This window comes from Anabrus simplex, chromosome 3 (assembly GCF_040414725.1).
Source record: "Anabrus simplex isolate iqAnaSimp1 chromosome 3, ASM4041472v1, whole genome shotgun sequence".
In the NCBI taxonomy this organism is placed as follows: domain Eukaryota; kingdom Metazoa; phylum Arthropoda; class Insecta; order Orthoptera; family Tettigoniidae; genus Anabrus; species Anabrus simplex.
Genome location: NC_090267.1, coordinates 95,067,184 through 95,139,272, shown reverse-complemented (window position 1 = coordinate 95,139,272; position 72,089 = coordinate 95,067,184). Strand labels below are relative to the sequence as shown.

Genomic DNA, 72,089 nt, shown 5'->3' with positions numbered 1-72,089 from the left:
CGCACCTAACGCGATGATCCTATCATTCTTACAAGTGTGTCAAACAATGAAATATACTTGTAAAAATCACCAAATTTACGAACAATCCAGAAATACGGCCAAATTTAACGTATAAGGGAGCGAGATACGACAAAATGTCACAGGACCAAAGTTGTAGATCACTCTGAATTGAAGTGACGTTGTGCCATCCATTTTGTGATACGACTTACCGTTTAGCCAAAAAATAGCTCAAAAGGAATGTCTGCACAGTCATTAAAATTGCCTCCATATTTCGATATCTTTGGGGGTAAAAGGTGAAAAATTTGAACATTTTGGAATTTTTCCGTCTGTTAGGGACCAAAAGCTATAATTTCACCAAATTTCAATTGCCTACCTCGTCTGGCAGGTTGTGCCGCCATCTTGATTTGAGGGGATAGGGGATAAAAATGAGGAAATTCCCGAAAATTTTTAAGCCCACGAAACCTATAGGTTATCGTCTTTTATATACTATACGACTGTGTTCTTATGCTGAGCCCAAAATTTGAGCCCCCCCAGCGTGCCCCCTTCAGGGAATTTTGACAATTTCCGATTTTTCTAGGGATCCTGGGGTCATCAGTTTCCCTCGTACCAAGTTTCAAATTTCTGAGATTTCTGGAAGTGCCTCATTAATTCACGTCTTTTTTCATTTTTAAATATTTATATATACATCGCTCCAGCCCGACTTGCTTTTATATATATAGATGACGGATAAGCATGAGCATGTTGAAAAGTGCAGACTTCCACTTCGAGATTCATATCTCCTAAACGGTCTATGATATTAAGAAACGGTTTGCGCCATCAGACGCCTCATTTATCCCTCTAAATGTTTGTTTCTAAACCATATCCTCGTATCACCCATATTAAGGGGATAAATTGAGTTCAACTTGTGAATAGGGTGAAATTTGGGTGCATATTTAACATTTTACATTCCATTTTGCCTACTTCTGTATAAGCTAGAATCATGAAATTTGGTACACGTATGTCCCTTAATCGTGCCAATGTGCGCACCTAACGCGATGATCCTATCATTCTTATAAGTGTGTCAAACAATGAAATATACTTGTAAAAATCACCAAATTTACGAACAATCCAGAAATACGGCCAAATTTAACGTATAAGGGAGCGAGATACGACAAAATGTCACAGGACCAAAGTTGTAGATCACTCTGAATTGAAGTGACGTTGTGCCATCCATTTTGTGATACGACTTACCGTTTAGCCAAAAAATAGCTCAAAAGGAATGTCTGCACAGTCATTAAAATTGCCTCCATATTTCGATATCTTTGGGGGTAAAAGGTGAAAAATTTGAACATTTTGGAATTTTTCCGTCTGTTAGGGACCAAAAGCTATAATTTCACCAAATTTCAATTGCCTACCTCGTCTGGCAGGTTGTGCCGCCATCTTGATTTGAGGGGATAGGGGATAAAAATGAGGAAATTCCCGAAAATTTTTAAGCCCACGAAACCTATAGGTTATCGTCTTTTATATACTATACGACTGTGTTCTTATGCTGAGCCCAAAATTTGAGCCCCCCCAGCGTGCCCCCTTCAGGGAATTTTGACAATTTCCGATTTTTCTAGGGATCCTGGGGTCATCAGTTTCCCTCGTACCAAGTTTCAAATTTCTGAGATTTCTGGAAGTGCCTCATTAATTCACGTCTTTTTTCATTTTTAAATATTTATATATACATCGCTCCAGCCCGACTTGCTTTTATATATATAGATGACGGATAAGCATGAGCACGTTGAAAAGTGCAGACTTCCACTTCGAGATTCATATCTCCTAAACGGTTTATGATATTAAGAAACGGTTTGCGCCATCAGACGCCTCACTTATCCCTCTAAATGTTTGTTTCAAAACCATATCCTCGTATCACCCATATTAAGGGGGTGAATTGAGTTCAAATTGTGAATAGGGTGAAATTTGGGTGAATTTTTAACACTTTACATTCCATTTTGCCTACTTATGTATAAGCTAGAATCATGAAATTTGGTACACGTATGTCCCTTAATCGTGCCAATGTGCGCACCTAACGCGATGATCCTATCATTCTTACAAGTGTGTCAAACAATGAAATATACTTGTTAAATCACCAAATTTACGAACAATCCAGAAATACGGCCAAATTTAACGTATAAGGGAGCGAGATACGACAAAATGTCACAGGACCAAAGTTGTAGATCACTCTGAAATGAAGAGACGTTGTGCCATCCATTTTGTGATACGACTTACCGTTTAGCCAAAAAATAGCTCAAAAGGAATGTCTGCACAGTCATTAAAATTGCCTCCATATTTCGATATCTTTGGGGGTAAAAAGTAAAAAATTTGAACATTTTGGAATTTTTCCGTCTGTTAGGGACCAAAAGCTATAATTTCACCAAATTTCAATTGTCTACCTCGTCTGGCAGGTTGTGCCGCCATCTTGATTTGGGGGGATAGGGGATAAAAATGAGGAAATTCCCGAAAATTTTTAAGCCCACGAAACCTATAGGTTATCGTTTTTTATATACTATACGACTGTGTTCTTATGCTGAGCCCAAAATTTGAGCCCCCCAGCGTGCCCCCTTCAGGGAATTTTGAGAATTTCCGATTTTTCTAGGGATCCTGGGGTCATCAGTTTCCCTCGTACCAAGTTTCAAATTTCTGAGATTTCTGGAAGTGCCTCATTAATTCACGTCTTTTTTCATTTTTAAATATTTATATATACATCGCTCCAGCCCGACTTGCTTTTATATATATAGATGACGGATAAGCATGAGCACGTTGAAAAGTGCAGACTTCCACTTCGAGATTCATATCTCCTAAACGGTTTATGATATTAAGAAACGGTTTGCGCCATCAGACGCCTCACTTATCCCTCTAAATGTTTGTTTCAAAACCATATCCTCGTATCACCCATATTAAGGGGGTAAATTGAGTTCAAATTGTGAATAGGGTGAAATTTGGGTGAATTTTTAACATTTTACATTCCATTTTGCCTACTTATGTATAAGCTACAATCATGAAATTTGGTACACGTATGTCCCTTAATCGTGCCAATGTGCGCACCTAACGCGATGATCCTATCATTCTTACAAGTGTGTCAAACAATGAAATATACTTGTAAAAATCACCAAATTTACGAACAATCCAGAAATACGGCCAAATTTAACGTATAAGGGAGCGAGATACGACAAAATGTCACAGGACCAAAGTTGTAGATCACTCTGAATTGAAGTGACGTTGTGCCATCCATTTTGTGATACGACTTACCGTTTAGCCAAAAAATAGCTCAAAAGGAATGTCTGCACAGTCATTAAAATTGCCTCCATATTTCGATATCTTTGGGGGTAAAAGGTGAAAAATTTGAACATTTTGGAATTTTTCCGTCTGTTAGGGACCAAAAGCTATAATTTCACCAAATTTCAATTGCCTACCTCGTCTGGCAGGTTGTGCCGCCATCTTGATTTGAGGGGATAGGGGATAAAAATGAGGAAATTCCCGAAAATTTTTAAGCCCACGAAACCTATAGGTTATCGTCTTTTATATACTATACGACTGTGTTCTTATGCTGAGCCCAAAATTTGAGCCCCCCCAGCGTGCCCCCTTCAGGGAATTTTGAGAATTTCCGATTTTTCTAGGGATCCTGGGGTCATCAGTTTCCCTCGTACCAAGTTTCAAATTTCTGAGATTTCTGGAAGTGCCTCATTAATTCACGTCTTTTTTCATTTTTAAATATTTATATATACATCGCTCCAGCCCGACTTGCTTTTATATATATAGATGACGGATAAGCATGAGCACGTTGAAAAGTGCAGACTTCCACTTCGAGATTCATATCTCCTAAACGGTTTATGATATTAAGAAACGGTTTGCGCCATCAGACGCCTCACTTATCCCTCTAAATGTTTGTTTCAAAACCATATCCTCGTATCACCCATATTAAGGGGGTGAATTGAGTTCAAATTGTGAATAGGGTGAAATTTGGGTGAATTTTTAACACTTTACATTCCATTTTGCCTACTTATGTATAAGCTAGAATCATGAAATTTGGTACACGTATGTCCCTTAATCGTGCCAATGTGCGCACCTAACGCGATGATCCTATCATTCTTACAAGTGTGTCAAACAATGAAATATACTTGTAAAAATCACCAAATTTACGAACAATCCAGAAATACGGCCAAATTTAACGTATAAGGGAGCGAGATACGACAAAATGTCACAGGACCAAAGTTGTAGATCACTCTGAAATGAAGAGACGTTGTGCCATCCATTTTGTGATACGACTTACCGTTTAGCCAAAAAATAGCTCAAAAGGAATGTCTGCACAGTCATTAAAATTGCCTCCATATTTCGATATCTTTTTGGGTAAAAAGTAAAAAATTTGAACATTTTGGAATTTTTCCGTCTGTTAGGGACCAAAAGCTATAATTTCACCAAATTTCAATTGTCTACCTCGTCTGGCAGGTTGTGCCGCCATCTTGATTTGGGGGGATAGGGGATAAAAATGAGGAAATTCCCGAAAATTTTTAAGCCCACGAAACCTATAGGTTATCGTTTTTTATATACTATTTTATATACTATACTATGCTGAGCCCAAAATTTGAGCCCCCCCAGCGTGCCCCCTTCAGGGAATTTTGAGAATTTCCGATTTTTCTAGGGATCCTGGGGTCATCAGTTTCCCTCGTACCAAGTTTCAAATTTCTGAGATTTCTGGAAGTGCCTCATTAATTCACGTCTTTTTTCATTTTTAAATATTTATATATACATCGCTCCAGCCCGACTTGCTTTTATATATATAGATAGATGACGGATAAGCATGAGCATGTTGAAAAGTGCAGACTTCCACTTCGAGATTCATATCTCCTAAACGGTCTATGATATTAAGAAACGGTTTGCGCCATCAGACGCCTCATTTATCCCTCTAAATGTTTGTTTCTAAACCATATCCTCGTATCACCCGTATTAAAGGGGTAAATTGAGTTCAAATTGTGAATAGGGTGAAATTTGGGTGCATTTTTAACATTTTATATTACATTTTGCCTACTTATGTATAAGCTAGAATCATGAAATTTGGTACACGTATGTCCCTTAATCGTGCCAATGTGCGCACCTAACGCGATGATCCTATCATTCTTATAAGTGTGTCAAACAATGAAATATACTTGTAAAAATCACCAAATTTACGAACAATCCAGAAATACGGCCAAATTTAACGTATAAGGGAGCGAGATACGACAAAATGTCACAGGACCAAAGTTGTAGATCACTCTGAAATGAAGCGACATTGTGCCATCCATTTTGTGATAGGACTTACCGTTTAGCCAAAAAATAGCTCAAAAGGAATGTCTGCACAGTCATTAAAATTGCCTCCATATTTCGATATCTTTGGGGGTAAAAAATGAAAAATTTGAACATTTTGGAATTTTTCCGTCTGTTAGGGACCAAAAGCTATAATTTCACCAAATTTCAATTGTCTACCTCGTCTGGCAGGTTGTGCCGCCATCTTGATTTGGGGGGATAGGGGATAAAAATGAGGAAATTCCCGAAAATTTTTAAGCCCACGAAACCTATAGGTTATCGTTTTTTATATACTATACGACTGTGTTCTTATGCTGAGCCCAAAATTTGAGCCCCCCAGCGTGCCCCCTTCAGGGAATTTTGAGAATTTCCGATTTTTCTAGGGATCCTGGGGTCATCAGTTTCCCTCGTACCAAGTTTCAAATTTCTGAGATTTCTGGAAGTGCCTCATTAATTCACGTCTTTTTTCATTTTTAAATATTTATATATACATCGCTCCAGCCCGACTTGCTTTTATATATATAGATGACGGATAAGCATGAGCACATTGAAAAGTGCAGACTTCCACTTCGAGATTCATATCTCCTAAACGGTTTATGATATTAAGAAACGGTTTGCGCCATCAGACGCCTCACTTATCCCTCTAAATGTTTGTTTCAAAACCATATCCTCGTATCACCCATATTAAGGGGGTAAATTGAGTTCAAATTGTGAATAGGGTGAAATTTGGGTGAATTTTTAACATTTTACATTCCATTTTGCCTACTTATGTATAAGCTACAATCATGAAATTTGGTACACGTATGTCCCTTAATCGTGCCAATGTGCGCACCTAACGCGATGATCCTATCATTCTTACAAGTGTGTCAAACAATGAAATATACTTGTAAAAATCACCAAATTTACGAACAATCCAGAAATACGGCCAAATTTAACGTATAAGGGAGCGAGATACGACAAAATGTCACAGGACCAAAGTTGTAGATCACTCTGAATTGAAGTGACGTTGTGCCATCCATTTTGTGATACGACTTACCGTTTAGCCAAAAAATAGCTCAAAAGGAATGTCTGCACAGTCATTAAAATTGCCTCCATATTTCGATATCTTTGGGGGTAAAAGGTGAAAAATTTGAACATTTTGGAATTTTTCCGTCTGTTAGGGACCAAAAGCTATAATTTCACCAAATTTCAATTGCCTACCTCGTCTGGCAGGTTGTGCCGCCATCTTGATTTGAGGGGATAGGGGATAAAAATGAGGAAATTCCCGAAAATTTTTAAGCCCACGAAACCTATAGGTTATCGTCTTTTATATACTATACGACTGTGTTCTTATGCTGAGCCCAAAATTTGAGCCCCCCCAGCGTGCCCCCTTCAGGGAATTTTCACAATTTCCGATTTTTCTAGGGATCCTGGGGTCATCAGTTTCCTCCGTACCAAGTTTCCAATTTCTGAGATTTATGGAAGTGCCTCATTAATTCACGTCTTTTTTCATTTTTAAATATTTATATATACATCGCTCCAGCCCGACTTGCTTTTATATATATAGATGACGGATAAGCATGAGCACGTTGAAAAGTGCAGACTTCCACTTCGAGATTCATATCTCCTAAACGGTTTATGATATTAAGAAACGGTTTGCGCCATCAGACGCCTCACTTATCCCTGTAAATGTTTGTTTCAAAACCATATCCTCGTATCACCCATATTAAGGGGGTGAATTGAGTTCAAGTTGTGAATAGGGTGAAATTTGGGTGAATTTTTAACACTTTACATTCCATTTTGCCTACTTATGTATAAGCTAGAATCATGAAATTTGGTACACGTATGTCCCTTAATCGTGCCAATGTGCGCACCTAACGCGATGATCCTATCATTCTTACAAGTGTGTCAAACAATGAAATATACTTGTAAAAATCACCAAATTTACGAACAATCCAGAAATACGGCCAAATTTAACGTATAAGGGAGCGAGATACGACAAAATGTCACAGGACCAAAGTTGTAGATCACTCTGAAATGAAGAGACGTTGTGCCATCCATTTTGTGATACGACTTACCGTTTAGCCAAAAAATAGCTCAAAAGGAATGTCTGCACAGTCATTAAAATTGCCTCCATATTTCGATATCTTTGGGGGTAAAAAGTAAAAAATTTGAACATTTTGGAATTTTTCCGTCTGTTAGGGACCAAAAGCTATAATTTCACCAAATTTCAATTGTCTACCTCGTCTGGCAGGTTGTGCCGCCATCTTGATTTGGGGGGATAGGGGATAAAAATGAGGAAATTCCCGAAAATTTTTAAGCCCACGAAACCTATAGGTTATCGTTTCTTATATACTATTTTATATACTATACTATGCTGAGCCCAAAATTTGAGCCCCCCCAGCGTGCCCCCTTCAGGGAATTTTGAGAATTTCCGATTTTTCTAGGGATCCTGGGGTCATCAGTTTCCCTCGTACCAAGTTTCAAATTTCTGAGATTTCTGGAAGTGCCTCATTAATTCACGTCTTTTTTCATTTTTAAATATTTATATATACATCGCTCCAGCCCGACTTGCTTTTATATATATAGATGACGGATAAGCATGAGCATGTTGAAAAGTGGAGACTTCCACTTCGATATTCATATCTCCTAAACGGTCTATGATATTAAGAAACGGTTTGCGCCATCAGACGCCTCATTTATCCCTCTAAATGTTTGTTTCTAAACTATATCCTCGTATCACCCATATTAAGGGGATAAATTGAGTTCAAATTGTGAATAGGGTGAAATTTGGGTGCATATTTAACATTTTACATTCCATTTTGCCTACTTATGTATAAGCTAGAATCATGAAATTTGGTTCACGTATGTCCCTTAATCGTGCCAATGTGCGCACCTAACGCGATGATCCTATCATTCTTATAAGTGTGTCAAACAATGAAATATACTTGTAAAAATCACCAAATTTACGAACAATCCAGAAATACGGCCAAATTTAACGTATAAGGGAGCGAGATACGACAAAATGTCACAGGACCAAAGTTGTAGATCACTCTGAATTGAAGTGACGTTGTGCCATCCATTTTGTGATACGACTTACCGTTTAGCCAAAAAATAGCTCAAAAGGAATGTCTGCACAGTCATTATAATTGCCTCCATATTTCGATATCTTTGGGGGTAAAAAGTGAAAAATTTGAACATTTTGGAATTTTTCCGTCTGTTAGGGACCAAAAGCTATAATTTCACCAAATTTCAATTGTCTACCTCGTCTGGCAGGTTGTGCCGCCATCTTGATTTGGGGGGATAGGGGATAAAAATGAGGAAATTCCCGAAGATTTTTAAGCCCACGAAACCTATAGGTTATCGTTTTTTATATACTATACGACTGTGTTCTTATGCTGAGCCCAAAATTTGAGCCCCCCAGCGTGCCCCCTTCAGGGAATTTTGAGAATTTCCGATTTTTCTAGGGATCCTGGGGTCATCAGTTTCCCTCGTACCAAGTTTCAAATTTCTGAGATTTCTGGAAGTGCCTCATTAATTCACGTCTTTTTTCATTTTTAAATATTTATATATACATCGCTCCAGCCCGACTTGCTTTTATATATATAGATGACGGATAAGCATGAGCACGTTGAAAAGTGCAGACTTCCACTTCGAGATTCATATCTCCTAAACGGTTTATGATATTAAGAAACGGTTTGCGCCATCAGACGCCTCACTTATCCCTCTAAATGTTTGTTTCAAAACCATATCCTCGTATCACCCATGTTAAGGGGGTAAATTGAGTTCAAATTGTGAATAGGGTGAAATTTGGGTGCATATTTAACATTTTACATTCCATTTTGCCTACTTATGTATAAGCTAGAATCATGAAATTTGGTACACGTATGTCCCTTAATCGTGCCAATGTGCGCACTTAACGCGATGATCCTATCATTCTTATAAGTGTGTCAAACAATGAAATATACTTGTAAAAATCACCAAATTTACGAACAATCCAGAAATACGGCCAAATTTAACGTATAAGGGAGCGAGATACGACAAAATGTCACAGGACCAAAGTTGTAGATCACTCTGAAATGAAGAGACGTTGTGCCATCCATTTTGTGATACGACTTACCGTTTAGCCAAAAAATAGCTCAAAAGAATGTCTGCACAGTCATTAAAATTGCCTCCATATTTCGATATCTTTGGGGGTAAAAAGTAAAAAATTTGAACATTTTGGAATTTTTCCGTCTGTTAGGGACCAAAAGCTATAATTTCACCAAATTTCAATTGTCTACCTCGTCTGGCAGGTTGTGCCGCCATCTTGATTTGGGGGGATAGGGGATAAAAATGAGGAAATTCCCGAAAATTTTTAAGCCCACGAAACCTATAGGTTATCGTTTTTTATATACTATTTTATATACTATACTATGCTGAGCCCAAAATTTGAGCCCCCCCAGCGTGCCCCCTTCAGGGAATTTTGAGAATTTCCGATTTTTCTAGGGATCCTGGGGTCATCAGTTTCCCTCGTACCAAGTTTCAAATTTCTGAGATTTCTGGAAGTGCCTCATTAATTCACGTCTTTTTTCATTTTTAAATATTTATATATACATCGCTCCAGCCCGACTTGCTTTTATATATATAGATGACGGATAAGCATGAGCATGTTGAAAAGTGCAGACTTCCACTTCGAGATTCATATCTCCTAAACGGTCTATGATATTAAGAAACGGTTTGCGCCATCAGACGCCTCATTTATCCCTCTACATGTTTGTATCTAAACCATTTCCTCGTATCTCCCATATTAAGGGGGTAAATTGATTTCAAATTTTGAATAGGGTGAAATTTGGGTGCATTTTTAACATTTTACATTACATTTTGCCTACTTATGTATAAGCTAGAATCATGAAATTTGGTACACATATGTCCCTTAATCGTGCCAATGTGCGCACACAACGCGATGATCCTATCATTCTTATAAGTGTGTCAAACAATAAAATATACTTGTAAAAATCACCAAATTTACGAACAATCCAGAAATACGGCCAAATTTAACGTATAAGGGAGAGAGATACGACAAAATGTCACAGGACCAAAGTTGTAGATCACTCCGAATTGAAGGGACATTGTGCCATCCGTTTTGTGATACGACTTACCGTTTAGCCAAAAAATAGCTCAAAAGGAATGTCTGCACAGTCATTAAAATTGCCTCCATATTTCGATATCTTTGGGGGTAAAAAATGAAAAATTTGAACATTTTGGAATTTTTCCGTCTGTTAGGGACCAAAAGCTATAATTTCACCAAATTTCAATTGTCTACCTCGTCTGGCAGGTTGTGCCGCCATCTTGATTTGGGGGGATAGGGGATAAAAATGAGGAAATTCCCGAAAATTTTTAAGCCCACGAAACCTATAGGTTATCGTTTTTTATATACTATACGACTGTGTTCTTATGCTGAGCCCAAAATTTGAGCCCCCCAGCGTGCCCCCTTCAGGGAATTTTGAGAATTTCCGATTTTTCTAGGGATCCTGGGGTCATCAGTTTCCCTCGTACCAAGTTTCAAATTTCTGAGATTTCTGGAAGTGCCTCATTAATTCACGTCTTTTTTCATTTTTAAATATTTATATATACATCGCTCCAGCCCGACTTGCTTTTATATATATAGATGACGGATAAGCATGAGCACGTTGAAAAGTGCAGACTTCCACTTCGAGATTCATATCTCCTAAACGGTTTATGATATTAAGAAACGGTTTGCGCCATCAGACGCCTCACTTATCCCTCTAAATGTTTGTTTCAAAACCATATCCTCGTATCACCCATATTAAGGGGGTAAATTGAGTTCAAATTGTGAATAGGGTGAAATTTGGGTGAATTTTTAACATTTTACATTCCATTTTGCCTACTTATGTATAAGCTACAATCATGAAATTTGGTACACGTATGTCCCTTAATCGTGCCAATGTGCGCACCTAACGCGATGATCCTATCATTCTTACAAGTGTGTCAAACAATGAAATATACTTGTAAAAATCACCAAATTTACGAACAATCCAGAAATACGGCCAAATTTAACGTATAAGGGAGCGAGATACGACAAAATGTCACAGGACCAAAGTTGTAGATCACTCTGAATTGAAGTGACGTTGTGCCATCCATTTTGTGATACGACTTACCGTTTAGCCAAAAAATAGCTCAAAAGGAATGTCTGCACAGTCATTAAAATTGCCTCCATATTTCGATATCTTTGGGGGTAAAAGGTGAAAAATTTGAACATTTTGGAATTTTTCCGTCTGTTAGGGACCAAAAGCTATAATTTCACCAAATTTCAATTGCCTACCTCGTCTGGCAGGTTGTGCCGCCATCTTGATTTGAGGGGATAGGGGATAAAAATGAGGAAATTCCCGAAAATTTTTAAGCCCACGAAACCTATAGGTTATCGTCTTTTATATACTATACGACTGTGTTCTTATGCTGAGCCCAAAATTTGAGCCCCCCCAGCGTGCCCCCTTCAGGGAATTTTCACAATTTCCGATTTTTCTAGGGATCCTGGGGTCATCAGTTTCCCTCGTACCAAGTTTCAAATTTCTGAGATTTCTGGAAGTGCCTCATTAATTCACGTCTTTTTTCATTTTTAAATATTTATATATACATCGCTCCAGCCCGACTTGCTTTTATATATATAGATGACGGATAAGCATGAGCACGTTGAAAAGTGCAGACTTCCACTTCGAGATTCATATCTCCTAAACGGTTTATGATATTAAGAAACGGTTTGCGCCATCAGACGCCTCACTTATCCCTCTAAATGTTTGTTTCAAAACCATATCCTCGTATCACCCATATTAAGGGGGTGAATTGAGTTCAAATTGTGAATAGGGTGAAATTTGGGTGAATTTTTAACACTTTACATTCCATTTTGCCTACTTATGTATAAGCTAGAATCATGAAATTTGGTACACGTATGTCCCTTAATCGTGCCAATGTGCGCACCTAACGCGATGATCCTATCATTCTTACAAGTGTGTCAAACAATGAAATATACTTGTAAAAATCACCAAATTTACGAACAATCCAGAAATACGGCCAAATTTAACGTATAAGGGAGCGAGATACGACAAAATGTCACAGGACCAAAGTTGTAGATCACTCTGAAATGAAGAGACGTTGTGCCATCCATTTTGTGATACGACTTACCGTTTAGCCAAAAAATAGCTCAAAAGGAATGTCTGCACAGTCATTAAAATTGCCTCCATATTTCGATATCTTTGGGGGTAAAAAGTAAAAAATTTGAACATTTTGGAATTTTTCCGTCTGTTAGGGACCAAAAGCTATAATTTCACCAAATTTCAATTGTCTACCTCGTCTGGCAGGTTGTGCCGCCATCTTGATTTGGGGGGATAGGGGATAAAAATGAGGAAATTCCCGAAAATTTTTAAGCCCACGAAACCTATAGGTTATCGTTTCTTATATACTATTTTATATACTATACTATGCTGAGCCCAAAATTTGAGCCCCCCCAGCGTGCCCCCTTCAGGGAATTTTGAGAATTTCCGATTTTTCTAGGGATCCTGGGGTCATCAGTTTCCCTCGTACCAAGTTTCAAATTTCTGAGATTTCTGGAAGTGCCTCATTAATTCACGTCTTTTTTCATTTTTAAATATTTATATATACATCGCTCCAGCCCGACTTGCTTTTATATATATAGATGACGGATAAGCATGAGCATGTTGAAAAGTGCAGACTTCCACTTCGAGATTCATATCTCCTAAACGGTCTATGATATTAAAAAACGGTTTGCGCCATCAGACGCCTCATTTATCCCTCTAAATGTTTGTTTTAAACCATATCCTCGTATCACCCATATTAAAGGGGTAAATTGAGTTCAAATTGTGAATAGGGTGAAATTTGGGTGCATTTTTAACATTTTATATTAAATTTTGCCTACTTATGTATAAGCTAGAATCATGAAATTTGGTACACGTATGTCCCTTAATCGTGCCAATGTGCGCACCTAACGCGATGATCCTATCATTCTTATAAGTGTGTCAAACAATGAAATATACTTGTAAAAATCACCAAATTTACGAACAATCCAGAAATACGGCCAAATTTAACGTATAAGGGAGCGAGATACGACAAAATGTCACAGGACCAAAGTTGTAGATCACTCTGAAATGAAGGGACATTGTGCCATCCATTTTGTGATACGACTTACCGTTTAGCCAAAAAATAGCTCAAAAGGAATGTCTGCACAGTCATTAAAATTGCCTCCATATTTCGATATCTTTGGGGGTAAAAAATGAAAAATTTGAACATTTTGGAATTTTTTCGTCTGTTAGGGACCAAAAGCTATAATTTCACCAAATTTCAATTGTCTACCTCGTCTGGCAGGTTGTGCCGCCATCTTGATTTGGGGGGATAGGGGATAAAAATGAGGAAATTCCCGAAAATTTTTAAGCCCACGAAACCTATAGGTTATCGTTTTTTATATACTATACGACTGTGTTCTTATGCTGAGCCCAAAATTTGAGCCCCCCCAGCGTGCCCCCTTCAGGGAATTTTGAGAATTTCCGATTTTTCTAGGGATCCTGGGGTCATCAGTTTCCCTCGTACCAAGTTTCAAATTTCTGAGATTTCTGGAAGTGCCTCATTAATTCACGTCTTTTTTCATTTTTAAATATTTATATATACATCGCTCCAGCCCGACTTGCTTTTATATATATAGATGACGGATAAGCATGAGCATGTTGAAAAGTGGAGACTTCCACTTCGATATTCATATCTCCTAAACGGTCTATGATATTAAGAAACGGTTTGCGCCATCAGACGCCTCATTTATCCCTCTAAATGTTTGTTTCTAAACCATATCCTCGTATCACCCATATTAAGGGGATAAATTGAGTTCAAATTGTGAATAGGGTGAAATTTGGGTGCATATTTAACATTTTACATTCCATTTTGCCTACTTATGTATAAGCTAGAATCATGAAATTTGGTTCACGTATGTCCCTTAATCGTGCCAATGTGCGCACCTAACGCGATGATCCTATCATTCTTATAAGTGTGTCAAACAATGAAATATACTTGTAAAAATCACCAAATTTACGAACAATCCAGAAATACGGCCAAATTTAACGTATAAGGGAGCGAGATACGACAAAATGTCACAGGACCAAAGTTGTAGATCACTCTGAATTGAAGGGACGTTGTGCCATCCATTTTGTGATACGACTTACCGTTTAGCCAAAAAATAGCTCAAAAGGAATGTCTGCACAGTCATTATAATTGCCTCCATATTTCGATATCTTTGGGGGTAAAAAGTGAAAAATTTGAACATTTTGGAATTTTTCCGTCTGTTAGGGACCAAAAGCTATAATTTCACCAAATTTCAATTGTCTACCTCGTCTGGCAGGTTGTGCCGCCATCTTGATTTGGGGGGATAGGGGATAAAAATGAGGAAATTCCCGAAGATTTTTAAGCCCACGAAACCTATAGGTTATCGTTTTTTATATACTATACGACTGTGTTCTTATGCTGAGCCCAAAATTTGAGCCCCCCAGCGTGCCCCCTTCAGGGAATTTTGAGAATTTCCGATTTTTCTAGGGATCCTGGGGTCATCAGTTTCCCTCGTACCAAGTTTCAAATTTCTGAGATTTCTGGAAGTGCCTCATTAATTCACGTCTTTTTTCATTTTTAAATATTTATATATACATCGCTCCAGCCCGACTTGCTTTTATATATATAGATGACGGATAAGCATGAGCACGTTGAAAAGTGCAGACTTCCACTTCGAGATTCATATCTCCTAAACGGTTTATGATATTAAGAAACGGTTTGCGCCATCAGACGCCTCACTTATCCCTCTAAATGTTTGTTTCAAAACCATATCCTCGTATCACCCATGTTAAGGGGGTAAATTGAGTTCAAATTGTGAATAGGGTGAAATTTGGGTGCATATTTAACATTTTACATTCCATTTTGCCTACTTATGTATAAGCTAGAATCATGAAATTTGGTACACGTATGTCCCTTAATCGTGCCAATGTGCGCACTTAACGCGATGATCCTATCATTCTTATAAGTGTGTCAAACAATGAAATATACTTGTAAAAATCACCAAATTTACGAACAATCCAGAAATACGGCCAAATTTAACGTATAAGGGAGCGAGATACGACAAAATGTCACAGGACCAAAGTTGTAGATCACTCTGAAATGAAGAGACGTTGTGCCATCCATTTTGTGATACGACTTACCGTTTAGCCAAAAAATAGCTCAAAAGAATGTCTGCACAGTCATTAAAATTGCCTCCATATTTCGATATCTTTGGGGGTAAAAAGTAAAAAATTTGAACATTTTGGAATTTTTCCGTCTGTTAGGGACCAAAAGCTATAATTTCACCAAATTTCAATTGTCTACCTCGTCTGGCAGGTTGTGCCGCCATCTTGATTTGGGGGGATAGGGGATAAAAATGAGGAAATTCCCGAAAATTTTTAAGCCCACGAAACCTATAGGTTATCGTTTTTTATATACTATTTTATATACTATACTATGCTGAGCCCAAAATTTGAGCCCCCCCAGCGTGCCCCCTTCAGGGAATTTTGAGAATTTCCGATTTTTCTAGGGATCCTGGGGTCATCAGTTTCCCTCGTACCAAGTTTCAAATTTCTGAGATTTCTGGAAGTGCCTCATTAATTCACGTCTTTTTTCATTTTTAAATATTTATATATACATCGCTCCAGCCCGACTTGCTTTTATATATATAGATGACGGATAAGCATGAGCATGTTGAAAAGTGCAGACTTCCACTTCGAGATTCATATCTCCTAAACGGTCTATGATATTAAGAAACGGTTTGCGCCATCAGACGCCTCATTTATCCCTCTACATGTTTGTATCTAAACCATTTCCTCGTATCTCCCATATTAAGGGGGTAAATTGATTTCAAATTTTGAATAGGGTGAAATTTGGGTGCATTTTTAACATTTTACATTACATTTTGCCTACTTATGTATAAGCTAGAATCATGAAATTTGGTACACATATGTCCCTTAATCGTGCCAATGTGCGCACACAACGCGATGATCCTATCATTCTTATAAGTGTGTCAAACAATAAAATATACTTGTAAAAATCACCAAATTTACGAACAATCCAGAAATACGGCCAAATTTAACGTATAAGGGAGAGAGATACGACAAAATGTCACAGGACCAAAGTTGTAGATCACTCCGAATTGAAGGGACATTGTGCCATCCGTTTTGTGATACGACTTACCGTTTAGCCAAAAAATAGCTCAAAAGAAATGTCTGCACAGTCATTAAAATTGCCTCCATATTTCGATATCCTTGGGGGTAAAAAGTGAAAAATTTGAACATCTTGGAATTTTCCCGTCGGTTAGAGACCAAAAGCTATAATTTCACCAAATTTCAATTGTCTACCTCGTCTCGCAGGTTGTGCCGCCATCTTGATTTGGGGGGATGGGTGATAAAAATGAGGAAATTCCCGAAAATTTTTAAGCCCACGAAACCTATAGGTTATCGTTTTGGATATACTATACGACTGTGTTCTTATACTGAGCCCAAAATTTGAGCCCCCCCAGCGTGCCCCCTTCAGGGAATTTTGAGAATTTCCGATTTTTCTAGGGATCCTGGGGTCATCAGTTTCCCCCGTACCAAGTTTCAAATTTCTGAAATTTCTGGAAGTGCCTCATTAATTCACGTCTTTTTTCATTTTTAAATATTTATATATACATCGCTCCAGGCCGACTTGCTTTTATATATATAGATTTCTTTCGTATTGTTTTACTGAACTTAATTATTTTAAAAGTGTGTTTTCAATCACATCACAGCAAATCTTAAAATAAAACATTACAGTTCCAGAAGAAAATACAAATAATACTGAAATGAAACTAAAAATATTGGGCCCCGCTATTTTTCTCAAAAATCAGGAAAATACTTATGATAATTTCTCTCCTATGTCAGTCTTCAACCAAGAGCTTAGAATTACTAAAAAATATCATGGCCGCTTCCTTCCCTGTTCCTTGTCTATTCCTTCCGATCTTCCCATTTCCCCACAAGGTTCCTGTTCATCATAGCAGGTGAGGCCGCCTGGGTGAGGTACTGGTCCTCCCCCAATTGTATCCTCTCAACCCAAAGTCTCACTCTACAGGACACTGCCCTTGAGGCAGTAGAGTTGGGATCCCTCGCTAAGTCCGACGGTAAATTTAACCCTGGAGGGTAAACGGATTAAGAAAGAGAGAAAGAAAGAAAGAAAGAAAGAAAGAAAGAAAGAAAGAGGCCGAAAATGACTTAAGAATTGAATTAAATAAATTAAGTAAGTTAAATATCCGCCCCTATGGTGTAGTGGTTAGTGTGATTAGCTGCCACCCCCGGAGGCCAGGATTCGATTCCCGGCTCTGCCACGAAATTTGAAAAGTGGTACGAGGGCTGGAACGGGGTCCACTTAGCCCCGGGAGGTCAACTGAGTAGAGGTGGGTTCGATTCCCACCTCAGCCATCCTGGAAGTGGTTTTCCGTGGTTTCCCACTTCTCCTCTAAGCAAATGCCGGGATGGTACCAAACTTAAGGTCACGGCTGCTTCCTTCCCTCTTCCTTGTCCATCCCTTCCAGTCTTCCCATGCCCCCGAAAGGCCCCTGTTCAGCATAGCAGGTGAGGCCGCCTGGGCGAGGCACTGGTCATCCTCCCTAGTTGCTTCCCCCCGACCCAGAGTCTGAAGCTCCAGGACACTGCCCTTGAGGCGGTAGACGTGGGATCCCTCGCTGAGTCCGAGGGAAAAGCCAACCCTGGAGGGTAAACAGATTAAGAAAGAAAGAAAGAAAGAAAGAAAGAAAGAAGAAAGAAAATTAAGTAAATAAATAAATAAATAAATAAATAAATAAATAAATAAATAAATAAAAAAATATACCGAGCTCGATAGCTGCATAAGTGCGGCCAGTATCCAGTATTCGGGAGATAGTAGGTTCGAACCCCACTGTCGGCAGCCCTGAAAATGGTTTTCCGTGGTTTCCCATTTGCACACCAGGCAAATGCTGGGGCTGTACCTTAATTAAGGCCACGGCTGCTTCCTTCCCACTCCTAGCACTTCCCTGTTCCATCGTCGCCATAAGACCTATCTGTGTCGGTGCGACGTAAAGCAACTAGCAAAAATAAATAAATAAATAAATAAATAAATAAATAAATAAATAAATAAATAAATAAATAAATAAATAAATGAAATAGTCTAATATACACAGTCGCAAAGCTTGACACATGTGTTTCATCCGCCGACTGCTGCGCACCTGCGTGGCGAGCAAGTGAATTCTGCTCGGTGGTGGTTGTGGTGGTGAAAATGATTTTAAGAGGAGTTGCAGTTGAGCAACCATCATCTATTAACACTAATCAGAGGGAAAGAATCGAAGAGGTCCGACACTTGGAAACATGAAGTTATCGGCAAAAGAAGGGGAAAGGTCACGAAGGGCGTGAAAATGAAGGTCGACCTAGGCCTCGAAAATTTAATACCGTAGGGGTCGGAAAGGAACAGGAGTTGTAGAAGGGAGGTCGGATAAGAAAGATGAAGGTGAAAAGCCTAATACTAGTAAGTGGAAGAATGCTAGACTCAGCTAAGGGAACCGTGGTCGTCAACCTACGCTTCCGAGTTGCGGGACCGTGGTTCCCCTTTTAATCGCCTCTTATCACTGGATGGGATACTGTAGATGTTTTTCTACCGCCGCCATCCAAAGGAGGGAAAATTCTGGTTGGTACAGTAGAATTCATATTCGATATCCTCATGAAAAGTGATAAGTAAATTGCATATTGATTGTAAAGTAAAGCCTCCGTGACCCGAGACCCTATAAACCCGTTTACGGTTTAATTGAAATGGCCAGTTGCTTTTTAAAAGTATAATATTTATCTAGTTTTCGGAGAAAAACTTTCTTTTTGCAACATCCACTGTAGTGCTGTACTGCACATTGATCCTTTTGTGAAATTCTGAGAGTTGCCTACTTTTGAATCCCCCTAGTGTACATATACACTCTACTTCATATTAATCCTGTAGTATTATTGTTTAAATAAAGTCAGCCGAAACAATTATTTCACTGTAAAGTGCTGTATGATTCTTTTCCTACTTGTTGCCTACAAAAATCTTAATTATTTACTTATCCAAAACTGCGAACCTCCCATATTTCGGTAGATGGGGGTTCTACTGTGTTAACATGAGGTTTGCGAAAGAAGACGCGTGTAGTACAGTGACTTGTTAATAAATAACAAGAAGAAGACACAAAGGATGTATTAGGCCTCTGAATACTGAGCAAGTGGCCGCATGGTGTGGATCTCGTAGCTATCAGCTTGCATTCGGGAGATAGTGGGTTCGAATCCCACTGTCGGCAGCTCTGAAGATGGTTTTCTGTGGCTTAGCATTTAGATACCAGGCAAATGCTGGGGTTGTATCTTAATTAAGGTCACGGTCGCTTCCTTCGTATGTAGTCCTGACCTCTAACATGTTTTTTTTAAATTTTCTGGAAGAGAAAGAGCTTGCAAATAGTGGAAGGATTGATCTAATGAAGAAATATGCCCAACTATTCGAACGGCAACACTGAGTTATAACCGAGCGACTTAGCTAAGCCGTACATATCATTTTGCTGTGTCCGACTCGTTGGCTGAATGGTCAGCGTACTGGCCTTCGGTTCAGAGGGTCCCGGGTTCGATTCCCGGCCGGGTCGGGGATTTTAACCTTAATTGGTTAATTCCAATAGCCCGGGGGCTGGGTGTTTGTACTGTTCCCAACATCCCTGCAACTCACACACCACACATAACACTATCCTCCACCACAATAACACGCAGTTACCTACACATGGCAGATGCCGCCCACCCTCATCGGAGGGTCTGCCTTACAAGGGCTGCACTCGGCTAAAATAATAGCCACACGAAATTATTATTATTTTGCTGTAAGCTTGTATTCAGGAAGAAGTGGGTTCGAACTCCACCGCTGAAGATGGTTTTCCATGCTTTCCCATTTATATACCAGGGAAATGCCTGGTATATCTAAGGCTATTTCCAGTTCCTACCACATCGTCACCGATTGGAACCGGCTTTGGTGCGACATTAAACTACTAGTAAAAATCGAAACATTAAGTTGAGTCAATTTACGACAGCAGAAGAGGGAAAAATTGAAGTAGAACGTGATCGCAAATTTATTTTATATACCAAACCAGGTTTCAATTTTAAGTCGATTCCGAACAACAGGGACGTGATATTTCATTCCAAAAACCCCATTTTCATAGGCCGGGATTCGAAATACGGCGACCTTGGTAAGAAAGGTATCTCACCGCCCCTTCTTAGGTTATTATTATTATTATTATTATTATTATTATTATTATTATTATTATTATTATTATTATTATTATTGTGTTTGTTGGGTATTCAGCTCGAAGGCTGATTTGATCCTCCACAGTTCCGCCAACAGCTGTCATAGATAGCCTAGGTATCACTGAAGAGGCATACTAGGGAAATGAGGAGTGAAGTAGTTTCCCGTTGCTTTCCTCACAGAGCCAGAAGTTGCTATTACATATCAGTCTGCCAAGCCCGTTGAAATGCATACACCAACCGACCCTATGAATGATATTTTCACACCATTCATAACAGGGACTGGCTGCATAAGGAATGGTATTACTGGCATCGCTCATACCTCGGTCACCTTCATCTTGTCAAAGCCAAGGATGAGACTGAGGCAGGTCAAATTTATTCTAGCCCATACCAGAAGACATAGTGCACTGTAAACACTACATATCGCCTGCAAATGCATTATTATTATTATTATTATTATTATTATTATTATTATTATTATTATTATTATTATTATTATTATTATTATTATTACAAACAGAAGCACTCATGCACAATTCAAAATGGCTTCTCAACAAATGTGAACATGGTTCGAATACCGTCCAATGTTTTTGAGATTATTTTAATGAAAGATGACCTCCCTCTAGTTCAGAATTTACGTAAAAAGGGAGATCAAGTTGCCATGATCACGATATAAAAATAATATAAAAACATGTTTGCTTTATAAAAATCACTTACATACTGTTTAAATTGTAGGATTGGGTTCTGGTCAGATTCATGTTTTATAATACTAAATATCACAGAAATTTATTTACATAAAATATAGTGGAAGACAGAAAGATGTGAAATTCATCATATGACAATTGATTCGTTTAAACAATTGAGTTTGTTCTAGATTTAAATCACAGTTCAGAATGTCGTCATCTATAGTAACACCATACTTATTGAGAGCTCTTTGGAAGAGGTCTGTTGCCATTTTCTCAGATCTGAAACAGAGATAACATAAACATATACGAATACATTATGTACTTAAATTCAAACAATTGTTATGCCTTAAAAAGTAATTCATGCTTAAATAATAATAATATTAATAATAATAATAAAGCTGAAGCACTACAACTCAGTAGTACGATCCTCTGTACTCTACGCCTCTGAATGCCTCTTGATGAATCGAAAGGGCCCACTCAGGAAACTAGATCTTGAGGAGGATAAGACCCATAGGAAAGGAGGATGGCACCTACAGGGTCAGGCACAACAGCGAGCTCTACGAACATAGTCACGTGTGTGAGGAAAAGGCTACTGACCTTCTATGGGCACATGACCCGCCTGCAACCCTACAGGCTCACCAACAGAATCCTCACAGTGACACGTAATTTATATACGGTAATATATCGTACTAAAGATTGTGTAATAATTTTTTTTCTATCCAAGGTGGCCATGGTTTGAATTTCGGCCAATGCATGTGGGGCTTCTGTTCTGGAAGATCACGTGTCAGTTGTTCTGATCACTCGTAAGACTGGAGGTTCCATGGCTATGATCAGGCCTGAAGTTTCCTTCTTTTCTTTGTCCTAAGAAACGCATTTAAACTGGCAATCAAGGTGGGTAGAATGGATTCTTGGTTCAGAGTACTTACAGGTGTAATCTTTCACCTTGTTTTTCCCCAGTCACAAGGACATTTACTTACACATTTTAAAATAGTGAGCAGGGAATCAAATGGGTGAAAATGCTGTAAGCATTTTGGCCTATGTCGATGACATGATATTTCATGGCAGAATGTTTTGAAAAGTAGAGTCAAATAACTTGGAAATGCAAAGGAAATCTTGCGAGTATGATATGTAAACCAAAATTTCCAAGACACTTTCAAGTCAGTTGGAATGAGGTGATAAAATATCATGTAGGGAATATTAAATGGGAACATGCGGACCATTTCATATACGAGTTGGTAGTATACTTTATCACAGAATACTTTATCATTCAATAGTTCACATTGTGATCACCGATAGTTCATAAGAGAGGAGTGAGCTCTAAGACGAAATTTGTATTACTCTGTTTTCAGGATATAGGGTGCCGGTATTTAATTCTTAAGCTGGAGGTCGCTGATATAGAAGTAGCGAGAATGAATGCTAGTACAAACTTGTGGGTAAGCAGGAAGCCAGACGCACTAAGAACATGAAGGCGTAATTATGAATGAACTCGATGGATGAAAGTGTTCGTACAAACCAGCACTTGTGGAAGATGCATGTGAGGTGAATGGAAAAGGATATATTTCATCGGATAATAGTAGGCCCTGCCATGGAGGTTAGGAGAAGCAGAGGGATACTTAAGACGACCATTCGACTCAGATTTTCTTTACTTCGACTTAAAAGGCGTAGAAGTTACAAACAGTGTATTGTGTAGACAATAAGTTCATTCGCAAATTCTTGCAGGATGAACGCTGAAATGGACAATAACATAGATTATAAAAACCAGACTCTGGAGACAAACTTACCGATATCTCAACCGACATAAGCGTAGTCGTTCGCGTAGTAAGGGGCGTATCCAGCTGAATAACCAGTGGCGTAGCCCTGGTGATATTTGTAGCCAGGGTAGCCGGCGTAGGAGTCGTAGAAACCAGGATTGTAGTTAGAATGGTACTGGGCATAGGTGACGGCAATCAGTGCCAGAACAAGAAACACCTGAAGATAAAATACAGAACTAAATCAATTTATGACATTAATTCATGTGTTCTCCTCATTGCTGAGGAATTGTGATCCAAAGGTCTCTGTACCCGTGAGTACAGTATTTCTTGAAGCTGTAAAGAATTTTCGGTCCACTTTTGGTCTAGCCATCTTTGGGTGGCCTTCCCGTTTACATTTCTTTGGATAAGAAAGTTCTTCATACAGATCCCATTGCTAGGTACCTTATGTACAAAGTATTGGAAAATGTGACATCGGAAAGTTGTTGAATGTACAGTTCGAGTAAAACGATAACTTAGTTCCCCCAGCCTTTTGTTAGACGTGTAGCATTAGATGCCAGCTCCAAAGTTCAAACTCTCTCCTCAGTTTTATCTGATTATTTTTCTTTATAATAGCTCCCTCTGATAGAGCGACAGCCTTCGGATCCCAAGATTGTTGTTTCAAACCTAGCAAAGGTGGTCGGATTTTTAGGGCGACACTCCGGACATAAAAATATATTTTTACCTATGCATGTATTTTCGCGAAACTTTGTGGGAATACATAAAAGTAGAGATATTACGAACATTTCTTTCATATACAATTAATAGTTGCCCGACTCGTTGGCTGAACGGTCAGCGTACTGGCCTTCGGTTCAGAGAGTGCCGGGTTCGATTTCCGGCCGGGTCGGGGATTTTAACCTTAATTGGTTCATTCCAATGGCACGGGGGCTGGGTGTATGTGTTGTCTTCATCATCATTTCATCCTCATCACGACGCGCAGGTCGCCTACGGGAGTCAAATAGAAAGACCTGCACCTGGCGAGCCGAACCCGTCCTGGGATATCCCGGCACTAAAAGCCATACGACATTTCATTTCATTTCAATAGATTTTCCAAAATACTTTTTGAAATTTTTAATTCCCCTTTTCATGAAATTTAATTAGCATGTTAATGTAAATTCGTAATTAGGTATATAATACTTGATTCAAAATCACTACGCATCGATTTTTCTGCACATAATTTTTATAAGGAGATATATCGTACTAAAGTTTGCGTAATTTTTACGTTCGAAAATTTTGGACTTAAAAATCCCTACTACTTGAAAAAAAATTTGCAATCGAAAATTCCATACGCAGGTTTCTTTATATAGCTGTTATACCTATACCACACAAATTTTGTTACATTTTGGTAGATTATTATGGGAGAAAAATGGGATTTAAATGTAAAATTACAATTGACAAACGAAGCATTATTACAGTGATAAATTGTTTGAATTCAGCAGAATAACTTCGTGACAAGAAAAAACAAACTCAATCCTTTCAATTCCAGTCATTTAAAATTTCACAAAAATGACCAAAATATCGATTTTTATCTTCGGAGTGTCGCCTTAGAAGGGAAACATCCATTCGCCACACTCTCACTCTGTTGTTGGCATGTGAAGTATCTCAGATGGTATCATTTAATGTTTACCTGACACAATTAATAAAATCTCAGAAATAGGTCTAGTTTCCCTGCCATCTGGTATAATAAAGTATAATGTCAAATTTGACGTGCAAACAAAATAATATAAAGTCTAAATACCTGGACATGGAAGCTAATACTGCACCCATAAGCGAATTTGCCTAATTTAATTCTTAATTAAAAATTGAATATTTCACATTGAGATACCACAGTGAGGCTGTGAAACTAGCAGTCACAAAGGAATTTTCTGGCGCCAGCCTGACGGCGAGAGAATCCATGAAACTCTTCTCCAGACACGACCAGATTGTAAACCACCCGTCCAATAAATTTTATGACACCGCCGGGGAGTGGTCACTTGCTGTCCGCTCTCATGAAAAAGGCACGCGGTGAAGCCTGACCTATTTAGCTAGGACAATAGAGGACCAACGACTGTAACCGCCAATTCGTGGGAAGAAGCGGAGGCACTACGTTTTGGAAGAGCGCGAAAGTCTCAGCCAATCAGAATATTCTAAATTTGAATGTGTTGTCATACCGGGAGATCTACTATCAGTATCTCGCGATCTGAAGCCCGAGGTGGTAGTGAAAAACAGTGTCCTAACTTCGTTGTAATATTTGGTGAATTATCAGTGCCAATCTGTGGTTAATCAGTGCCTAATTAATAGAATTCAACTTCAAACGGAGGAGTAAGTGAACCCAGGATAAGGAGCCATGATGGCTGAATGAGACCATCCACCGGAAGAAAATAACACCAATGACGCGCATCATCGTGTGGATTATTCTATGATCATTTCCCGCGGCGCAATATCACATGTGAGTTGGACAGAATTTAGGAAGTTTTGTGTATAAAATTTGAAAACCATAACCTACGGATGTACGAGAAAGCGCTCCCAAGGACTAGATTATTACGCCACATCCCTTCCACGGAACTATTTTCCTGGTGGTGGGAGAAATTTTTATAAAAACCCAGCGACCAGAGGGTCGAACTCTCAGTGTGTTTTCAGAACTCTCAGTCATTCCAAGTTATCAGTGTTTTGAATACTCTCAGTTATTGTCTTGAGTACTTTTAGTGTTACTTCAGTATTCTCAGCGAATCTACGTTTTGACAGAGTGACAGACTGTTCAGCAAAATGCATTTAGTAAGCTTTATTTTGGCTGGTACGAAAGCGATTAGACACTTGTAGGCATTTAGAAAGCCTTGTTGTATTTACGTGAGTGAATAGCATTTCAGGAAATGAACACTTTCACAGACTTTTACTGGAAATGCAGGGAGTGTAGGGAAGAATTACACTTTCAACTTAAATGAACTCACATTACTAGTCGAGGGAAACAAGTCCATGTTTCCAGCAGGTTTACATAAAAACATTTCTAACCAGCGGGGAGTGTTACATGTGAGATCAGTATAAGATTTTCTCCACAACATAAATTGCATTTTAGCTTGTTTCTACCATTCTACAAACTGTTTGGCAAGCGAGATGTTTATGGGCAGAGACTAGGAAGACACACGGGAAGGTGATTGACTTTATTCAATGGATGCCGCAATGGCAAACCTTGAGGGGAAAGTTATGTCCCAGTAAGGTGAACGTACTATAAGCTGAAGGTAAACAAAGCTGAGGGAGCGAAGGAAGGCCAGCAGGGTTTGCAGGTAGGAAGCGAGGCGACCTTCATCTACACAGCAAGCAGGAGGCTGCAGCGGCATCTTCTAAACTTTCACGGGAGTGAGAGAAATGCGAGTGTTTTTATGCTAATATAATCGTGTGTCACGGCATGGCAAGAATGTGTCAAATTTGCGTGTGTAATAAAAATCTGGAATACCACATCAACCTGAAGATGGAATTCTAATTTCCACCATGACGGGGCCCGGTGGGTGAACTGACCTGCTTCCACCATACAGGTATGAGCATAATTAAATCATGTAAATAATATGTAGTACCGTGGCAAAATCGATGATCAGTGTAGTTTAGAGTACTAGGTAGAGTTGTAAATAATTCACAGTTTATAATACTACTAGGAATAATAATAATAATAACAATAATAATAATAATAATAATAATAATATAACAATTATTATGTTTATGTTGCACTTTCAGATAGGCTTATTTTTGTGCTCTTTGTTTTAAGTAGTTGTTTGTTTGCGTGTTTACGGTTGATTTCCTGTAGGATGTCATTTTGACAGTTAGGCAGCTATTGTTTTGATCTACGAGTGTAAGGCCAGTTGATTTTTTTTATTGTTCATCATGATTTTAGATCGATTGTTTTGTGAGTCATATTTTTCTTTGTTGGAGTTTTTGATGTTACGGACACCGCCGCGATGTTTTTCGATGTTTATTTTGCCGTTTTGCGCATTTCAGTTTTGTTTTATGTGGCGGAATCATCCTTTAGATGACCGGTTTCGATTTGTATTTATCCCGCGTATTTTTGCGACGATTTTTGGGTAGACGCGAATATTTATTTCTGTAGTTGCGGTTGCGCACGTTTCAACATTTGTGTTTTGAGAGGCAATCTCGTCACTTGTTTTGTTTATATAGTAACTATGAGCGCCATTGATGAGTCAGCTCTGTGATTTTTGTGATGTGTTAACCGTGAATGATCGAGATTTTGAGCTAGATTTAATATCCCTGATGATCTACGTTGATGATGGAAATATGATAGTTGAACCATGTCTTGAATTTACATGAGAAGTCGTAATGTGCACGACAGATATTTTTGCCCGCCGGGTACGAGCGAGGCTGTACTGTGAGAATACGAATAATAATGACGTCGCGAATAAATGAATAAATAAGAATTGTGGAAATGAAGAATTTAACCACGTGCGTTAAATGTGTTACGACATGGGTTATGATACTACAGGCAGGAGCCTGTATTTGTTAAATAATTCCAGGGAGAATAGATGCTCGACTAATAATGCTAGCCAGTGTACTTTGTGAACGGAGCGACGAGTCAATGTGTTTTGAATATTTATGTAGTCACGGATGACGTGAAATTACAGTAAAATTTTCCATCAAGGTTAAATAATATTATGTCCAGACATTTGTCGTCTGAAATTTTGAGATTGCCGTCAAATTCGCAATATTTTGCTACTCGCAGCAGGGTATATTTTCTGGTAACGCCGAGTTTGTTTTGCGCATTTCTATCCTTGTTAATTTCCAGTAGGCCGCGATGGTGGGATCCAGTTGTTTTTTTGTCTTCTTTTCTGTTTGTAACTTTACCGTATTTGTAGGACGCAAGCGCATGTGAATTATTTATATTTGATTTGTTGTAAATAGATAAGTGCAGCTAGGCTAGTTTGTTTTGATTTCTGTATTTTTTGTCGGAGCAGTGTTTCTCCGTTAATTAATGAAATGATGTAAATAAGATGTTAGATGTTAGATCTAGAGGTCATCGATTATGTCACAGTCGAAATAGTAGTGGTATGCTCATACCAGGCAGCCAAGTAATTACCAAACTTTCTTTTAAAATCCACTACATTTTTATTTTGAAATGAGGCGATCTTTAAATAAACCAATTGTATAAACCTGCCGCAAGAAATGGTAAATAAGATGGTATCTGCCTCCATCTAGTGGGTATACCACAAATATGAATTAATAATGAAATGCAGTTAGCGGCAAAGTCAATAGAAATTTTAATGTACAAGGATCGCTATCATTCGATAATGTTAACATCAGGCACTTGGCCTAATTTTGTTTTATTTTAAGAAGTCCAGTTTATCACAGTCAAGCAAGCGAAGTCTAACATGTAGAGGAGTGGTTGGATACACTCAGAGTAATGTTGCGATAATTATTTTTGTTTAATCATGAGGTATTTGAATGAGACGACGGTTATGTAGGAAATGAAGTGATGTTCATGGTTGTTTTGTTCTGTTTTTCTAAGAACTATTTCCTTAAGTGATACACTTGTTTAGTGCAGTCCATGATTATTTAAATTTGGGTATTTTTCCCAAATGAGCCTACATGTGTTAAACATTTTATAACTCTTACAAGTCAGTGGAGTGACCGACGTAACAGAATTTAGTTTACTTTTTGTGAGTCAACTATTCAGTAATTTATTTTGAGAGATAGTTTCTCTGTTATATATTTCTGTATCTCAAGAGGGTGGTCGTTCAGACCAGAGTTTTATACAGTGTCATTTTTATTCAACTTGAAGACAATGTCAAGATAGTCTGGAATATTTAATTAAGGTATTTGACTTTCAGTCAGTTTATTCAGGCAGTTATGATTGTTTGGGAGGCAGACCTTCGATCTTTTATATTTTATTAGTCTTTATTTTCATTTGTTTACATTTTTCTCTAGTTCAATTTACGTTCATTTCAGCACTTTGCATTTTATTTGAATAAATTAGTCTCTTATTTACACTTTAATTCAGTCTTGGGTACCGTCATTTTAGTTAGTTTACCCCCTTCTTTTCATTCCCTCACTCCTCAATCAGCGGGTGGCCTCACCGGGGATATCGAACGGGCACGACTGAGAATGAAGAGTCTACATGCAGCGGTGAGTATGTGTTATATGTCATTTATTACAGGAGCAGCCGGCGCATAGAAGAGAGAAGAGATCACCGCATTTGGTGCCTTAGAAGGGCACAGGGGCCGGAGTGAGGAGTGAAAAGCGTGGCGCCCACCTTTAGGGGCTAGATTTGCTTATCCCCGGGACTGTGCGTTTTACATTTTATTTATTTTGTACCCAGACTAACAGCCATGAACATAGATTTACTGAGTGTTGATAAATATGAATGCTGTGATAAACTGTTTGACAAGTAGTGGTATTAATTATAAATGATATGTTGTGTATAATTTTATCCAAGTTTAGGATAAAATTGTTTTGTATTGGTGATTACTGTGTCTTGCATGTATTGGAAGTATGTTGGGGAACCTGAAGGTCTCAGTCGTATTCTCTCAGCATATAAAATGTCGATTAGCCAGGAGCAGTGGGACAGGTTGATTAAAACCATTAACGATTTAAGTGTAACAACTAGTGAGTTGAAATCAAGTCAGGCCGAACTGTCGAATAAGATAGAAACTAGCCAAACAGAATTAGCTGACGAACTAAAATCCAGTCAGGCCGAACTTTTAAACAAAGTAGAAAGCAGCCAAACAGAATTAGCTATTGAAATTGGGAACAAGGTTGACAGTAGCCAAACCGAACTTGCGAATAAAGTAGAGGCAGTACACGGACAGGTCTTGGAAGAATTTAAACAGTATGAGGTAAAACTCGAAGAGAGGTTCATAAAAAGCCAGGTCGAACTGAAAAAGGAGTTACGGGAGAACCAGGATAAACTCATGCAGGCGTGTAATGCAAACAGGCAGGAGACGATGGAAGAGATAAAGAAGTTAGCCGATGCACAAGCACAGATACAAGAGCAGTTAGACAGCCACAGCGCGACTGTTGAGGAAAGTATGAGGGAAACTAGGGTAATGGTGCAAGATCAAGGCAAGGACTTAGCTCGAGGTATGATACTCTTGGAGGAGCGGATAGATAAAATTGAGGATGAGAATAGGAAGGAAATGGATAAAGTATGCGTACAGGTTGTAGAGACCCAGGAGAAAACGAGCCACGAAATCATGACCTTAAAGTCGGAGACCGAGGATATTACAAAGAGGTTAACCGAACTGACAGAAAAGATAGCAGAGACTGAGGGTGCGATTACACTCAGCGAGCAGTCAGTAAGACAGGAAGTTAACGAGGTCATAGAGGGAAAAATCCAGGCAATTAAGACCCAGAGCGAAAACTTGTCGACCTTGGTCAAGATGTTAGTTGACAAACAGGCCGAGTCCCAAGTAGCCAGAGAAAGTAGGATACAGCAGCACGAACCGACACAGAGCGAGCCTATAACCCAAATATTTAACATGGAAAGGACAATGCCCGAAAGTACGCAAAGAACTGAAGCTTCCACGCAAATCATAAACATCGTGCGCACGAGTGACGATCAGCCGAAGAAATTCAGTGGAGCGTCACAAATAACACCAAAAGTCTATCTTAGGGAATTGAAGCAATATTTCCAAGACATTAAAGCCCCTGAAGAAAAGAAACTACGCATAGTAGAGAAATATCTCGAAGGACAGGCAAAGACCTGGTACTACGGTTTCGTAGATACTTTTAAGACGTTCGCAGATTTCGAGAAGGCTTTCCTCGAAAGGTACTGGTCCTTATCCACACAACAGGCACTCAGAATGGACTTGTACACTCGCAAGTACATGTCGACACAGCCCACACGATACTTAGACTTCTTCCTAACGCAGCTCGTCAAACTTAGGCAATTAGATTCTCCAGTGTCAGACGCAGAGATCGTTCAGACGATAATCAAACAATTTCCGTCGGATGTGCAGAGAATGCTCATTACAGCGAGGGTCGATGATCCAACCCAAGTTGAGGCTATTCTAAGGGAGCTAGACGCTACATCCACTAATAATGTACCGCAGAGAGTGACCAGGCAAACGCAGGAACATAGGGCTTACCTAGCTAATGCCACCAGCGAAAATGCACGAGGCAATGTGCAGGTAAACGGCCCGAATTCAGGTGCTGTACCGCGGCGAGATACGAACACGAGACGCCAGGAGGAAGAAATCCAACGTCCGTGGTTTAGAAAACATAACTACCCAGACAGGCGACCGCGCTACCAAGACAGGCAGCCATACCAAAGGAGGTACCTCTCACGTGACAGAAGGCGATGGGAAAATGCAGGAAGAGATAGGCCTTACTATCGCGACCCTGAAAGGAGATGGAATGAGAGAAGGAATTACCAGCGAGATAGGAACTCGGACCCAAGGTATCAAGAGGGGCGCCGATACATCAATGACCTGAGTAACAAACAGCAGCGCGATCCGTGGAAGCAGGCGATCGAATCCCAAGACATGAACCCGGATATCATGGGGGCCGAAAGCCTTGAGTTCCAGCAAACAAGAAGGAGAGGAAGCGAGGACCGCAGACCGCTCAATCCGAATGCACCGACTTACGAAGGGGCCGGTGCTAGGAAAAAAAAACTTCAATTTCGAACTAGTAGCTCCATTAGACACTGACTCAGCCACAAATTTCACCATTGAGAATGAAGAGTGGGAAGTAGCGAAGGTAGATTCATGGATAGCGCAGCCTGAGGACTTATTAAGTGATGAATTCAAGCAGGAGAGCCCACAAATTTTACCTCTACCTGTGATTAAAGTCAAAATTAATGAAACAAGCATTTTAGGACTTTTAGATACTGGTGCGAGTATCAGCATTATTTCGAGGAATCTGTTTAATGATTTGAAAGAGAGAATGAGCCTACCTGAGATTCCGGTCTCGACAGTAAAAATAAAAGGGATTGTGCCAGACAGGGTGACTACCTGTAAGTCCCAGACATACCTGGAGATGACAATAGGGAGCTCAACCTACAGTCATACATTTATCATAATGGCCAGAGTTAATTACAACGTAATTCTTGGAGCTGATTTTCTAAGGGATACACATGCCGTTATTGACCTTGCAGGGGGCGTGGTGAGATTCCGAAGGAATGGAGGTCACGACAAGGTGGCAATAAATCCGGAAACTGATGAAGAGGACGAAGCAGTTAATAGTACTGACGGAGACTTCCACGATATCTTAAGAGCCGAGCATGCGGATGAACAGTTAAATATTTTGGACCATGAGGGGATTTTTACCGACATTTTTATGGTTGATACTGCAGAAGATATTGAAAATTTAATCAATGACAAGGTTGCAGAGTTTAAAGGAACGAAAGAACAGAAAGATCAATTAAGAGCCTTCTTAATTGAACATCAGGCCGTGTTCGATTCCAAAGTAGGCCTTATCCCTAATTTTACATATGCTTTCAATGTTTTGGACTGGGAACCATACAAACGTAAGCCGTATCCAGTGCCGGAGAAATACCACGAGGAGGTCAAACAAATTATCAAACAAATGGAAGAAAACGGGATCATCTCGAAGCGCCCTACTCCGTACGTGAACAGCCTTGTCATAGTAAAGAAAGCCGACAATTCCCTGAGGCTGTGCCTCGATGCTCGTCAATTAAACTCCAAATTAATCCCGGAGAATGATCAAGCCATGCCTATTAAGGACGCCATTCGTCGATTTAGAGACATGGAAGTTTTCACAGGTGTAGACCTGACCAGTTCTTTTCACCATATCCTTCTGCATGATAAGTCGAAATTACTAACAGGGTTTATGTTTGACCAACAGACCTATGTCTTTGAAAGACTTCCGTTCGGGACACGCAACTCTTCCAGCGCTCTCATACGGGCACTTGACAGGAACCTAACAGACGAAGTCAAAGCAGTTACTACTTTGTACATCGATGACATGATAATTGGAACTAAAACCTTTGAAGAAAACCTCCAAAATTTAAGTAAACTGTTTAAAAACCTTATAGAAACTGGATTCAAGGTGAATATCAAGAAATCACACTTCTGTCAGCCGGAAATCCTATTCCTAGGACACGTGATAGACGGCAAGGGAATCCGACCAAATCCGGTAAAGTTAGAAGCGATAAGTAACTTCCCTAGGCCTACCAAGGTGAAACATATTCGACAATTCCTTGGTATGTGTCAATTCTTTAGAGAACACTGTAAGAATTTCACCGAAGTCGTAGCACCACTACAAGACCTGCTATGTAAAAATAACAGATGGAAATGGACACGGGAAGCAGAGACAGCGTTCACATGTACTAAAGAACTGTTAGCCAGGAGCATACAATTAGCGTATCCTGATTTCAACAGACCATTTATCCTTCAGACAGACGCATCTAAAGTGGGCATAGGTGCAGTCTTATTCCAGGAACAGGACAATGAGTGTATAACCAAGGACTATTTAGGCTTTTATAGTAGAAAATTGAGGTCGCACGAACGGAACTACACAACTACAGAGCTGGAAATGCTAGCTATAGTCCAAGCCCTACAGCACTGGCGGAAAGTCATTTATGGATTTCCAATCGTCATAAGAACTGACCATAAAGTTTTAACGTTCATGTTAAAATCAGCTGTTTCATCTGACAGAATTACTAGATGGTCACTGTTCGTGCAGCAATTTAATTTTACCATTGAACACTGTACCGGCAAGGCAAACATTCTAGCAGACGCCTTGAGCAGGAACCCAAATAAACGTGAAGAGCAGGTAAATTATGTGGACTTAACACAGGAAGACCGAAATGTACTGCTCCGACTGAGCCAGTTACCAACCTTTCAACAGGCTGATCCAATCTTACAGCCGGTTATCCAGTATTTCCAAGGAGCAATTCAACAAGGAGACCCTCGTTATGACGAAATTCACAAGGCCGCACAAGAATACAGATGGTTAAATAATCAATTGTTAAAATATGCAGATAAGGATCATACTAAATTAAAGATTGTTGTCCCGAAAGAATTACAGGAAGAGCTAATATGGCATGTACACCGTGTTATTGGGCATGGAGGTATTGATAAGACCGTCGCCACAATTCAGGAAACTTTCACCTGGAAAGACCTAAGGAAAACTGTCAGGGATGCAATAGTTACATGCGACACTTGCCAGCGTGTCAAGGCGAACTCCTACCTTTTAAAACAGAAACCAATTCCCATTCTACCATCAAAGCCCCGTGAGTTATTCGCGATGGATATTTATGGAAAAATCCCGAAATCACGGAGAGGAAATCAGTTCATATTAGTCACCATGGATGTATTTTCCAAATTTACAAACCTTTCTCCAATGCAAAAGGCCAATACTAGGTCAGTTTTAAGATGCATTAATAGGGAAATAATTCCGGCCATGGGAAAACCGGAAAAATTACTGACAGATCACGGAACACAGTTCACCTCCGCTGAGTTCAAAACAGGTTTGAGGCAATTAGGAATACAGCATGTTCTGAGTTCAACACGTCACCCAGAGTCGAACCCGGCAGAAAGAGTAATGAAAGTCATCGCAAAATTCAGCAGAATTTATATACCAGAACAACATTGGCGATGGGTCGATATTCTCCCATTGATCACTGACTGCATAAATAATACTGTCCATGAAGCAACAGCGAAAATTCCAGCCACAGTGCACAATGGCTTACAACCAGCCAGGACGTGGAGCCCAGTCGTTAATTGTCCGCCTGAACCCCAATTATCTCCGGAGCTATGTATACAGCAGGTACGAGACCACTTAAGAGAGCAAGCTGACCGCAGGCTGAGGAGAGTTCGGAAAAAAAAATTCCACAAGCCATTAAGGGAAGGTGAAATGGTATTGATCCGTAGACCAGCCATCTCCGATCCTGAAAGGAAGTATTATGCAAAATTCGCACCATTGTACATCGGTCCTTACCGCATTGTCCAGGATATGCAAAACAATGCATATAAAATTAGTAGTTTAGATGGGGAGAATGAAGTGATTATGAATGCAGCAAATCTTCGAACATATAAAATAGCACCAGGCGCAGCTCAAGTAAATCTCGTGGAGAAACCAAGGAGCTCAAACGCAGGAGAAGACGCAAGTTCCGGCACGGAAGAAGAAGATGATGATGATGACCCGTGTACCGAAGCAGAAGAAGAAGATGATGATGATGACCAGGAAACCCTATCAACAAACCCAGGAGACGACAGTCATTTCGAGATTGAGACAGGTCAACAGACAGAAGAGAATTGTCCGGAATGCGAACAGAACTCAGCCGAGATACTAGCAGTCATGAAACAGATTGCAGATGACCTCGAGAAAGAGAACAAACTTTTAGAGAGAGAAATCAGAGAAAAACTCAGACATAAGCAGAGGTATACTTTATAGTCAGAAGTATACATTCGCTTATGGCTGCAAGTATGTCTAGAATATCATTGGTTGAATTGAGAAATCTTCCACTATCGCGTAAGATTTCTAACGGCGTAAGGGGGCATTGCACCCATAAGCGAATTTGCCTAATTTAATTCTTAATTAAAAATTGAATATTTCACATTGAGATACCACAGTGAGGCTGTGAAACTAGCAGTCACAAAGGAATTTTCTGGCGCCAGCCTGACGGCGAGAGAATCCATGAAACTCTTCTCCAGACACGACCAGATTGTAAACCACCCGTCCAATAAATTTTATGACACCGCCGGGGAGTGGTCACTTGCTGTCCGCTCTCATGAAAAAGGCACGCGGTGAAGCCTGACCTATTTAGCTAGGACAATAGAGGACCAACGACTGTAACCGCCAATTCGTGGGAAGAAGCGGAGGCACTACGTTTTGGAAGAGCGCGAAAGTCTCAGCCAATCAGAATATTCTAAATTTGAATGTGTTGTCATACCGGGAGATCTACTATCAGTATCTCGCGATCTGAAGCCCGAGGTGGTAGTGAAAAACAGTGTCCTAACTTCGTTGTAATATTTGGTGAATTATCAGTGCCAATCTGTGGTTAATCAGTGCCTAATTAATAGAATTCAACTTCAAACGGAGGAGTAAGTGAACCCAGGATAAGGAGCCATGATGGCTGAATGAGACCATCCACCGGAAGAAAATAACACCAATGACGCGCATCATCGTGTGGATTATTCTATGATCATTTCCCGCGGCGCAATATCACATGTGAGTTGGACAGAATTTAGGAAGTTTTGTGTATAAAATTTGAAAACCATAACCTACGGATGTACGAGAAAGCGCTCCCAAGGACTAGATTATTACGCCACATCCCTTCCACGGAACTATTTTCCTGGTGGTGGGAGAAATTTTTATAAAAACCCAGCGACCAGAGGGTCGAACTCTCAGTGTGTTTTCAGAACTCTCAGTCATTCCAAGTTATCAGTGTTTTGAATACTCTCAGTTATTGTCTTGAGTACTTTTAGTGTTACTTCAGTATTCTCAGCGAATCTACGTTTTGACAGAGTGACAGACTGTTCAGCAAAATGCATTTAGTAAGCTTTATTTTGGCTGGTACGAAAGCGATTAGACACTTGTAGGCATTTAGAAAGCCTTGTTGTATTTACGTGAGTGAATAGCATTTCAGGAAATGAACACTTTCACAGACTTTTACTGGAAATGCAGGGAGTGTAGGGAAGAATTACACTTTCAACTTAAATGAACTCACATTACTAGTCGAGGGAAACAAGTCCATGTTTCCAGCAGGTTTACATAAAAACATTTCTAACCAGCGGGGAGTGTTACATGTGAGATCAGTATAAGATTTTCTCCACAACATAAATTGCATTTTAGCTTGTTTCTACCATTCTACAAACTGTTTGGCAAGCGAGATGTTTATGGGCAGAGACTAGGAAGACACACGGGAAGGTGATTGACTTTATTCAATGGATGCCGCAATGGCAAACCTTGAGGGGAAAGTTATGTCCCAGTAAGGTGAACGTACTATAAGCTGAAGGTAAACAAAGCTGAGGGAGCGAAGGAAGGCCAGCAGGGTTTGCAGGTAGGAAGCGAGGCGACCTTCATCTACACAGCAAGCAGGAGGCTGCAGCGGCATCTTCTAAACTTTCACGGGAGTGAGAGAAATGCGAGTGTTTTTATGCTAATATAATCGTGTGTCACGGCATGGCAAGAATGTGTCAAATTTGCGTGTGTAATAAAAATCTGGAATACCACATCAACCTGAAGATGGAATTCTAATTTCCACCATGACGGGGCCCGGTGGGTGAACTGACCTGCTTCCACCATACAGGTATGAGCATAATTAAATCATGTAAATAATATGTAGTACCGTGGCAAAATCGATGATCAGTGTAGTTTAGAGTACTAGGTAGAGTTGTAAATAATTCACAGTTTATAATACTACTAGGAATAATAATAATAATAACAATAATAATAATAATAATAATAATAATAATATAACAATTATTATGTTTATGTTGCACTTTCAGATAGGCTTATTTTTGTGCTCTTTGTTTTAAGTAGTTGTTTGTTTGCGTGTTTACGGTTGATTTCCTGTAGGATGTCATTTTGACAGTTAGGCAGCTATTGTTTTGATCTACGAGTGTAAGGCCAGTTGATTTTTTTTATTGTTCATCATGATTTTAGATCGATTGTTTTGTGAGTCATATTTTTCTTTGTTGGAGTTTTTGATGTTACGGACACCGCCGCGATGTTTTTCGATGTTTATTTTGCCGTTTTGCGCATTTCAGTTTTGTTTTATGTGGCGGAATCATCCTTTAGATGACCGGTTTCGATTTGTATTTATCCCGCGTATTTTTGCGACGATTTTTGGGTAGACGCGAATATTTATTTCTGTAGTTGCGGTTGCGCACGTTTCAACATTTGTGTTTTGAGAGGCAATCTCGTCACTTGTTTTGTTTATATAGTAACTATGAGCGCCATTGATGAGTCAGCTCTGTGATTTTTGTGATGTGTTAACCGTGAATGATCGAGATTTTGAGCTAGATTTAATATCCCTGATGATCTACGTTGATGATGGAAATATGATAGTTGAACCATGTCTTGAATTTACATGAGAAGTCGTAATGTGCACGACAGATATTTTTGCCCGCCGGGTACGAGCGAGGCTGTACTGTGAGAATACGAATAATAATGACGTCGCGAATAAATGAATAAATAAGAATTGTGGAAATGAAGAATTTAACCACGTGCGTTAAATGTGTTACGACATGGGTTATGATACTACAGGCAGGAGCCTGTATTTGTTAAATAATTCCAGGGAGAATAGATGCTCGACTAATAATGCTAGCCAGTGTACTTTGTGAACGGAGCGACGAGTCAATGTGTTTTGAATATTTATGTAGTCACGGATGACGTGAAATTACAGTAAAATTTTCCATCAAGGTTAAATAATATTATGTCCAGACATTTGTCGTCTGAAATTTTGAGATTGCCGTCAAATTCGCAATATTTTGCTACTCGCAGCAGGGTATATTTTCTGGTAACGCCGAGTTTGTTTTGCGCATTTCTATCCTTGTTAATTTCCAGTAGGCCGCGATGGTGGGATCCAGTTGTTTTTTTGTCTTCTTTTCTGTTTGTAACTTTACCGTATTTGTAGGACGCAAGCGCATGTGAATTATTTATATTTGATTTGTTGTAAATAGATAAGTGCAGCTAGGCTAGTTTGTTTTGATTTCTGTATTTTTTGTCGGAGCAGTGTTTCTCCGTTAATTAATGAAATGATGTAAATAAGATGTTAGATGTTAGATCTAGAGGTCATCGATTATGTCACAGTCGAAATAGTAGTGGTATGCTCATACCAGGCAGCCAAGTAATTACCAAACTTTCTTTTAAAATCCACTACATTTTTATTTTGAAATGAGGCGATCTTTAAATAAACCAATTGTATAAACCTGCCGCAAGAAATGGTAAATAAGATGGTATCTGCCTCCATCTAGTGGGTATACCACAAATATGAATTAATAATGAAATGCAGTTAGCGGCAAAGTCAATAGAAATTTTAATGTACAAGGATCGCTATCATTCGATAATGTTAACATCAGGCACTTGGCCTAATTTTGTTTTATTTTAAGAAGTCCAGTTTATCACAGTCAAGCAAGCGAAGTCTAACATGTAGAGGAGTGGTTGGATACACTCAGAGTAATGTTGCGATAATTATTTTTGTTTAATCATGAGGTATTTGAATGAGACGACGGTTATGTAGGAAATGAAGTGATGTTCATGGTTGTTTTGTTCTGTTTTTCTAAGAACTATTTCCTTAAGTGATACACTTGTTTAGTGCAGTCCATGATTATTTAAATTTGGGTATTTTTCCCAAATGAGCCTACATGTGTTAAACATTTTATAACTCTTACAAGTCAGTGGAGTGACCGACGTAACAGAATTTAGTTTACTTTTTGTGAGTCAACTATTCAGTAATTTATTTTGAGAGATAGTTTCTCTGTTATATATTTCTGTATCTCAAGAGGGTGGTCGTTCAGACCAGAGTTTTATACAGTGTCATTTTTATTCAACTTGAAGACAATGTCAAGATAGTCTGGAATATTTAATTAAGGTATTTGACTTTCAGTCAGTTTATTCAGGCAGTTATGATTGTTTGGGAGGCAGACCTTCGATCTTTTATATTTTATTAGTCTTTATTTTCATTTGTTTACATTTTTCTCTAGTTCAATTTACGTTCATTTCAGCACTTTGCATTTTATTTGAATAAATTAGTCTCTTATTTACACTTTAATTCAGTCTTGGGTACCGTCATTTTAGTTAGTTTACCCCCTTCTTTTCATTCCCTCACTCCTCAATCAGCGGGTGGCCTCACCGGGGATATCGAACGGGCACGACTGAGAATGAAGAGTCTACATGCAGCGGTGAGTATGTGTTATATGTCATTTATTACAGGAGCAGCCGGCGCATAGAAGAGAGAAGAGATCACCGCATTTGGTGCCTTAGAAGGGCACAGGGGCCGGAGTGAGGAGTGAAAAGCGTGGCGCCCACCTTTAGGGGCTAGATTTGCTTATCCCCGGGACTGTGCGTTTTACATTTTATTTATTTTGTACCCAGACTAACAGCCATGAACATAGATTTACTGAGTGTTGATAAATATGAATGCTGTGATAAACTGTTTGACAAGTAGTGGTATTAATTATAAATGATATGTTGTGTATAATTTTATCCAAGTTTAGGATAAAATTGTTTTGTATTGGTGATTACTGTGTCTTGCATGTATTGGAAGTATGTTGGGGAACCTGAAGGTCTCAGTCGTATTCTCTCAGCATATAAAATGTCGATTAGCCAGGAGCAGTGGGACAGGTTGATTAAAACCATTAACGATTTAAGTGTAACAACTAGTGAGTTGAAATCAAGTCAGGCCGAACTGTCGAATAAGATAGAAACTAGCCAAACAGAATTAGCTGACGAACTAAAATCCAGTCAGGCCGAACTTTTAAACAAAGTAGAAAGCAGCCAAACAGAATTAGCTATTGAAATTGGGAACAAGGTTGACAGTAGCCAAACCGAACTTGCGAATAAAGTAGAGGCAGTACACGGACAGGTCTTGGAAGAATTTAAACAGTATGAGGTAAAACTCGAAGAGAGGTTCATAAAAAGCCAGGTCGAACTGAAAAAGGAGTTACGGGAGAACCAGGATAAACTCATGCAGGCGTGTAATGCAAACAGGCAGGAGACGATGGAAGAGATAAAGAAGTTAGCCGATGCACAAGCACAGATACAAGAGCAGTTAGACAGCCACAGCGCGACTGTTGAGGAAAGTATGAGGGAAACTAGGGTAATGGTGCAAGATCAAGGCAAGGACTTAGCTCGAGGTATGATACTCTTGGAGGAGCGGATAGATAAAATTGAGGATGAGAATAGGAAGGAAATGGATAAAGTATGCGTACAGGTTGTAGAGACCCAGGAGAAAACGAGCCACGAAATCATGACCTTAAAGTCGGAGACCGAGGATATTACAAAGAGGTTAACCGAACTGACAGAAAAGATAGCAGAGACTGAGGGTGCGATTACACTCAGCGAGCAGTCAGTAAGACAGGAAGTTAACGAGGTCATAGAGGGAAAAATCCAGGCAATTAAGACCCAGAGCGAAAACTTGTCGACCTTGGTCAAGATGTTAGTTGACAAACAGGCCGAGTCCCAAGTAGCCAGAGAAAGTAGGATACAGCAGCACGAACCGACACAGAGCGAGCCTATAACCCAAATATTTAACATGGAAAGGACAATGCCCGAAAGTACGCAAAGAACTGAAGCTTCCACGCAAATCATAAACATCGTGCGCACGAGTGACGATCAGCCGAAGAAATTCAGTGGAGCGTCACAAATAACACCAAAAGTCTATCTTAGGGAATTGAAGCAATATTTCCAAGACATTAAAGCCCCTGAAGAAAAGAAACTACGCATAGTAGAGAAATATCTCGAAGGACAGGCAAAGACCTGGTACTACGGTTTCGTAGATACTTTTAAGACGTTCGCAGATTTCGAGAAGGCTTTCCTCGAAAGGTACTGGTCCTTATCCACACAACAGGCACTCAGAATGGACTTGTACACTCGCAAGTACATGTCGACACAGCCCACACGATACTTAGACTTCTTCCTAACGCAGCTCGTCAAACTTAGGCAATTAGATTCTCCAGTGTCAGACGCAGAGATCGTTCAGACGATAATCAAACAATTTCCGTCGGATGTGCAGAGAATGCTCATTACAGCGAGGGTCGATGATCCAACCCAAGTTGAGGCTATTCTAAGGGAGCTAGACGCTACATCCACTAATAATGTACCGCAGAGAGTGACCAGGCAAACGCAGGAACATAGGGCTTACCTAGCTAATGCCACCAGCGAAAATGCACGAGGCAATGTGCAGGTAAACGGCCCGAATTCAGGTGCTGTACCGCGGCGAGATACGAACACGAGACGCCAGGAGGAAGAAATCCAACGTCCGTGGTTTAGAAAACATAACTACCCAGACAGGCGACCGCGCTACCAAGACAGGCAGCCATACCAAAGGAGGTACCTCTCACGTGACAGAAGGCGATGGGAAAATGCAGGAAGAGATAGGCCTTACTATCGCGACCCTGAAAGGAGATGGAATGAGAGAAGGAATTACCAGCGAGATAGGAACTCGGACCCAAGGTATCAAGAGGGGCGCCGATACATCAATGACCTGAGTAACAAACAGCAGCGCGATCCGTGGAAGCAGGCGATCGAATCCCAAGACATGAACCCGGATATCATGGGGGCCGAAAGCCTTGAGTTCCAGCAAACAAGAAGGAGAGGAAGCGAGGACCGCAGACCGCTCAATCCGAATGCACCGACTTACGAAGGGGCCGGTGCTAGGAAAAAAAAAACTTCAATTTCGAACTAGTAGCTCCATTAGACACTGACTCAGCCACAAATTTCACCATTGAGAATGAAGAGTGGGAAGTAGCGAAGGTAGATTCATGGATAGCGCAGCCTGAGGACTTATTAAGTGATGAATTCAAGCAGGAGAGCCCACAAATTTTACCTCTACCTGTGATTAAAGTCAAAATTAATGAAACAAGCATTTTAGGACTTTTAGATACTGGTGCGAGTATCAGCATTATTTCGAGGAATCTGTTTAATGATTTGAAAGAGAGAATGAGCCTACCTGAGATTCCGGTCTCGACAGTAAAAATAAAAGGGATTGTGCCAGACAGGGTGACTACCTGTAAGTCCCAGACATACCTGGAGATGACAATAGGGAGCTCAACCTACAGTCATACATTTATCATAATGGCCAGAGTTAATTACAACGTAATTCTTGGAGCTGATTTTCTAAGGGATACACATGCCGTTATTGACCTTGCAGGGGGCGTGGTGAGATTCCGAAGGAATGGAGGTCACGACAAGGTGGCAATAAATCCGGAAACTGATGAAGAGGACGAAGCAGTTAATAGTACTGACGGAGACTTCCACGATATCTTAAGAGCCGAGCATGCGGATGAACAGTTAAATATTTTGGACCATGAGGGGATTTTTACCGACATTTTTATGGTTGATACTGCAGAAGATATTGAAAATTTAATCAATGACAAGGTTGCAGAGTTTAAAGGAACGAAAGAACAGAAAGATCAATTAAGAGCCTTCTTAATTGAACATCAGGCCGTGTTCGATTCCAAAGTAGGCCTTATCCCTAATTTTACATATGCTTTCAATGTTTTGGACTGGGAACCATACAAACGTAAGCCGTATCCAGTGCCGGAGAAATACCACGAGGAGGTCAAACAAATTATCAAACAAATGGAAGAAAACGGGATCATCTCGAAGCGCCCTACTCCGTACGTGAACAGCCTTGTCATAGTAAAGAAAGCCGACAATTCCCTGAGGCTGTGCCTCGATGCTCGTCAATTAAACTCCAAATTAATCCCGGAGAATGATCAAGCCATGCCTATTAAGGACGCCATTCGTCGATTTAGAGACATGGAAGTTTTCACAGGTGTAGACCTGACCAGTTCTTTTCACCATATCCTTCTGCATGATAAGTCGAAATTACTAACAGGGTTTATGTTTGATCAACAGACCTATGTCTTTGAAAGACTTCCGTTCGGGACACGCAACTCTTCCAGCGCTCTCATACGGGCACTTGACAGGAACCTAACAGACGAAGTCAAAGCAGTTACTACTTTGTACATCGATGACATGATAATTGGAACTAAAACCTTTGAAGAAAACCTCCAAAATTTAAGTAAACTGTTTAAAAACCTTATAGAAACTGGATTCAAGGTGAATATCAAGAAATCACACTTCTGTCAGCCGGAAATCCTATTCCTAGGACACGTGATAGACGGCAAGGGAATCCGACCAAATCCGGTAAAGTTAGAAGCGATAAGTAACTTCCCTAGGCCTACCAAGGTGAAACATATTCGACAATTCCTTGGTATGTGTCAATTCTTTAGAGAACACTGTAAGAATTTCACCGAAGTCGTAGCACCACTACAAGACCTGCTATGTAAAAATAACAGATGGAAATGGACACGGGAAGCAGAGACAGCGTTCACATGTACTAAAGAACTGTTAGCCAGGAGCATACAATTAGCGTATCCTGATTTCAACAGACCATTTATCCTTCAGACAGACGCATCTAAAGTGGGCATAGGTGCAGTCTTATTCCAGGAACAGGACAATGAGTGTATAACCAAGGACTATTTAGGCTTTTATAGTAGAAAATTGAGGTCGCACGAACGGAACTACACAACTACAGAGCTGGAAATGCTAGCTATAGTCCAAGCCCTACAGCACTGGCGGAAAGTCATTTATGGATTTCCAATCGTCATAAGAACTGACCATAAAGTTTTAACGTTCATGTTAAAATCAGCTGTTTCATCTGACAGAATTACTAGATGGTCACTGTTCGTGCAGCAATTTAATTTTACCATTGAACACTGTACCGGCAAGGCAAACATTCTAGCAGACGCCTTGAGCAGGAACCCAAATAAACGTGAAGAGCAGGTAAATTATGTGGACTTAACACAGGAAGACCGAAATGTACTGCTCCGACTGAGCCAGTTACCAACCTTTCAACAGGCTGATCCAATCTTACAGCCGGTTATCCAGTATTTCCAAGGAGCAATTCAACAAGGAGACCCTCGTTATGACGAAATTCACAAGGCCGCACAAGAATACAGATGGTTAAATAATCAATTGTTAAAATATGCAGATAAGGATCATACTAAATTAAAGATTGTTGTCCCGAAAGAATTACAGGAAGAGCTAATATGGCATGTACACCGTGTTATTGGGCATGGAGGTATTGATAAGACCGTCGCCACAATTCAGGAAACTTTCACCTGGAAAGACCTAAGGAAAACTGTCAGGGATGCAATAGTTACATGCGACACTTGCCAGCGTGTCAAGGCGAACTCCTACCTTTTAAAACAGAAACCAATTCCCATTCTACCATCAAAGCCCCGTGAGTTATTCGCGATGGATATTTATGGAAAAATCCCGAAATCACGGAGAGGAAATCAGTTCATATTAGTCACCATGGATGTATTTTCCAAATTTACAAACCTTTCTCCAATGCAAAAGGCCAATACTAGGTCAGTTTTAAGATGCATTAATAGGGAAATAATTCCGGCCATGGGAAAACCGGAAAAATTACTGACAGATCACGGAACACAGTTCACCTCCGCTGAGTTCAAAACAGGTTTGAGGCAATTAGGAATACAGCATGTTCTGAGTTCAACACGTCACCCAGAGTCGAACCCGGCAGAAAGAGTAATGAAAGTCATCGCAAAATTCAGCAGAATTTATATACCAGAACAACATTGGCGATGGGTCGATATTCTCCCATTGATCACTGACTGCATAAATAATACTGTCCATGAAGCAACAGCGAAAATTCCAGCCACAGTGCACAATGGCTTACAACCAGCCAGGACGTGGAGCCCAGTCGTTAATTGTCCGCCTGAACCCCAATTATCTCCGGAGCTATGTATACAGCAGGTACGAGACCACTTAAGAGAGCAAGCTGACCGCAGGCTGAGGAGAGTTCGGAAAAAAAAATTCCACAAGCCATTAAGGGAAGGTGAAATGGTATTGATCCGTAGACCAGCCATCTCCGATCCTGAAAGGAAGTATTATGCAAAATTCGCACCATTGTACATCGGTCCTTACCGCATTGTCCAGGATATGCAAAACAATGCATATAAAATTAGTAGTTTAGATGGGGAGAATGAAGTGATTATGAATGCAGCAAATCTTCGAACATATAAAATAGCACCAGGCGCAGCTCAAGTAAATCTCGTGGAGAAACCAAGGAGCTCAAACGCAGGAGAAGACGCAAGTTCCGGCACGGAAGAAGAAGATGATGATGATGACCCGTGTACCGAAGCAGAAGAAGAAGATGATGATGATGACCAGGAAACCCTATCAACAAACCCAGGAGACGACAGTCATTTCGAGATTGAGACAGGTCAACAGACAGAAGAGAATTGTCCGGAATGCGAACAGAACTCAGCCGAGATACTAGCAGTCATGAAACAGATTGCAGATGACCTCGAGAAAGAGAACAAACTTTTAGAGAGAGAAATCAGAGAAAAACTCAGACATAAGCAGAGGTATACTTTATAGTCAGAAGTATACATTCGCTTATGGCTGCAAGTATGTCTAGAATATCATTGGTTGAATTGAGAAATCTTCCACTATCGCGTAAGATTTCTAACGGCGTAAGGGGGCATTGCACCCATAAGCGAATTTGCCTAATTTAATTCTTAATTAAAAATTGAATATTTCACATTGAGATACCACAGTGAGGCTGTGAAACTAGCAGTCACAAAGGAATTTTCTGGCGCCAGCCTGACGGCGAGAGAATCCATGAAACTCTTCTCCAGACACGACCAGATTGTAAACCACCCGTCCAATAAATTTTATGACACCGCCGGGGAGTGGTCACTTGCTGTCCGCTCTCATGAAAAAGGCACGCGGTGAAGCCTGACCTATTTAGCTAGGACAATAGAGGACCAACGACTGTAACCGCCAATTCGTGGGAAGAAGCGGAGGCACTACGTTTTGGAAGAGCGCGAAAGTCTCAGCCAATCAGAATATTCTAAATTTGAATGTGTTGTCATACCGGGAGATCTACTATCAGTATCTCGCGATCTGAAGCCCGAGGTGGTAGTGAAAAACAGTGTCCTAACTTCGTTGTAATATTTGGTGAATTATCAGTGCCAATCTGTGGTTAATCAGTGCCTAATTAATAGAATTCAACTTCAAACGGAGGAGTAAGTGAACCCAGGATAAGGAGCCATGATGGCTGAATGAGACCATCCACCGGAAGAAAATAACACCAATGACGCGCATCATCGTGTGGATTATTCTATGATCATTTCCCGCGGCGCAATATCACATGTGAGTTGGACAGAATTTAGGAAGTTTTGTGTATAAAATTTGAAAACCATAACCTACGGATGTACGAGAAAGCGCTCCCAAGGACTAGATTATTACGCCACATCCCTTCCACGGAACTATTTTCCTGGTGGTGGGAGAAATTTTTATAAAAACCCAGCGACCAGAGGGTCGAACTCTCAGTGTGTTTTCAGAACTCTCAGTCATTCCAAGTTATCAGTGTTTTGAATACTCTCAGTTATTGTCTTGAGTACTTTTAGTGTTACTTCAGTATTCTCAGCGAATCTACGTTTTGACAGAGTGACAGACTGTTCAGCAAAATGCATTTAGTAAGCTTTATTTTGGCTGGTACGAAAGCGATTAGACACTTGTAGGCATTTAGAAAGCCTTGTTGTATTTACGTGAGTGAATAGCATTTCAGGAAATGAACACTTTCACAGACTTTTACTGGAAATGCAGGGAGTGTAGGGAAGAATTACACTTTCAACTTAAATGAACTCACATTACTAGTCGAGGGAAACAAGTCCATGTTTCCAGCAGGTTTACATAAAAACATTTCTAACCAGCGGGGAGTGTTACATGTGAGATCAGTATAAGATTTTCTCCACAACATAAATTGCATTTTAGCTTGTTTCTACCATTCTACAAACTGTTTGGCAAGCGAGATGTTTATGGGCAGAGACTAGGAAGACACACGGGAAGGTGATTGACTTTATTCAATGGATGCCGCAATGGCAAACCTTGAGGGGAAAGTTATGTCCCAGTAAGGTGAACGTACTATAAGCTGAAGGTAAACAAAGCTGAGGGAGCGAAGGAAGGCCAGCAGGGTTTGCAGGTAGGAAGCGAGGCGACCTTCATCTACACAGCAAGCAGGAGGCTGCAGCGGCATCTTCTAAACTTTCACGGGAGTGAGAGAAATGCGAGTGTTTTTATGCTAATATAATCGTGTGTCACGGCATGGCAAGAATGTGTCAAATTTGCGTGTGTAATAAAAATCTGGAATACCACATCAACCTGAAGATGGAATTCTAATTTCCACCATGACGGGGCCCGGTGGGTGAACTGACCTGCTTCCACCATACAGGTATGAGCATAATTAAATCATGTAAATAATATGTAGTACCGTGGCAAAATCGATGATCAGTGTAGTTTAGAGTACTAGGTAGAGTTGTAAATAATTCACAGTTTATAATACTACTAGGAATAATAATAATAATAACAATAATAATAATAATAATAATAATAATAATAATAATATAACAATTATTATGTTTATGTTGCACTTTCAGATAGGCTTATTTTTGTGCTCTTTGTTTTAAGTAGTTGTTTGTTTGCGTGTTTACGGTTGATTTCCTGTAGGATGTCATTTTGACAGTTAGGCAGCTATTGTTTTGATCTACGAGTGTAAGGCCAGTTGATTTTTTTTATTGTTCATCATGATTTTAGATCGATTGTTTTGTGAGTCATATTTTTCTTTGTTGGAGTTTTTGATGTTACGGACACCGCCGCGATGTTTTTCGATGTTTATTTTGCCGTTTTGCGCATTTCAGTTTTGTTTTATGTGGCGGAATCATCCTTTAGATGACCGGTTTCGATTTGTATTTATCCCGCGTATTTTTGCGACGATTTTTGGGTAGACGCGAATATTTATTTCTGTAGTTGCGGTTGCGCACGTTTCAACATTTGTGTTTTGAGAGGCAATCTCGTCACTTGTTTTGTTTATATAGTAACTATGAGCGCCATTGATGAGTCAGCTCTGTGATTTTTGTGATGTGTTAACCGTGAATGATCGAGATTTTGAGCTAGATTTAATATCCCTGATGATCTACGTTGATGATGGAAATATGATAGTTGAACCATGTCTTGAATTTACATGAGAAGTCGTAATGTGCACGACAGATATTTTTGCCCGCCGGGTACGAGCGAGGCTGTACTGTGAGAATACGAATAATAATGACGTCGCGAATAAATGAATAAATAAGAATTGTGGAAATGAAGAATTTAACCACGTGCGTTAAATGTGTTACGACATGGGTTATGATACTACAGGCAGGAGCCTGTATTTGTTAAATAATTCCAGGGAGAATAGATGCTCGACTAATAATGCTAGCCAGTGTACTTTGTGAACGGAGCGACGAGTCAATGTGTTTTGAATATTTATGTAGTCACGGATGACGTGAAATTACAGTAAAATTTTCCATCAAGGTTAAATAATATTATGTCCAGACATTTGTCGTCTGAAATTTTGAGATTGCCGTCAAATTCGCAATATTTTGCTACTCGCAGCAGGGTATATTTTCTGGTAACGCCGAGTTTGTTTTGCGCATTTCTATCCTTGTTAATTTCCAGTAGGCCGCGATGGTGGGATCCAGTTGTTTTTTTGTCTTCTTTTCTGTTTGTAACTTTACCGTATTTGTAGGACGCAAGCGCATGTGAATTATTTATATTTGATTTGTTGTAAATAGATAAGTGCAGCTAGGCTAGTTTGTTTTGATTTCTGTATTTTTTGTCGGAGCAGTGTTTCTCCGTTAATTAATGAAATGATGTAAATAAGATGTTAGATGTTAGATCTAGAGGTCATCGATTATGTCACAGTCGAAATAGTAGTGGTATGCTCATACCAGGCAGCCAAGTAATTACCAAACTTTCTTTTAAAATCCACTACATTTTTATTTTGAAATGAGGCGATCTTTAAATAAACCAATTGTATAAACCTGCCGCAAGAAATGGTAAATAAGATGGTATCTGCCTCCATCTAGTGGGTATACCACAAATATGAATTAATAATGAAATGCAGTTAGCGGCAAAGTCAATAGAAATTTTAATGTACAAGGATCGCTATCATTCGATAATGTTAACATCAGGCACTTGGCCTAATTTTGTTTTATTTTAAGAAGTCCAGTTTATCACAGTCAAGCAAGCGAAGTCTAACATGTAGAGGAGTGGTTGGATACACTCAGAGTAATGTTGCGATAATTATTTTTGTTTAATCATGAGGTATTTGAATGAGACGACGGTTATGTAGGAAATGAAGTGATGTTCATGGTTGTTTTGTTCTGTTTTTCTAAGAACTATTTCCTTAAGTGATACACTTGTTTAGTGCAGTCCATGATTATTTAAATTTGGGTATTTTTCCCAAATGAGCCTACATGTGTTAAACATTTTATAACTCTTACAAGTCAGTGGAGTGACCGACGTAACAGAATTTAGTTTACTTTTTGTGAGTCAACTATTCAGTAATTTATTTTGAGAGATAGTTTCTCTGTTATATATTTCTGTATCTCAAGAGGGTGGTCGTTCAGACCAGAGTTTTATACAGTGTCATTTTTATTCAACTTGAAGACAATGTCAAGATAGTCTGGAATATTTAATTAAGGTATTTGACTTTCAGTCAGTTTATTCAGGCAGTTATGATTGTTTGGGAGGCAGACCTTCGATCTTTTATATTTTATTAGTCTTTATTTTCATTTGTTTACATTTTTCTCTAGTTCAATTTACGTTCATTTCAGCACTTTGCATTTTATTTGAATAAATTAGTCTCTTATTTACACTTTAATTCAGTCTTGGGTACCGTCATTTTAGTTAGTTTACCCCCTTCTTTTCATTCCCTCACTCCTCAATCAGCGGGTGGCCTCACCGGGGATATCGAACGGGCACGACTGAGAATGAAGAGTCTACATGCAGCGGTGAGTATGTGTTATATGTCATTTATTACAGGAGCAGCCGGCGCATAGAAGAGAGAAGAGATCACCGCATTTGGTGCCTTAGAAGGGCACAATACCATATGATTGTTATTTTCATCATCTGCATATACATACAGTGGCTTGTCAAATTTTATACTCACTGGTAGATACTCCATTTTTTAAGACGCCTATTTATTGTTCAGAGAGGAATGGGGAGGGATCAACACGAGTTTAAGTAACTAACTTCTATCTCAGACAAAGATTATACTGCCGTACTTAATGTTGTACAGTGACATAGGGATTTTTTCTTACAGCTATCGCATAGAATGAGGAATTTAATGTCTACGACTAGGCACTAAACTCTTTCGACTTGAACCCAATAGAGAACATTTGGATGGAAAGAGGGAAAAAATTAAGTCGGCTGGAGTTATTAACAACAAGAATATGCTCATAGAAAGAGTAAATGAGGTTTGGAAAAGTGCAGGAACTGACAAGACTTCACAAAGTGCTGCTAGTGTACTGTAGTTTGTTCAGTGTGAAGAAAATTGGTATCAAATTGTTTTTGTCCAGCAAGTTTATTGTAAATCATGTAAAATATTCATACAGTAGAGAAAGTGTAAATTTTCACCAGTCAAACAAATTCAGAAAATATCTTAATCTCCGGGTGAGTATAACAATTTGGCAAATAACTGTAGATCTAGTATTCAAAGCCTAACAGTCAACCCAGGAGAGATGGTTCTGTTAAAGTTATTCAAAAGAAATCCAACAGTATATGGTGCAAATAAATAACTCATTAGCTTTGAATGAGAATATTTTGCTGTTAATACAATGGTTTTGAATTCAAGTGTATCCCTGCATCGGAATTATTCCCTAGTATGGGAACCTGGAAAGGAGTTCACTAAGCAGCGTGATAGCAAATTGAGACGCTATCCGATCGGAACGTTAGCAGCACCGGTCTCATTAAATGCCCAGCCTTGATACTCCTCTTCCATAAACCTCTCCCGAAATAAAAAAAATGAAATGGCGTATGGCTTTTATTTTTTGCTAGGGGCTTTACGTCGCACCGACACAGATAGGTATATGGCGACGATGGGATAGGAACGGCCTAGGAGTTGGAAGGAAGCGGCCGTGGCCTTAATTAAGGTACAGCCCCAGCATTTTCCTGGTGTGAAAATGGGAAACCACGGAAAACCATCTTCAGGGCTGCCGATAGTGGGATTCGAACCTACTATCTCCCGGATGCAAGCTCACAGCCGCGCGCCTCTACGCGCACGGCCAACTTACCCGGTCGTATGGCTTTTAGTGCCGGGAGTGTCCGAGGAGAAGTTCGGCTCACCAGATGCAAGTATTTTGATTTGACACTAGTGGGTGACCTGCGCGTCGTGATGAGGATGAAATGGTGATGAAGACGATACAAACACCCAGCCCCCGTGCCAGCGAAGTTAATCAATTATGGTTAAAATTCCCAACCCTGCCGGGAATTGAACCTGGGACCCCTGTGACCAAAGGCCAGCAGGCTAAATATTCAGCCATGGAGTCGGACAACCTCTCACGAGAGAGAGAGAGAGAGAGAGAGAGAGAGAGAGAGAGAGAGAGAGAGAGAGAAGAGAAAGAGAGAGAGAGACAGCGAGAGAGAGAGAGCTGTTAGTTTCTTCGATGACTGTAGTTCCTTAGTGTTGTTCCTGTCATTCTTTTAAACACTTAAGATTGTTATTTTTAATACATGTTAAACTTCCTATTCACATAAGTGAGCGGGCGAGTTGGCCGTGCGGTTAGGGTCACACAGCTGTGAGCTTGCATCCGGGAGATAGTGGGTTCGAACCCCACTGTCGGCAGCCCTGAAGACGGTTTTCCGTCGTTTCCCAATTTCACACCTGGCAAACGCTGGGGCTGTACTTTAATTAAGGCCACGAGCGATTCCCTCCCCTTGGCCGGGCTGAGTGGCTCAGACTGCTGAGTCGCTGGCCTTCTGACCCCAACTTGGCAGGTTCGATTCTGCCTCAGTCCGGTGGTATTTGAAGGTGTTAAAATATGTCAGCCTCTTGTCCGTAGATTTACTGGCACGTAAAATAACTGAGGGACTAAATTCCGGCACCTCGGCGTCTCCGAAAGACATAAAAGTAGTTAGTGGGACGTTAACCGAATAACATTATTGATTCCCTCCCACTCCTTGGCCTTTCCTCTCCCATCGTCGCCATAAGACCTATCTGTGTCGGTGCGACGTAAAGCAACTTGTAAAAAGAAAATCACATAAGTACCAGTAAAATAAAGTTTTCCTCTACAGAACACTGTATTCTCAATAACCTATCTCAAAATACGTTTTTCTCGTAATGACATCAGTTGAAACTATGTAAATTAATAGAGATTTTGTTGCCTTTTTTCATCCCGCTTTAATCAAAGCGTATTTTATAGGCCTACCCAAAATACTGGGGTTTTCGTTGTGGAATTGTTAATGATGAGAAAGTGAAAAGCTTTCTATCCAATCGAACCCTGTTTAATATACAAATGAAAGGTTAAGATGGAAGAAAATTATTATTATTATTATTATTATTATTATTATTATTATTATTATTATTATTATTATTATTATTATTATTATTATTATTATTAACACATTTTCTAAGAAACAGATGAAAGCTGAAGTGCAGCACCTTTTCACAAATATATCAGAAACTGGCGCGGAAAACTTAACATTTCAGTAACTGAGGTGCCCTAACAGATTGTTCTTTTTTATAGTGTGCAGTGGACAAGAGAAAATTAAATGAGCAACTATTTATTCTGATTGGTATTTACAAAGGTATTCTTCTGGTGGAGGTTTTAAACCGTTGAAAATAACTTCTAAATTTACCATGTCCGGTAATGAACTGTGCGAGTATACAAGTGAGTTCGAAGGATTTTGAAGTTAAACGTTGATGAACGGTTGGAAAGAACAACTCCCGCGTGACGTGTCATTTCATGCTGTTTGTCCATAAAGAGTTCCAACTCTCTTCCATTTTACTTCTAGATATCTTCTTCTTCTCATGAGATTCGGGACACGTGGAGAAGCTAAAATCTGCATCCCATCGATTTGAGGATCTTGCCAACATGTCCACTCTCTCATTTCCAACAGTTCCAGCAAGAAATTTTACCCAACTAAAAGGGATATGCAAGATGCTGGATAAGATTAATTTCCTAATGTTTGAGGCCAATGCGTGTAGATTATGTTTGTCTTTCATGCAGGTGATAGAAGACTGAGAATCACTGGATATTTGAGCACTATAATTATTTTGAAAGTTATTAACAACAGAACGACATATTCTGTCCAATCTACCGGATATCTTCAGATTTGTTAATACACATAAAAAGGCACTAGTACACTCATAATCTACAACAACTTAATATGATTTTATTTCCTAGCAAATTAAGTGGTGTATAATTCATACATAATACATCTAGATATAATACGTGAATTTTTTTTCCATTTTTAATTGCTCTGTTTTGATTAACCTGATTATGCCAACTTTCCTAGATGAAATGTATCATTCTGTGCGTAATAAGTGTATTTTTATTTCATTTTTATATCTCAAAATTTTGTTGTGTTCTAGCCGATTGACTGAAAAAAACTTTCCAAATTATCACAACATCCAGTGATGGAGCAATTTTCCGGAAGAAAATGGTATGTCTACTCGAACGTCCAGTTCACAGATGTTTAACTAAAAAATTCCTGAAATAGAATGATCCAGAGCTATTTAATAATATGGCCAAAACTTGAACGCGTCAAATGCTTTCATACATAATTACTTGAATAAGACGCTTGCGATTGTGTTAGTTTGTATACTTTTAGGAGCAATTTTCAATTCTCCTTTTTTCTCAAGTAACGTGTTTGTTAGATATTTTAAAAAGGAGTTTAGAATATATGGAATATCATTCGGTTTTATATTAATAAATTTGCAAAATTTAACACTTCTGGCATATCGTTAATATCACTCATCCCAAGGAATAACAAGTAAAGTCAAAAAAATTAATGTTCTCATGGGAAGCATTTTTTGTTTTTGGTTTCTTAAACAATACACAATCACCAATTCATCAAATGTTGTCAAACTATTCAGAGTTTCAAGGAACAGCATTTTAAATAATGGTTTTGGTTGTATTTTGTCAAAAAGTGAAGTAACAGCTTTGGATCATGAATGAAACTGATTTGTTCTACAAGTAAGATTTTTTTTTTTTAACAGAAGTAGATGTGTAAATCACTTATCTACACTTATTTACAAGATGATAATGCCCACGTCCACAATGTTGTTTGTCCAACCCTTGTCCGGGTATTAGGTGAGATGAATCTGTCGTGGCGGGTTTTTATGACCGGATGCCCTTCCTGACGTCAAACTTATCAGAGGAGTTAATGAGATGAAATGAATGACGTGATATATGATAGTAGAGAGAGGGTGAAACCCGGTGCCGGCACACAGCCTACTCCTATCGAATAGCACCAAGGGGTCTGCTCAAGGCTTAACGTCCCCATCTGACTGACGTATCACCATCAACAGTGTCATATGCCCTCACTCCATATGAGCACTGCGGAGAGGTTTGGAATTTTATCCAGGCTTTTGGCATGCAATCTAGTGATTAGAAATTGTATAACACCACCTCCTCTACCCTGCCGGCCAACATACTGAGGCCAACATTCTGATGGTGAATATTTTTTCGACCAACGGGACTCGAACCGGCTAACCTCGGTGTCAGCCTTAACCATCATGGCCACCAGGAGGGCTGTCCACGTCCACAATAACCATACAAAATATATTACACCTAACTGACTTATCTGTTTGAAGCCTCTTTTATTAACAATATTCAGAATATTAACAAGATAACTCAACTTATCTGGTTCTTACCGGGGACTGTTTTGAGTTCTTGAATAATCTGGAAATAAAAGTAGGCTATTTCTTCAATATTATGACGAAATGAGTTACCTTGTCAATGTCAAATGTTAGAGAGCATTGACTTTAGCAGGTTATTACAAAAATAAAAAATAAAAACGGAAAAAATACTTATCTGGTTTTTCTCAGGGATGAGTCATGTATCGTTAAAAAACCCATGGCACTATAGCCCTTGAAGAGCCTTGGCCTACCAAGTGACCGCTGCTCAGCCTGAAGGCCTGCAGATTACGAGGTGTCATGCGGTCAGCGCGACGAATCCCCTCGACCGTTATTCTTGGCTTTCTAGACCGGGGCCGCTATCTCACCGTCAGATAGCTCCTCAATTCTAATCACGTAGGCTGAGTGGACCTCGAACCAGCCCTCAGGTCCAGGTAAAAGTCCCTGACCTGACCGGGAATCGAACCCGGGGCCTCCGGGTAAGAGGCAAGCACGCTACCCCTATACCACGGGGCCGGTCATGTATCGTTAAGTTTTTTAAATTTTTGTCTGACGTCTGTAAACATAATATATTATTTGTACATTTTAGTAGGCATTTAATATTGTAAAATAGTAAATTTCACATCTATTTCTAAACATTTGATGGACATTTTAGTAAGTCTTCAAGATAAAAAAAGCTATGCCGATTAAATCTTTTGACATTTCAGAAAGTAAAACTTTTCACATGTATGTGTAAACACTGCAGATAAGTGTGGGTACTGAACTCTAGTATTAATTGATCAAAATTAATCGTTGCAACAATAATCATGGTCCATACTTTAAATCGTATTCCTACAAATTAGTACGAAAGTCAATGTATAATATCGGTAAATCTCTCAGTTGTTACTGATATCTAATCTGTTTGAGCATCGTGAATATATGCTTCCGAGTCTAGACAATCAAATTGTACTTAAACAGTAAATAGATGTTTTTCTCTGAAATGTTTATGTAAGTTAATACAGAAGACAATTTTGTGACTTACAAGTTTTAGCATATTGCTTGTCTAAGTCAGCGTTGCTTCTGCTCGATTCTTGTACAATGATAACCTAACCACCGTGTACTTCACTTTATATATGCGAACCTCCTTCACCATACGTAGAACAGGTTCTGAGGTCAGTCCCCATGATCACGATTTACTGCAAATTGACCTTCAAAAGGAGCAAATACCGCATTAAAAAGTCCTTGAGGCGAGAAATCGAAAAATGAAGCTTAGGTTCTTTTTTCAAATTTCTGCTAACACTTCGAAACTAAAAATATAGCCTGCTCGTCAATCTCAAATTAGTAACGGGTAATCATATCATACAGATAGATATGTATAATTTAATTCGAAGGTTCTTTCTTCATGTACAGAGCTGTTAGTTGACGAAGAACTCTCAAGAAATCTCCACCATGAATATGTATACACGTAGTTAATAAGTCCCCGATTTCTTTACGGAGTTGAAAAAATGTGTTTAGCTGTTAGCCTTGTTTTAAACTACATTCCAATTATTACCCAATTTATTTTATGGTTATTATAAAATAATGACAGTGAAGAGTTTCCATCTAGAAACCAATCAAACATTTTTGTAATAATGAAGTTCAAGTTGAGTTTTCAAAAGTAAGGCAAGATGATTTGCGCAAACGTGAAAAATTGCGTTATGCTCTGGGTTTAAAGTAGTTCTATAAATGTTACATAAATTCTGTGCACCGTGTTCTTTTCAAAATCGGAGTGTCTGATGCCATAGTGAACCAACTATACATTTATCAATATCATCATTTGAATTGGTTTAAGAAAATGAAGGTAAGTATAATTGGAAACCTCCCATTAAACATATACAATCTGCACATTATTCTTGTTACCTTTAAGTTTACAGATATGTCTGGACAGGATTTCATTTTTGAATTCTGTGTTTATAATTTTCTAATTGGTTCACTTTTGCATCAGACCCTTCATTTCAAGTTATTATTATTATTAGCAGCGTATGGCAAGGACATTATATACATAATATACAATATATACACAATAACAAAAACATTGATTCACTTCAGGCATTAGTGTTATCTGTTATTTCTGAATGTCCAACTTTTCAATCCACTGTAGTGCTTTCGCTGTTGGTGATAGGAAGTCTTCCAATCAACCTGGATAAGCCCGAAGTTGACACTCGCTTACACTGTGGGGAATAGTCTGGCGAGGGGCTCCACAGTCACATTCTGGAGATGGTACGAAGTTCCACTTGTAGAGAGATTTCCTGCACCTTCCATGACCTGTCCTGATCCTGTTCAGTCTGGACCATGTTCCACGTGGCAGTTGGGATCCATTTGCAACTTTTCCCCCTCTGAAGATGTTATGCAGGGGCAAGTCAGGAGAGTTATGTTTTTCATTTTTGAATATATTTTGTGTTATAAGTTATATAAACCAGGGGCACTATTTATGAAAATTGTTTGTTAGAAACTATTTTTAGTTTAACGGGCGAAAGAAAAATAGCTCTATTTTGATTGACTGGTAATTTGAAGCTGAAGTATTATTTTGAACTCCTTAAGTAGTTTCGCACAGATATGAGAGGATTAGTGTGCGATTGCAGCATATTTGAAAAATGTATCTGGACTACGTTCTTGAATGCTTGGCTGGAAAGAAAAGAAGACTTCATTACCATAAATTCCAGATTTCAAGTTTCTGATTATTTAAACAGAAATAAACATAAATGTTTATATATTTCTAAATATTTGAGTGTGATTTGATAGAACCCGATGATGTTCTTTCAAGAACGAAACTTGTCATTCTATTTTAATTAATTTTTTTCAAGTATAATACTGTTATATATTTTTCCTTTTTCAGTTAGTTTATACATTTGTTACTCAAAATTAGTTTCGGCACACTGAAGGACCTAAGAGTTAAAACATTTACTTGATTTCACTTACTAATTGTATTCACTTCATTGCGATTTAAAGGTAGAGTCAACAATGCACATGTGTATTATTTTGGATAAGTATATATTTAATAATTTTTGGGTCATTTCCGTTCTCTTTTTCTGTAGGTCATTTTTGAGAATCTTAAGGTCATTTTCGGCATTTAATACATCATCAATATCCAGGCCCTATTAATCATGTTTTTAGCCCTGCAGTGAGCATTTACGTTGTTCGAGGGAGTAAGGCACCTCCTCCGCCGTCATCTTTAAATTACACATCCGTTGGACACCTGTGTTTGAAATGAACGGCGCCTACCAGTGCGACTGCAACTCATTCAGTCATCAATCAATCCTCCACGATCTGCATTTAGGGCGTTCGCCCAGGTGGCAAATTCCCTACCTGTTTTTTTACCTCATAGGCTATTTACATTTATTTGTAATTGTTTACCTAGCTTTTTAAAAATATTTTCAGCGAGCTTAAAAATGTATCGAACATTTCTCTTGATGATTTACTCCAATCCGTTACTCCTCATCTTATAAATTAATATGCACCTCAATCTTTCCAGATTTATCTTCATATTATGATCTTTCCTGCTTTTAAAAGCTCCGCTCAAGCTTATTATTCTACTGATGTCACTCCACGCCATCTCTCCACTGACAGCTCAAAACATACCACATATTCGAGCATCTAGTCTCCTTACTCCCAAGTCCTCCCATCCCAAAATTATCAACATTTTAGTTACACAATTCCTTTGTAGGAAATCCTTTGAATTTTTTTCCAGTTTTCGTAACAAGTAGTCCTGGCGAGGGTCCCATACACTGGAGCCATACTCTAACTGCGGTCTTACCAGGGACTTATACGCCCTCTCCTTTACATGCTTACTACAACCCCTAAATACTCTCATAACCATGTGAAGAGATCTGTAACCTTTCTTAATTACTTCGTTATCTGATTATCCCAATGAAGATCATTCCTTGTATTAACATCTAGGTACCTATAGTGTTCCCCGTGAGGCACTATCACCTCATCAACACAATAATTAAAACTGAGAGGACTTTTCCTCTTTATGAAACTTACAACTTGACTTTTCATCCCATTTACATTCATACCATTGCCCATTGCCTGCCTCCACCTGGATGCACTTGTTGCATGACCATCCATGACCCAACTGTACGTGTCACTTTCAAGGCAACCTTCATGCTATCAATCAGTCAATCAGTCACCACTGATCTGTATTTAGGGCAGTAGTCCAGGTGGTAGATTGCCAATAAGTTGTTACCTAGTCCTTTCTTAAATCATTTTTCGAAATTTATCGAACATCTCCCGATCTCCTCTTTCTACAAACGAATATGTGCCACAGTTTCTCCTCTTGAATCCCATCTTTCCTACTTTTAAAAACACCACTCAAACTTATTGGTTTACTCATGTCATTCCACGCCATCTCTCCACTGAGAGCTCGGAATATTACAAGTCGGCCATTTCATGACCGTATCGATGAGTATAATCAAGAAGTTAATATAAAGAACCACCTAATGGATACTTTCTTTTTTGCCTCAGGCAAAATTGAATATATATTAACACTTACAGAACATGTTTCGACCACTTAGTGGTCACCTTTAGCTGTATAAAGAAAAAACTAAGATGAAAAACATTAGGATAATAAGCACAAGTGATACTCTTAGGTTATAATGAAAAAAAAATGCTGTGTTGACTGTTTGATAAAAGTGCTTTGGTGACTCCTTTGTTACAAAATGGCGGTCACCTGATCAGGACATCTTGCCTCTCGTTCTTATTTGGAAAATATGTTTATTCTGTGCTGTCCAGATGGTCTGTCTTTGAGCGCGACAAAGTGTAGTAGCGATGTGACACAGTCTGACAGTTCGTGCAATACTCTGGAGAGAAGGGAGGTAGAGTTCTGTCGTCATCTAATATATCAAGTGAGGGAGGAAGAAGATTAGGCTGTGTTTCTGCGATAAAATTTACAGCTGAAGAAGAAGAGAAAGGCATACTTAATTTTCTAGATATCCAAACAATTCGGAAATACAACCATTTCCAGTTTTAAAATATACAGGAAACCCACCTTTACACCGACCACAATCAAGTGCAATTCTTTACATATCATCTCACAAAAGAAATCTGCTTACTATAGTTTCGTCAACAGAGCCTTTGAAATACCACTAACAGAAACAGACAGAAAGAAGGAACTATCTTTCATTCGTCAACAAGCCCTGCATAACGGTTTTAGGTTGAAATTCATCAATAAAATCATTACTAAATGCAAATATCAACAACAAATTAAACTTAAACAGCAATCAGAGAAGGGAAAGAGATATGTCAAATTTATCTTTAATAACCCGAGGATTTATGAGATCACCAACTTATTCGAGAAACACAACACCAAAGTAGCTTTCTCTACCAACAACAACACGAAACATAGGTTCTTTAATCATAACAAAGCTAATAAACTTAAGGATGACGAATTCCAGGAATCTAGCATTTATAAGCTAACGTGTACTCAGTGTAAAAAAACTTAGGTGGTACAATAGGGAAGGAACTTCTTAATTAGATATTAAGAACACGTCAATGCAGAAAAATATAGAAGATTCTCTGCCATGGGAACTCATATGAAAGAGACTAACCAAAAATTCACTAATATCAGACACGACCTTCAAATCATCTGTATGATCAATTAAGGAAGTCTAATAATGAACAACCTGGAAAACATCCACATCGTTCTTGATAAATTAGAAAACGGTGAACAGAATCTTAACGAAAACAACGAGCAAAAAAAATCTTATACGAGCATATTAGTAAATACTTGGAATGGGTAGACAGGAAACAGACAAGACGGACAAGAGATATGATCAAACACGACATCTCAGAAGCACAGCCTAATCTTCTTCCTCCCTCACTTGATATATTAGATGACGACAGAACTCTACCTCCCTTCTCTCCAGAGTATTGCACGAACTGTCAGACTGTGTCACATCGCTACTACACTATGTCGCGCTCAAAGACAGACCATCTGGACAGCGCAGAATAAACATCTTTCCCAAATAAGAACGAGAGGCAAGATGTCCTGATCAGGTGACCGCCATTTTGTAACAAAGGAGTCACCAAGGAACTTTTACCAAACAGTCAACACAGCAATTTTTTTCATTATAACTGCAGAAGATCTCGAGAAGTTGCTGCATGGTATGGATGAAGTCTTGGGTAAGGAGTACAAGATGAAAATAAATAAGTCCAAAACAAAAGTAATGGAGTCCAGTCGAACGAAGGCAGGTGATGCAGGAAATATTAGATTAGGGAATGAAGTCTTAAAGGAAGTAGATGAATATTGTTACTTGGGTAGTAAAATAACTAACGATGGCAGAAGTAAGGAGGACATAAAATGCAGACTAGCACAAGCAAGGAAGAGCTTTCTTAAGAAAAGAAATTTGCTCACTTCAAATATTGATATCGGAATTAGAAAGATGTTTTTGAAGACGTTCGTGTGGAGCGTGGCATTATATGGAAGTGAAACATGGACGGTAACTAGCTCAGAAAGAAAGAGAATAGAAGCTTTTGAAATGTGGTGTTACAGAAGAATGCTGAAGGTTAGATGGATAGATCGAATCACGAATGAAGAGATACTGAATCGAATTGGTGAGAGGAGATCTATTTGGCTAAATTTGACGAGAAGAAGAGATAGAATGATAGGACACATCTTAAGACACCCAGGACTTGTTCAGTTGGTTTTTGAAGGAAGTGTAGGTGGTAAGAACGGTAGGGGTAGACCAAGGTATGAATATGACAAGCAGATTAGAGCAGATGTAGGATGCAATAGTTACGTAGAAATGAAAAGGTTAGCACAGGATAGGGTGCTTGGAGAGCTGCATCAAACCAGTCTATGGACTGATGACTCAAAGAACAACAACACCTAAGAGTATCACTTGTGCTTATTATACTAATGTTTTTTTCATCTTAGTTTTTCCTTTATACAGCTGAAGATGACCACTAAGTGGTCGAAACATGTTCTGTAAGTGTTAATATATATTCAATTTTGCCTGAGGCAAAACAAAAAAGTATCGATTAGGTGGTTCTTTATATTAACTTCTTGAGCTCGGAATATGTCACTTAATCGAGCAGCTCATCTTTCACTCAAGTCGTGCCAGCCCCAAGTTTGTAACATTTTCGTAACACTGCTCTTTTGTTGGGAATCACCCAGTACAAATCGAGCTGCTTTTCTTTGAATTTTTCCAGTTCTAGAATCAAGTAATCCTTGTGAGGGTGTCATACACCCGAACCATACTCTAATTCTGGTACCACAACCTCCTAAATATCCTCATAACTAAATTAAGAGATCTGAGACCTTTATTTACAATCCAACTTATGCCATTACCCCAATGACGATATTTCCTTATATCAACAGCTAAGGACTTGGAGTAATTCCCATGAGGAATTTTCACCCCCATCAAGCCAGTAATTAAAACGAAGAGAAACTCATAACGTGACTTCTCCACCCGTTTACCATCTGCTATCTATCACATAACATTGTCGAGGCTTTTCTGCAGTCGCTCACAATTTTACTCTACACAGTATAACATCATCCGAAAACAGCGTTATCTCTGATTCCAGTTCTTTACTCATATCATTTACATAAGAAAAACGTACAGCTCCAATAATAATAATAATAATACTGTATTGAGAAGTTACCCTCTTAACGATTACATGATCAAATAATACTTCATCTACTCTAATTTTCTGAGTTCTATAGATATATAGCATCCCATCCAGTCACTCTTTTGTCTAGTCCGATTGCACTAATTTTTTTGCTGATAACTGGCTCATTTGTGTTGTGGTCTCGAAATCCCCAGTCAACATGTCCGTATTATCAGAACAAGAGTTTTGTATAAAATTTGTGGAAGCAGCAGAGAGATCGATATTCATTCATGTATCAATTAGCATATTATTCGAAGAAACACGTAGCTGAAGAGGCACGAGGAGAACCTGCATACTAAGTTGACTGAAACGGTAACATTGAATCTCATTAATTGATTTACAAATAACTTAATTAGTTTAAAAGTGCTCGGAAGTTGAGGAAGAATCCTTTTTTCGTCGAGTGTCCGAGGACGAGTCCCAACATATGTTCATTCTGGGTCATTATAGGCCAGAAAATGGTGGGTTTTATTTGTCCTTCTTTGCCTTATTCAGCGTTGTTTGACTTACTGGTCCTTGTTTCACATTTTGTTAGATTTTTTTTTCCAAATTCACCTTCTTTAGAATACATTTTTACTTCTTGTTATCAATTCGAATTATCATCAGTTCATCCATCACTTTTTCAACCTCTTTTCTCTACTAAATACTAAATATATGTCCGATTTATCACAACAAGTGTTTTATATCAAATGGAATGAAAAAATAAAATTAGTGCTTGAAAAACAACAACGGGTGTCAAAATATGGGCAAGACAAGTAAAGTATTGAAAGGAGACCATTTTGATGTGGGTGTATTTGAAGAGGAACATCTCACTTGCTTCAAGTATGAACCCTTAACATCCGCTGATGTTGAGAGAAGTTTCTCCATGTTTCGCAACATGCTGTCTGAAAGACACTCATAACCTAAGAACTTGGAGACGACTATTGTGATATATTGCAGTTATACTAATTTAAATTTATTTCTCCAGGATATCCATTGCGGGTTCGCTGAATTCATTCTAGGTGGAAAAATGTTCATTCTAAATTCTTCAAGTACTTTTTCAACAAAATCGAAGTTTTTAAACCATGTTAATGTAAATAGGCTATACATAATATATCTGAAAGAAGAAGTAATTCACTCATGTTATTTTGCACTGTACGTTGCATACCACCAGCAATTTCCACTTTTAAACATTATATTCCTTCATTAAATATGTCATTAAAACTTGACGTAAGTGCGATAAACGGTTATAACTTGAAATCAATATTTTCTCACCCATGGGAAATTAATCCAAGTATCGAGCTCGAATTATTATTATGATTATTATTATTATTATTATTATTATTATTATTATTATTATTATGGCTATGAGCTGTTACATCCAGTTAGTATTTGTATTGTTATTATGATACGATTGCATTGTTTGTGAGGTTATGTCATGATACATGTGCTGTACATAAATAGTTATATAAATTCAGTTAATGTAAATACCTGTAAATTAATATTATAATTCATTCTTACCTGTACATATAACATGTAATCCATAATTATGAAACACACTAAAACTTCCAGAATGGTATAGGTAGACGAGAACGATAGAGAATATTCTGTACATTATAATACATTATGATCTATGTATTGAGCACTCTAAAGTTTTCGAGAAGGTATTTCTTGTAACGTATCTTTCTGGAAGCCTAGCCAGGATATATATAAGGAGACGATCTTGACGACGACAAGGGAGTGATTGGTAAAGGAGTTGTTGGTCAGATAATTATTGGTTGACGAGTTATTGTTTAGGAGTTTCACTGATGAACACGTGTTGTGGTTAACTGACATGCCGATGTAGGCAGTCGGTAGCCAACTGTTTTAACTGTGTTTCAAGGTTGTAATCTCCGTGTTGAAGTGTCAGGCAGTTGTTTTTAAAATGGCGGCTTGTGACGTGAGTGTTTTGTTGTGATAGCAGTGATTAAGGTTATGTGTTTGTGTTTAATTTTTAAATATATGTGAATAAAAATTGTACCAACTGACAGCATCTCATGTGCGTCTTTGTGGATACATTAAACTAAAATTATGAATGAATTTGGATCACATTCTTACGTCCTTTTTACCAGTTTTAGGTCCTTTTTTTGGGTATTTTTATATGTTTTTAAAGGTCGTTTTTAGGTAATTTATAGGTTTTCAACTTCCGAGGCCTAGTTATAACATAAAAGTAGTAAATAGTGCTACCAAACACACTGGAAAATTAACTGAATAATAAAGTGTTGCTTCTTGGTTGTATTGGTGGACGAAAGAGGCACCTTTCAATTTGTATGCAATTGTCGCGATGAAGTTTAATCTAAGTCGAGTTCAGTTACGTTGCGTCGGTGGATGAAGTGTTGGGTCGGAGAAACGTGGATTTGTAACGAGAAGTGTGAGAGCGAGGTAGCACGTCAACGAGGAGGGAATCATGCGACGCTGTTGAGGTATCAATGCAGAACTCCTCTCACAAACTCTCTCGGAAAACGTCACCTCGTTCGACCATGATGAAGCACAAGAAATACAGGGTCTCTCTTATAAACCCGGACCGACCTCACGGTGTTTGTACTCGGGCTACGGCAACTGAGGTATGGGAGGTGCCCGTATAGCTCTTAACCTTGAAAACAACCCGCACGTGTTCGACCTGGCAAGTATCAGTCGCCAGTCTGAATCTCAGCTCTTAACAGGGTGAGACATTTATCATTGCAACACCGTATTTTCGTATCTAAAAGTTCTGGTTCGATGGTCGTGTGAACAGCCATAACTCTTCCTATTGGTGTGCACAAAATCCTAATGGTTTTTATCAAGTCCCTCATTATGAGAGGAATTGGTGTGCTGTTAGTGCAAGATGAATAATTGGGCCTCTTTTTTCGAGACAGCAGTAAATGGAGAGAGGTACCAAGATGACATTTTGATTCCATTCTTCCATCATTTAACAGAGGAAGAAAAATCGCGTGGGTGATTTCAACAAGATTCAGCCCCTGCTCATACAGCAGAAGATTCCCTTCTTGCAATCTCGGATTTTTTTGCAGACAGAGTGATCAGTGCTGGTATAGTTCCCTCCCTTCTCCAGATCTAACAGTGTGTGATTTTTACTTGTAGGATAAACTGAAAGAAAAAGTGTATCCAACAAATCCTCACACATTGGAGGAGCTGAAAGAAAACATTACGAATGAAATAAGAAACATTACAGTGGTAGAACTCACTCGCGTTTGCCAGAAGGAGGTTACCAGATACAATGCCTGTATAACCCAGGAAGGTTGGATTTTATAAATTGCATTTATTTCTACATTTTATACTGGGTTTTGCTTTTACTTCGCACATTCTCAATATTATCTAATCCAAGAAATAACACAAATGTAGATTTCACTACGTTACTAATCATCTGGGTTACTTTTATACTTTTTGTGAACCAGTAGCGGCGATTGGGAATTAGAAGTGGGGGTGGGGGTGGGGGCAAATAATATACAGACAACAGAAAGCCGGGTGGTTATACACATCAAAACTGAACAAAAAGCTACAAAATTGTAAGTTTTTGATGCTCTTTGTCCGAATTTCGACAGAAATGTAAGGTTTGACGGTTTACTAACTGAAGTGCGCCAATAATACTTTTTTGAGATTTTGATCAGTACTACACAATAAAACTTTCACCAAAGAAACAATATTACACACGTATTATAATTAAATAGAAGTACGGCGTAATTATAATATTAAAAATCATTTAGTATCTGACTAGACTCTAAGAAACTAACAGAAAATTTTGAAGATACTGCCAGACTGACGAATGCACGCGGCAAGCAGGTGAATCATACCTCAGTGTCCACGACCTTGGCAAAATATATACCCCTGTTACCCTTCCTCATAACATTTGCGAAGTCTCCACTACTTGCTGTGGCACTATACAAATCGGTTAACCGCGGCGAACAACATTTTGCGCGGTATTTCGATTATAATTTTGTTTATAATAAAAAATTTGCACAAATTATTCTTAATAATTCCTATAATTCCTAGTTTCAGCTGGCTAAAATGGAATAAAAATGTAATGCTTTCTCTACAAATTGGGGGGGTGACTGCCCCCCTTAGTCGTCACTACTGTTGTGAATCAACAATAAAACGCATTGCTATAAATCTATACCTATAAGAAGAAGAAAGTCAATAGTAGAACTCACCATCAGCACAGAAAAATGAGTGAAACTCGTAATTGTTATATTTCCGGTTAGGACTTTCGTCTTCCATATATTTCTCCTGCCCTCATTCGAAGGAAATGAGAATATTGCTATAGTCGCTTGTGTAGTTCGATTTTCGTCGTGGTGCATACATCTTCTTGGTATTGTGATGATTTATATACCTTTGCAACACTCCACATTTCCACAAAAACGTGCTATGAAATAACAATTCACTGAATAAATTCCACGAGAAGAATTACGTCCCTTGAATTTTCATTACTCACAACGTAAAAACAACATACCTAACCTTAAACTACGAGGTTTCATTATCTCAAAAACAGCTGTTTACGAAAATCCAGAAATGAAAAATACAGAGAATAGGCATGCATATACTTAAAACTAAAGGACCGGGCGCGTAGAGGCGCGCGGCTGTGAGCTTGCATCCGGGAGATAGTAGGTTCGAATCCCACTATCGGCAGCCCTGAAGATGGTTTTCCGTGGTTTCCCATTTTCACACCAGGCAAATGCTGGGGCTGTACCTTAATTAAGGCCACGGCCGCTTCCTTCCAACTCCTAGGCCTTTCCTTTCCCATCGTCGCCATAAGACCTATCTGTGTCGGTGCGACGTAAAGCCCCTAGCAAAAAATAAAACTAAAGGTCTGTCTTTCAACAGCCACAATTATCCAAAGGATGCCCTCAATCATTATGTATTACATTCTCAATTACAATTCATAACAGTCGTTTAGCCTCCCTAATACTGTAGATCAGCTGATGGGCGTGGCGCTCTTTGTACAGTACGGCCTGTACATCACGAAAACAGTGGAGAAAATTACCAAGAAGAGTGTCCGAAGGAAGCCGTATCATACATTACAAGAGTTGCGATTAACTGTGGATGATGCCTTCAAGAACGTGATTATCTCAACAAAATATCTGCTAGGAAATAGCGCAGAATTCAGCTGTGTAACGAAAGCGACCGGTCTTCATACCGATTTTCTGGACTCTTAAACCACTAGATAAAATAACTGTCCATATCAGTCATTCAGTTATAACTACAGCCCGGATGTTGATGCATTACCGGTAATAGGTTAGAATGCAAACTAATTTGTCGAGTAGGATGTGGTGTCTAGTCCGTTCTTCCGTAATGTAACGAGAGTAATATAACTTTCAGGGTGTTCTAAGGGGCCGAGCCTCTAATGATTTTGCAAACCTCATAACAGGATTGTTAACCAGGTTAGAATAAACTTGTAAAACTCACGAGTAAGCTTGCATTCTAACCTATTAATGCAAGAACATCCGGGCCCTAGTTATAACTATAGTACTGGCGAAAAGTGGGAGAGGGTGTTAGTTCACTTTGTGCCATCCTGTAAACAAGAATACGGGTCAACGCAGACTAAGAACGAAATAGTAGTTTACAGACCGTCGAAGCTTCAAATATAAACGATGGCAAAGCACAAATGTTGTTGATATTGTTGAAAACGCCACACATGTCTAGTTAATAGAATATAATGTTATTAGTTTTACGTCCCACTAACTACCGTATTTTTATGGTTTTCGGAGACGCAAAGGAACCCAGGAATTATTTTATGTGCTATTAAATCTCCCGATACGAAGCTGACGTATTTGTGCAACTTCAAATTCCATTGAAGTGAGATAGCGCTCTACCGTCTGAGCTGATCAGCCCGGTTGCAACGTCTAGTTCGTATGCATAATATTAGCTGCTAATGGTTAAACTTTGTCCAAAGGAGAACAATGAAAATTTTACTTTGAGTGGTGTGAAAAACATCTGCCTCTGAATCGGAAGATGATATATAGAATAGATGAGTTATTGCCACAGCTCACAAAATCATCAAAGTAGACTTTTAACTTTCATCATAAGCAGCTAATGAAGGACAATTCACTGCAGTGATTATAAATGTCCACTCTACCTAAATAAAAGCGAATTCCTTCGGTTTGGTAAAATGCTCGGGCCAATCATATCTGTACAGCGCTGTAATTCAAAGTGTGTTTTTCAGGAGTGGTTGCGCATATTATCGTCCTCAAGGATTCAGATAAAGTGAATGTGTTTTTTAAGTTCTTCAATCACTGCTCATGGTAAAAGTTTAAAGTATTTCATCATTCTGTGACCTCTGATGACGCCCACTTTGTGAAGTGTGGCCCCTATCTTGTTACAGGCATATGGTTGTCGCACCGCTCAATTATATTTCCAAATATTCATTATTCTCCTGTGGACAAGGTATTTTATTTCCCAATATTGCACATGCAGACTATGAGTCAAGGGGGCCAAATTCCGTCCCTGCACCTAATTTCGTCCCCCTAGGGATTTCTAATTTGCACGGTTTAGTCGAGCGCACACGAGTAGCCTCATCCCGTTGTCTTGCTGTGAGAGTTGGTTGTGTGTACCACGTTTCGTTTCCATGTAATAGGTAGATTATTTTTTCATGCTGAGCTGAGTCAGTGCAGCATTCAAATTAAGAGCATGTTATTCCTAGAGTGAGCACTCATATGTGTATGAAATAGTGGACTGCATTTCAGTCGTGTGGTGTAGTTCCTGATGCGTAATCGCAACAGTAAGGTGGTTAGCATGAGTTACTGTAGCGGCCATTATAATAAATCAGGGAATGTTCGTAATTTCATCCCCCTTCATTTTATTTGATATTTATTAAGTTTATTGTTATTTTCAGAGGGGAAATCGCAAGCAGTTGGGATAAGGAGGGTATGAAAACGACTATTAAGGCAGTGACGGACAAGATAATGGGTTACAAACGAGCAAATAAAGCATTTAACATACCACGAGCAACGCTGAAAAACTATGTTAAAAAGAATACCGAGAAAACTTTTTACATAAATGGCCTTCAAGTAATTCATTATAGGGAAAGTGTTTGGTACGGTTAGAAAAGAAAAATATACTAAAATTAATTGTACTTTTCATAAATTTGGTGGAGGACGAATTTACGAACACATTTTTGGTAGTTCAGTTTTTTTTAGTGTTTATGTCAAATGTTGACTACCTTACGTTATAACAGTTTCATTATAACTTGCCCGTAAGTGGAGAATTTATCATTAATATACGTATATACCAATTTCTAGTATTGTCCATAATATTCCCGAATTTCTGCAAGTCCAAAACTGCTAGGAGGACGAAATGTGGTGCTTCCATTGTTAGCAACATAGCACTTGCGACTTTACAGGGAATAGGTTCCTCGTAAAATAATAATCTTGTTGTTTTTCACATTTAAACAACAATCACCATCACGACAAACACCATCTCAATTCACAGAGTTACCTCGGCAATACCGCATAATATGCTGGTGAATCTCATTCTATTACTGCAGGAGTGAAATGTTTGGGGACAGGATTGGAGTGATTAACAAAATATGCAAATAAATAGTTTTTATGTTTTTTTATTTAGAAAGGAAAATAAAGTACTGCTAAATTTTGACAGAATTTAGAATAAGTCTGGTGGTAGAGATCATGACGAAATCCGAACTGCAAGAAGAAGTAGAAGGGAAGAATCTGAAAAAGAAAAGAAGTGATTTTCTTAACAACAGAAATTGAAAAACTTTAAATAATATCATCTTGAAATGACATCATACATTTGATTTCAACATGTTCTTGTACTGTACTTAAATAGCCTTTGATTTATGACACACCAAAGGAAGCGTATGTCTTATTTACTCCAGAAACTGTAGCTTTATATTAGGATACAGTCAACACGTATAGAATGTTGCATGGGCAATTCGTGTAATGTTAATATTTTATAATTATAAGGTACGGCTATAGTGCTTTTAACTATTTTGCACCAAGAACTCGTTCTACCATCAATCCTCATTGTCGCCCGATTTTCATTGCTTGCAAATATCTTACCACTAATCCTGTGATTAATCGGTATGACCAACAACTTTTCCTTTGGTACTCCGTCGTATGCTTTATCCGTATCTACTTAACAAAAACATGACTATATATTCCTGTCTCCAGCATTGTTCAATTACTTGACGCATACTGAAAATCTGGTCCTGATAGCCCTTCTGTGGTCTGAAACCACACTGGTTTTCATCCAACTTACTCTCCACAATTGATCAGACCCTCCTCATTTCTAAAATGCTTGTAAATCCTTTCCTGATACGCTGATAAAAGAAATACTATCCTACATGTTCCCTTGCTTATAAACAGGTGCTATTATTGCTAACGCTCAATCCTAAGGTACTTCAGTCAAATTCCGTTTTCTCTATGAAGCCATTTTATCCCTACTTTCCCACCAAGTCTAATTTCATTATTCCTATTGCTTTATAACACTGTAATTTATTTACCATCCTCTCCACTACCTCAAGTGTAATTTCACTGCCATCTTTGTTCACCCCTCCATTAACTAGGTTGTTTGGGACTTTAATAATAACAACAATAATAATATTAATAATAATAATAACAATAATAATAATTTTACCATAGCAAGTTTTATACGAGGTAAGCGTAGTTTCTGGCGTAGTATGGGGCGTAAGAAGGAGCATAGCCGTAGGTTGAGTAGGCTTTAACGGCGGGGTAGACACCAGCAGAGTAGGCGTAGGGGTAGTTGTAGTTGTAGACGTACTGGGCTGAGGCGACGGCCAAGACGGCGAGGACGACGAACACCTGAAAGCAAAAGAGAAGAACATGTAATATTTAAAACAATTTTTTTGTGATTATTGGCAAATTTATTCAGTAAGAAGAAGAAAAATTTACTCATGGAATGCTGAGCAGTACAGTAGAGGGTAACAATGTTCTGTACTGTACTTCAAGAATATTCAGAAGAGAATGAACAGAAAGCTATGGCCCCTTTACTTATGCAATCCTTTCGACAGATAGGAGGAGCAAGCTGCATGACTCTTGGAATTTATTGAAGG

At 39.0% G+C, this 72,089-nt stretch overlaps 1 long non-coding RNA gene across 1 annotated transcript; it reads right to left on the bottom strand.

The window, feature by feature from the left end:
• Window positions 1-21,415: 21,415 nt before the first annotated feature.
• Window positions 21,416-56,491, bottom strand: LOC136866021 (uncharacterized). Its single transcript, XR_010859477.2, has 3 exons — window positions 56,451-56,491; window positions 23,098-23,284; window positions 21,416-21,595 (listed from the first exon to the last, which is right to left on the bottom strand). It is a non-coding gene; the product is annotated as an uncharacterized lncRNA (long non-coding RNA).
• Between the last annotated feature and the right edge of the window lie 15,598 nt (window positions 56,492-72,089).